General features: G+C 44.9%; 1 protein-coding gene across 1 annotated transcript; it reads left to right on the top strand.

Moving 5' to 3' along the window:
• The first annotated feature begins 31255 nt into the window (after positions 1-31255).
• On the top strand, positions 31256-69978 carry PHGDH (phosphoglycerate dehydrogenase). The gene is made up of 12 exons (XM_003409622.4): positions 31256-31501; positions 44377-44528; positions 46356-46421; positions 50397-50451; positions 50551-50649; positions 58335-58467; positions 58938-59086; positions 60877-61029; positions 65275-65407; positions 66628-66758; positions 68367-68604; positions 69658-69978. Exons 1-12 carry the CDS (start codon positions 31364-31366, stop codon positions 69810-69812), a joined length of 1602 nt encoding a protein of 533 aa, XP_003409670.1. The 5' UTR covers positions 31256-31363; the 3' UTR covers positions 69813-69978.
• The last annotated feature ends 1599 nt before the right edge of the window (positions 69979-71577 follow it).

Below are 71577 nucleotides of genomic sequence, written 5' to 3'. Positions count from 1 at the left end.
TAGCGACTGCATGTGGCAGAGTGGAACTATCCCATGAGACTTTCTAGGCTGTAGTCTTTATGGAAGCAGATAGCCAGGTCTTTCCCCCAAATGTCTGTTGGGTGAGTTTTCAAACCGACAACCTTTAGGTTAGCAGCCGAGCACTTAATCATTGTATTACCCAAAGCAGGTCCTGCTCATTGTGGCTTCTCGTCCATAAAGGTACCGAGGTGAGGAGGGAAGAATATTGCGAGTGAATTCTAGTCAATAAAAACACACTGAGGTGAGGAGGGAGGAAGAGCATTCATTGCAAGAGTGCAGGCAAGAAGCAAGGAGGCATATACCTCAAATCAAGCTCCCCAAACAAAGGGAGGCAGAACCTTTTATACCGTCTCTCACGAGGAAGTACATACACACGTTATGGACTACATAGGTTATCACCGCACGCAGGCGCAGTAAGACAAATTGCATCTCATTCTTTGGCATGTAGGCTAGTAAACTGGGTTTGACTGGCTTGAGCCACACTTAGCCCTTTGAGGACAATGGACAGGAGGGGGCAGGTTCTGTTGGGTCTGAGCAGCTCCCAATTGAACCACACCCAGTGCTATCACTTAAGGCTTTGTTTGATAATGGCTAAGCAGCTCCTGGCTGTGTTGGCTATCACTTGAGCAACTAGGGCTCCTACAGAGTCACACAGAGAAGTGATTTATCAAAGATCATATAGCCACTATGTAGCCAAACTGAGTGTCTATTAAGTTATGGTTCTAACTAAACATAGTCTCAAGTTACTGGGGCAACTTCTGATTACTACAGCGCCAATGTGTACTACTCTATCTGGCTATTAAATTTCCTTAGAATTTCTGCCTTCTGGGGAATACAGAAACAAACTGCTCTTCTGATTAAATTTTATGTTGCCTAGTGACTTGTTTTGTAGATACTTGGAGGAAATTGCTACTGAAAATATAATCATGTGTTTGAGTCTAGAATCAACCAATTAGCTTGTCTGCCTGTACCCCACCCCCTCACTTTAACAGCCTGAGCTCCATGTCAGCCTCTAAATTAAAAACCTTTCCATGACATAAAGGCTTTTCCATGACTACTTTTGCAACCTAATCTCTTTTCTTCCCCAAAAAGACTCCTCTGCTACAGGAGAGCCAGACTACCCTACCTGCACTCCAGTCAATACATAGTGTTCCTTTGATGCCTGTGGAACTCAGGTCTGAAAAGGCTCACCCTTCTTCACTGCCTATCCAATCATATCCCTTTTTAAAGACTCAGCCCATGCATTTCCTGAAACCTTCTGGGAATGCTAGCCCCCAGTGATCTAGCTATCCTCTAAGCTAACCACTGAATATATGGTCCATCCCACTAACTTGGTGCTTAATAACACTGATAACAACAACACAGTGTTTTATTACAGTTTTTGTATCTTCAACATTTATCACAGCTCTAGCAAAGCCTTCAGTAAATGCTTTTTGAAAGAATAGGGGTAATGCCGTTTTTTGTTTGTTTTTTTAATCTTCTAATGCCAGCCTGGAGCCCTGGTGGTGCAGTGGTTAAGTGTACGGCTGCTAAACAAAAGGTCAGCAGTTCGAATCCACCAGCTACTCCTTGAAAACCCTATGGGGCAGTACTACTCTGTCACATTGGGTTGTTATGAGTCGAAAATCAAATTTGAGGGCACCTAACAACAAGAGGGCCGGACTCAGCTTGAACTCTTAATGAAAACTGTTTTAAGGCTGGCACAGAACCTCAGCCCTGTGTCTGTAGTGCCTAATGAATGAAGAGGCATTGCTCTTGATTTAAAAGTGGGCCCGTGTTATCAGAAATGTAATTTGCCATTTTGATGGTGTAGTTCCATTCTAAGGTCTCTCCCAGAACTTCCTGTACCCTTCTCTAAATTTAGTCCTTTCTTTTCTGTGTCTGATTCACCAAACAGAATGTAAGCTCCTTTGACCTCCACCAAACAGAGTCCAGCACAACTAGATGGTGCCTGGCTACCACCACTGACTGCTCTGACAGGGAGCACAACAGAGGGTCCCGGACAGAGCCGGAGACAAATGTAGAAAAAAATTCTAACTCACACAAAAAAGCCAGACTTACTGGTCTGACAGAGACTGGAGAAACCCTGAGAATATGGCCCCCTGACCTTTTATAGCTCAGTAATAAAGTCACTCCTGAAGTTCACCCTTCAGCCAATGATTAGACAGGTCTTTAAAACGAACAATAATACACGTAGCTCAACCATGTAGATGAGGCTAAATGGGCACACCAGCCCAGGGGCAAGGACAAGAAGGCACAAGGAGACAGGAAAGCTGGTAGTGTGGAACCCAAGGCCAAGAAGGGGAGAGTATTGACAAGTCGGGAGGCTGGCAACCAATGTCACAAAACAATATGTGTACTAATTCATCAATGAGAAAGTTGTTTGTTCTGTAAACCTCCATGTAAAGTACAATAAAAAAGATTTTAGAAAAGAATGTAATCTCCTTTGGAGGAGAGCATGTTAATACTGTTTGGTTCTCCCGATTGCCAATCTTGCACAGCACTTTTTACTTAGGCATGTAATCAGTGATTGTTAATTAAATGCCATAGTGTTATGCACACCTGCATTCTGAGTGGGTAAAGATTCACCTTGGCATCAGAAGACTTGCACTTGTAAAAACTAGAGCAGAATTAAATGAAACAGAGAACAGAAAAACAATTAAAGAGTTAAGACCAAAAGCTGGTGCTTTGAAAAGATCAACAAAATCTATAAACCACTGGCCAAACTGACAAAAGAAAAACAGGAGAGGAAGCAAATAACCTGAGTAAGAAATGAGATGGGCCATATCACAACAGACCCAACTGAAATTAAAAGAATCATAATAGAATACTACGAAAATTTGTGCTCTAATAAATTTGAAAACCTAGAGGAAATGGACAAATTTCTAGAAACACACTACGTACCTAAACTAACACAAACAGAGATAGAACAATTAAATAAGCCTATAATGAAAGAAGAGATTGAAAAGATAATTTAAAAACTCCAAACCAAAAAAAAAAGCCCTGGCCCTGACAGCTTCACTGGAGAATTCTATCAAACTTTCAGAGAAGAGTTAATACCACTACTACTAAAAGTATTTCAGAGCATAGAAAAGGATGGAATACTCCCAAACTAATTCTATGAAGCCAGCATAAACCTGATACCAAAACCAGGTAAAAACTCCTCAAAAAAAGAAAATTACAGGCCAATATCAACTTATCCTTCATGAACTTAGACGCAAAAGTCCTCATCAAAATTCTAGCCAATAGAATGCAACAACATATCAAAAAAATAATTCACCATGACCAAGTGAGATTCCTACAAGGTATGCAGGGATAGCTCAACATTAGAAAAGCAATCAGTGTAATCCATCACATGAAATAAAACAAAAGTCAAGAACCACATGATCTTATCAATTGATGCAGAAAAGGCAATTGACAAAGCCCAAAACCCATTCATGATTAAAAAAAAAAAAAAAAAACTCTGAACAAAATAAGAATAGAAGGGAAATTCCTCAACATAATAAAGGGTATTTATACAAAGCCAACAGCCAGCATCATCCTAAATGGAGAGAGCCCGAAACCATTCCCCTTGAGAACAGGGAACCAGACAAGGATGCCCCTTATCACCACTCTTATTCAACATTGTGCTGGAGTTCCTAGCCAGAGTAATTAGGCTAGAAAAAGAAATAAAGGGCATCCAAATTGGTAAGGAAGAAGTAAAAGTATCTCTATTTGCAGATATTCACTAATTAGATAGTAGACGAGAATTATTTTAGGTGAAGGGAAGGGCGACACAAAAGACAGGTGAAATCAGCACAACTGGATTAAACCAAAAGCTGAAAAGTTTCCTGAATACAACCAAACACTTCGAGGGACAGGGTAGCAGGGGAGGGGGTCTAGGGACTATGGTTTCTGGGGACATTTGGTCAACTGGCATAACAAAGTGTATTAAGAAAACGTTCTATGTTCCACTTTGGTGAGTGGCATCTGGGGTCTTAAAAGCCAGAGAGCAGCCATCTAAGATGCATCAATTGGTCTCAACCTACCTGGAGCAAAGGAAAATAAAGGACACCAAAGGTACAAGGAAAATATGAGCCCAAGAGACAGAAAGAACCACATAAGCCAGAGACGCCATCAGCCTGAGACAAGAAGAACTAGATGGTGCCAGGTACCACCAATGACTCCCCTGACAGGGAACGCAACAGAGAAACCCTGATGGAGCAGGAGAAGAGTGGGATGCAGACCTCAAATTCTAGTAATAAGACCAGACTTAATAGTCTGACTGAGATTGGAGGGACCCCAGAGGTTACGGCCCCCAGACTCTCTGTTAGCCCAAAACTAAAACCATTTCCGAAGCCAACTCTTCAGCTGAAGATTAGACTGGACTATAAGACATAAAATGATCCTGATGAGGAGTGTGCTTCTTAGCTCAAGCAGACACATGAGACTACGTGGGCAGCTCCTGTCTGAAGGTGAGATGAGAAGGTAGAGGGGGATAGGAATTGGTTGAATGGACACAGGACATACGGGGTGAAGAGAAGGAATGTGCTGTCACATTGTAGGGAGAGCAACTAGGGTCACATAACAATGTGTGTATAAGTTTTTGTATGAGAAACTGACTTGAATAGTAAACTTTCACTTAAAGCACAAAAAAAAAAAAAAAAAAAGACTTACACTCAAGTTCCCGGTGTACCACTTTGAACAAGTTAGGCAGCATTTTTGTATTTACCCATGTAATTATCATTTCCATGTAAATCAATTATCACATCTTTGTGTAGATCCCAATATCCAGGTGGTATCATTTTTTTTCTGCATGAAGGACTTCCTTACACATTTCTTGTAGTGAAAGTCTGCTGGTAATGAATGCTTTCAGCTTTTATATGTCTGAAAAAAATCATCTTCAGTTTTAGATGTTTTTGCTGGTTACAGAATTCTAGGTTGAAAGATTTTTTTTCCTTTTTTTCAGTGCTTTAAAGACATTGTTCCACTCACTTCTGGCTTGCATACTGTCATGAATTGCATTATGTCCCCCCAAAAATGTGTGTATCAATTTGGCTGGGCCATGATTCCCAGTATTGTGTGGTTGTCCTCCATTTTGTGCTTGTAATTTTATGTTAAAGAGGATTGTGGTGAGATTATAACACCTTTACTAAGGTCACGTCCTTGATTCAATGTAAAGGGAGTTTCTCTGGGGTGTGGTCTGCACCACTTTTTATCTTACAAGAGATAAAAGGAAAGGGAAGCAAGCAGAGAGAGGAAGACCTCATACCACCAAGAAAGCAGTGCCAGGAGCATACCTCGTCCTTTGGACCCAGGGTCCCTGCACAGAGAAGCTCCTAGTCCAGAGGGAAAATTGATGAGAAGGCCGACAGAGAGAGAGAAGCCTTCCCCTGGAGCTGATGCCCTGAATTTGGACTTTTAGCCTACTTTATTGTGAGAAAATAAACTTCTCTTTGTTAAAGTCATCCACTTGTGGTATTTTCTATTATAGCAGCACTAGATAACTAAGACATATACACATCATTGTTATCTTTGCTCCTCTGTATGTAACGTGTCCTTTTTTCTTCTGTTACTGGCTACTTTTAAGATGTTCTCTGAATCGCTGTTTTTAGCAACTTAATGTGTCAGTGTAGTTTTCTTAATGAATCTAGTGCTTTGGGTTCATTGGGCTTCCTGGATCTGTTGGTTTATAATTTTCATCAAACTTGGGAAACTTTTTGGCATTGTTGCTTGAAAATTTTTATTTTCTCTCTTCTTGCCTCCTCCCCCACTCCTTTCAAAGACTACAATTACATGTATATTAGGCCACATGGAGTTTTTCAATAGCTCATTGATGTTCATTTTTTTCCCCAGTATTTTTTCTGTGTTTCATTTTGGAAACTTTATATTGCCACGTCTTCAAGTTCACCAATCTTTTATTTTGAAACATCTAATCTGTTATTGGAAACCCTTGTGGCGTAGTGGTTAAGTGCTACAGCTGCTAACCAAAGGGTCGGCAGTTCGAATCCACCAGGCGCTCCTTGGAAACTCTATGGGGCAGTTCTACTCTGTCCTGTAGGGTCGCTATGAGTCGGAATCGACTCAATGGCACTGGGTTTTTAATCTGTTATTAACCCTATCCAGTAACTTTTTATCTCAGACATTACAGTTTTCATTTTTGAAAGTTTGATTTTTTTTCCCTTAATTTTCCATATTTGTACTTACCATGTCAATCTTTCCTCTAGTCTTTTGCACATATGTGATGCAGTTGTAATAATTATTTTAATGTCCTTGCCTCTTAATTCTATGATGTCAAGTTCTGGGTTGGTTTTCATTGATTGATTTTTCTTCTTATTATGGGTCATATTTTCCTGCGTCTTTGGTAATTTTTTATTAAATGATATACATTATGAATTTTATCTTCTGCATACTGGCTATTATTGTATACCTATAAATATTCTCAAGTTATTCTGGGACAGTGGTTAAGTTAATTGGAAACTGTTTGATTCTTTCCAGTGTTTCTTTTAAGATTTGTTAGGCAGAACCAAAGCAGTGTTTAGTGTAGAACTGATTTTTCCCCACTTCTGAAGCAAGACTCAGTGTCCCATGAATTATTAGAGTTTCCAGTCTGGCTAGTGGGAATAGTTCCTATACCTGGCCCTGCGCAAGTTCTAGAGATCGTTTCCTCTAATTCTTTGTTATTTCCATGACATCAGTTAGTTTTCTTACATCCATACAATGGGCAGTACCCAAAAAACCCAGTGCCGTTGACTCAGCTGAAAACCCAAAGGGGCCTGTCATGGATTGAGTTATGTCCCAAGCTCCTCTACCGGGGGAAGACTGAGGACAAGGACCTTCCTCCAGAGCCGACAGAGAGAGAAAGCCTTTCCCTGGAGCCGACAACCTGAATTTGGACTTGTAACCTACTAGACTGTGAGAAAATAAACTTCTGTGTGTTGAAGCCATTCATTTGTGGTATTTCTGTTACAGCAGCACTAGATAACTAAGACAGGACACAATAGAGAAGAATTAACCCAGACTAGAATAAATTAATCAAGGAATTATTCCAGATTGCCCTAAAATGCAAGGTTAAATGTTTCTATCAGAAGTCAAAGAAGTGGACCTCTAGTCCAGATAGAAAAGGATTGTGATGGTTAAGATTGTGTGTCAAATTGACTGGGCCATGATTCCCAGTGTTTTGTCAGTTGTATAATATGATCGCTTCCCTGTTGAAATTTGATACGTGATCATTCCCATGATGGAATCTGCTGAGTGGTACCAGCAGGGGTGGGGCCTGTGGTGGCTCACTGCCCTCTCAGCCTTCATCTCTCTATCTTCTGCCACCTACTTCCTTCCTGCTCACCTTGCAAAGGTTGTTGGCTTGTTCTGGATCCAGCAGCTGTCTCTTGTCTGATCTCTGGTTCTGTCCATCTTGGGATTTGCCAATCTTCACAGCCTGCGAGCAAGAGTCCTGCTTCCTGACCTGCCTATCTTGGGTTTACCAGCCCCTGCAGCTACATGACTCAGGAGAAACCTTGCAGTCTTGCCTGCTGACCTTGGGGATTCCTCAACCGTCACAACCTGTGAGCAGGATCCCTGCGCTCCAATCTGCTCATCTTGGATTCACCAGTTTCAGTGGCTCCATGAATTGGGAAATGACTCTATCTTGATCCAAGGACTTGGGACGTTCCAACCCCTACAATCGCATGAACTGTTTCCTTGATATAAATTTCTCTCTATATTTTTATATGCATTACTGGTTTTGCTTCTCTAGATAATCCAGCCTAAGGCAAGGTTATTGCCTCTTTGATGATGTAAAGGCTTGGAGACATAGCAACCCTGGCCTTAAACTGTAAGAAGGTAACCTAAGAAGATAGAAGATTAATTCCAAGGTCAGGATTAGGAATAGTGAGGTTGTTTTTTGGAAGGACAATGAAACTAGAAGATTCTGGGGAAAAAAAATGATTGATGCTTGCAGTATAATCAATGCAAACTGAATAAATGGAGACTTTGAATTTGTAACTCATCTCATCCATTTTTATTTGTATTCTGAAATTCTGTCTGCAATGAACACAGAATGGATTCTTGGGCTCAGTATATTTTGAGGGAGACTGAACTTGAAGCCCAGGTTTTCAGTGGAAAATGCTGAAGTTTTAGACGAAAGTGCCTGTCCTCCACAGGTCTTTCTGATTCATTTTGGGGAAAGACAAGAGATGAAATTGGAAGAAATGTTCTGTTGGGTGTCAATCTAGAGATGCACATTTTTGTCTTGAATTCCACATCGTACGATCATGGCAGTCATTAAAGGAGTGACAGTACAGGAGTCCTCCCCAACTCACTCCTGCCACAGACCCTAGAAGCATTGATGGATCAAACTGCACTGCTTCTATGTATTGATCACAGTGGTTGAATCTATAAAATGTGTGACAGAGAACTGTACCTCAAACCACAGAGGATGCCTTTATTTAGATGTAACTTACGTGCTTTCAGACTTCTCCATTGCAGTCTAACTGGAGTGAACAGTGAAGGTCTGAATTTCTTGGCTCTTGCGCCACTTGCCTACATAGCAGCCTGAGGTTGCCTTCCTTTGGGTACTCTGTTGATGCTTGCTATGATAATACCACAATCCTTGTGTAAAAATGGCATGGTGGTGGCGGTGGCAATGGCAGTGTTTGACCTCCTCTAATTTCACGAGGGGGAATAAGAATCAAGATCAACAGCCCAAAGCCGATTCCTATCAGGCGAAGTTCAGACATGCCTCCTCTCTCTGCCATCTTTACCAGTTCTGACACCAACCAACACTCCTGTGGCACTCTACGTCCCTGCTCAGTTCAATAATTCATTGCAATGGCCACACAGAACACACAGATAATACTCACAGTTATGGGGTTTATTAGGGAAGTAACGCGTTACAATTCAGGTTCAGAACGCTCAGCATATAGTTCTTCCATCAGGACAGCCTCTTAGCTGTGCCCGCAGGCAAGCCTCTCTCTGGCCCCTCAGCCTCTGCCCTGCCCTGGCAAGTGTTACAAAGTTCCTTTAGCTCTGTCGATAAGTGCCCTGAGGCACCCTACTCCTCCAGGAAGCTTCCTGCTCAAAGGGCATCATCTCTATCTCTGTGGGCTGGTAAGCCCACTGTGCCATCTCCTGCCAGTCTCTCTTGCTGCTGTTTCTATACCACTGCTTCTTGCCATCTTAAGTGTTACAGCTCTCTCTCTCTCTGGGTCTTCAGGCTCCAGGAGCTTCTCAGAATAGAGATCCCAAGTCCAAAGGATGCACTTTGCCCTTGGCTCTTCTTCCTTGGTGGTTTTTATGGATTGAATTGTGTCCCCCCAAAATGTGTGTCAACTTGGCTAAGCCATGATTCCCAGTATTGTGTGGTTGTCCACCATTTTGTGATCTGATGTGATTATCTTACTGTTGTAAATCCTAACCTCTATGATGTTAATGAGGCAGGATTAGAGGCAGCCATATTAATGAGGCAGGAGTCAGTCTGTTACTGCAATAAGGTTCTTGCCTCTCACTGGTCAAGAATGAGCAGGTAAGGCATGTAGAGTTTTCCACATGAGCAAAGCTTTATTGAAGAGGCTTGTAAGGGCAGATGAGGAGGGCCTAAGCAATGAATACTCCCATCTCCCAGAACAAAGGACTTGCCTGGGTTTTTAAAAGTTCTTGGACAGGAAAAGATTCATGTTTATTTTTAGGCACAGGTGGGGATATGTTAACTACGGTGCGTGTGCAGCAGCTTTCTAAGATGGTTCATGTCCCAGAGACCTCTGGGATTCATAGCTGGACTTATTATGGGGTGTCATGCCTGCGCAGTCTCTCGTTCCCCAATTTTGATTCCCGGCTGCTACTGCTGCCCCTCATTGCCCATGGTGTAAGGTCACAGAGCAGTCACAGGTGGATATTCTGCACATGTCCCTGGGGCTGGTTTTATCCAGCTGCTTCTGTAAGACAACTTTAAAGAAGTTTGGGGCTATTTTCTGATACCCTGCCCCATTGTTCTGGGGAATGGCTTTGTTTCTGCCCTCTGGCTTATTTCCTGTACTTTGTTTGCAGATTTGGGGGGCCCTCTGTTCTCTGTCTTAAATCTACAGGATTATTCTGTATCTTGAGTCAATCTCTTTTGAGATATAAAGACAGAGGGACCTCATGCCACTGTCATGGATTGACTATGTCCACCAAAAAATGTGTGTATTAACTTGGTTAGGCCATGATTCCCAGTATTCTGTGGTGGTCCTCCATTTTGTGATAGTAATTTTATGTTGAGAGGATTAGGGTGGGATTGTAACACTACCCTTACTCAGGTCACCTCCCTGATCCAAAGTAAAGGGAGTTTCCCTGGGGTGTGGCCTGCACCACCCTTTATCTCTTAAGAGATAAAAGGAAAGGGAAGCACACAGAGAGTTGGGGACCTCATACAACCAAGAAAGCAGCACCAGAAGCAGAGTGTGTCCTTTGGACACGGGGTCCCTGTGCCTCAGAAGCTCCTGAGGACAAGAACTCTCCTCTAGGGTCGACAGAGAGAGAAAGCCTTCCTCTGGAGCTGACGCCCTGAATTTGGACTTATAACCTACTAGACTGTGAGAGAATAAATTTCTCTTTGTTAAGCCATCCCCTTGTGGTATTTCTGTTATGGCAGCAGTAGATGACTAGGGCAGCCACCAAGAAAGAAGCGCCGGGAGCAGCGTGCATCTTTTGGACCCAGGGTCCCTGCACTGAGAAGCTTCTGGAGCAGGGGAAGATTGAGGACAAAGACCTTCCCCAGAGCTGATAGAGAGAAAAAGCCTTTCACTGAAGCTTTGAACTTCTAGACTTCCAAATTCAAGAGAATAAATTTCTCCTTGTTAAAGCCATCCACTTGTGGTACTTATGTTATAACAGCACTAGATAACTATGACAGTGGTGGTGAGATCATCCTTCTGCTCTGCAATTGGCTCTCTTTTAAGTTCAACAGATGGCAAAACCGACGAATCCTGTTGGTGGGCCACAATTATCTTATTTGCACAGTCCCACCAAATCACTTGGGTGGAACTTACAAGACCATGGTGAGAAAGGCCACACAAAAGTGATCCTTCATGCTGCATACTGCCGATGGTGCTGCCACTGGTCCTGGAGGTACATTACAATGTTTTTGCATGTCTTGCTCTCTGGACTCTGGCCACACTGGCCTTCTTTTAGTTCCATGAGCATGACATTCTCTGCTTTCAACTCCTGCAAAGGGTCTGCACACGCGCTGTTGCCTCTGTCTGAAATATTTGCTTCCCTTTTCACTCTGTCCCTCTCCTCCTGAAAGTTTCAAAAGGCCTAGTTAACTCCTACTCTTTCTTCAGATGTCAGCTGTAGCTTCATTTCCTCCAAGAAACCTTCCTTCCCCTCTCTTTACCTCTATCCAAGTCTTGATTAGGTTCTTTTGTTAAAGACTCTCAAAAACCAATTCTATATGACACTTAACCTAGGTTATAATTATACCTTCATTTGTGTGATTATTTGATTAATATTTGTCACCTCCACTAGATGTAAACTCCTTGAGAGCAAGGACCCCAGCACCTGTCTGGCATATTGTGTTACTAAACAATAAAGTGATTGTGGAAAGAATAAATGAGGAGTGGGGACAGTGCACCCCTTTCCCTCTCTACCCTCTGCCACCTGAGAGCACTACAGCAGCATTCCCCTGTGTCTCAGGGACAACTTCCTTTAAATAGCTCTTTCAGATTTTGCCTATGGTGCCATGTTCCAATAGGTCAAAGTCCAGTGCTTTGAACTGGTGGGGGAAAGGCACCATATTGTCCTTCCTTTTCTGCCTCTGTCATCTCCTGCCTCAGGTAGGCTTCCAAAAAGCCAGTTTCCATTGAGTTGACCTTGACTCATGACAACCCCATGTGTGTCAGAGTAGAACTATGCTCCATAGGGTTTTCAATTGCTGAGTTTTCAGAAGTAGATCACCATGGCTTTTTTCCAAGGCACCTCTGGGTGGACTCAACCTCTAACCTTCCAGTTAGCACCTGAGCACAGTAACCATTTGTACCACCCAGGAACATCCAGGCATCATTAATCAACATCTATTCTTGGAAATAGATGCTTGGAGAGTAGGCCGGGGAGAGGATGGTAAGGGAGTCCTCTGAACCCACACATCCAGTCTCACCTCAGGCTTAGCGGGAACTATCGAGGATTTAAAATAAAGAAGAAAAGTAAATTTCCTGGTTAATTAGAAGCAACGGCCCATTAATATTCCTCTACCCATTCAAAAAGAACAAGGGGAAACTGCTTGGTTTAAAGTCAGGAAAGGTGTGTGTCAGTGTTGTATCCTTTCACCATACTTATTGAATCTGTATGCTGAGCAAATAATCCGAGAAGCTTGGTTATATGAAGAATAACAGAGCATCACAACTGGAGGAAGACTCATTTACAACCTGCACTAGGTGGATGACACAACTTTGCTTGCTGAAAGTGAAGAGGACTTGAAACACTTACTGATGAAAATCAAAGACTACAGCCTTCAGTATGAATTGCACCTCAGCATAAAGGAAACAGAAATCCTCACAACTGGACCAATAGACAACATCATGATAAATGGAGAAGTTGTCAAGGATTTCGTTTTACTTGGATCCACAATCGACATCCATGGAAGCAGCAGTCAAGAAATTGAATGACGTATTGCATTGGGCAAATCTGCTGCAAAAGACCTCTTTAAAGTGTTAAAAAGCGACAATGTCACTTTGAGAACTAAGGTGCACCTGACTCAAGCCATAGTAGTTTCAATTGCCTCATATGCATGTGAAAGCTGGACAAGGAATAAGGAAGATCTTAAAAAAAAAAAATTTTTTTTTTTTTTTAAGAAGAATTGATGCCTTTGAATTATGGTGTTGGCAAAGAATACTGAATATACTGTGGGCTACCAGAAGAACAAACAAATCTGTCTTGGAAGAAGTACAGCCAGAATGCTCCTTAAAAGGGAGAGTGGCGAGACTTTGTCTCACGTACTTAACACGTTATCAGGAGAGACCAGTCCTTGGAGAAGGACATCATTCATGCTTAATGAAGAAGAGGGTCAGCAAAAAAGAGGAAGACCTTTTACAAGATGGATGGATGCAGTGGTTGCAGCAGTGGGCTCAAACATAGCAACGACTGTGAGGAATGCACACGACCAGGTAGTTTCCTGCTATTGTACACAGCGTCCCTATGAGTTGGAGCCAACTCAACAGCACCTAAAAACAACAACCCTCTCTATCTTCTAAAAGTGATTTTTGTTTCGCTGCCATTTAATCTCTGTCTCGGATGGAGTTTTGTTGTTTTCATTTTGCCTGATTTCTAAGTATATTAGTTTCCTATTGTGGCTGTGGAGACCTGGTGGCACAGTGGTTAAGAGCTCGCCTACTAACTAAATGGTCTGCGGTTTGAACCCACTAGTTGCTCCTTGGAAACCTTATGGAGCAGTCCCGCTCTGTCCTATAGGGTCGCTATGAGTTAAAATCGACTGAACGGCAATTTTTTTTTTTTTTTAATTACTGCTGTAACAAATTATTACACACCTGGTGGCTTCAAACAACACAAACTTATTCTCTTACAGATCTGGAGGCAGAGCCTGAAATCAGTCTCCCTGGGCTAAAATCAAGGTGTCAGCAGGGCTGTGTTTCTTCTTGAGGTTCTAGTGGAGAATCCGTTTCCTTGCCTTTTCCAGTTTCTAGCATATCGCTCCAATTTTTTCCTTGCCTTTTCCAGTTTCTAGCATATCGCTCCAATTTTTGCCTGTTATCACAAAATCTTTTCTCTGACTCTGATTCTTCCTGTGTCCCTTTTATAAAGATTCTGTAATTACATCAGGCTTACCCAGATAATCTCCCATCTCAAGAGCCTTCATTCATTCACATCTGCAAAGTCCCTTTTGCCATACAAGGTTACATTCTCAGTTTTCAAATATTTGCATGTGGACCTCAGTGGAGAGTATTTTTCAGCAGACTCAGAAACCCTGGTGGCGTAGTGGTTAAGTGCTATGGCTGCTAACAAAAGGGTTGGCAGTTTGAATCTGCCAGGCGCTCCTCGGAAACTCTATGGGGCAGTTCTACTCTGTCCTCTAGGGTCGCTATGAGCCGGAATGGACTCGATAGCACCGGGTTTGATTTTTTTTGGTTTGGTTTATAGGCGTAGTGATTAAGAGCTGTGGCTGTTAACCAAACGGTCAACAGTTGGAACCCACCAGGCGCTCCTTGGAAACTCTATGGGTCAGCTCTACTCTGTCTTATAGGGTCGCTGTGAGTCGGAATCTACTCAACGGCAACGGTTTTTTTTTTTTTCTAGATACTAAGACTCACATGTTTCAGCAAATACCAATGTCTTAGACAACTTCCTAGACAACACAGAATCCCTGGTATCAATAGTTAAAATATTTCATGCCTTTTGTGTTGTTTCTAATATTGAGTATAATATTGTAGAGCTTGAAGAACCTGCCTTAGTTTGCTAGTTCTGCTGTAACAGAAATACCACAAGTTGGTGGCTTTAAAGAACAGAAATTTACTTTCTCCCAGTTCTGGAGGCTAGAAGTCCCAGTCAGGGTCTTGGCCCTGTCAATTCCTTCCTTGTTGACAGCCCTGGATGTTCCTTGGTTTCTTGGCTATTCTCACATGACATCTGTCTTCCCCTGTGTGTGTGTGTGTGTGTCTAATCTGCTCTTTTTTTTTTTTAACTGAGAAATGACTAGGTTTAGGACATACCCTACCCTGGTATGGTCTCATTAACATAACAAAGGAAACCCTATTCCCAAACAGGATTACATTCACAGATATAGGGGTTAAGAGTTCAACACATATTTTGGAAGGACACAATTCAATTCATAACAGGACCTTCGATTTAATTCCGCAAGGTTTAAATACAGCACAATTAGAAGTTTAACTAGAGATTTAAAGAAGTGCTGTAATCCCAACTTTGCCACTTACTGCTGTGCAATTTTTGGTAAGTCATTTTACTTCTCTAAATTATAACCCACTGCCGTCCTGGCGATTCTGAATCATAATGACCCTGTAGGACAGACAGGAACTGCCTCACGGGGTTTCCAAGGCTGGAATCTTTTAATTTATTTATTGTGCTTTAAGTGAAAGTTTACAATTCAAGTCAGTTTCTCGTACAAAAACTTATACGCATTGTTATGTGACCCTAATCGTTCTCCCTGTAATGTGACAGCACACTCCTCCTCTCCACCCTGTGTTTCTTGTGCCCATTCAGCCAGCTCCTGTCCTTTTCTGCCTTCTCATGTCACCTCTGGACAGGAGCTGCCCACTTACTCTCATGTATCTACTTGAGCTAAGAAGCACACTCCTCATCAGTATCTTTTTATGTCTTACAGTCCAGTTTAATCTTTGTCTGAAGAGTTGGCTTCGGGAATGGTTTAGTTTTGGGCTAACAAGAGAGTTTGCGGGCATGTCTTCTGGGATCCCTCCAGTCTTAGTCAGAGCATTAAGTCTGGTCTTTTTACTAGAATTTGAGTTCTGCACCCCACTTTTCTCCTGCTCCATCACAGATTCTCTGTTGTGTTCCCTGTCAGGGCAGTCATTGATGGTAGCCGGGAGCCATCTAGTTCTTCTGGTCTCAGGCTGATGGAGTCTATGGTTTATGTGGTCCTTTCTGTCTCTTGGGCTCATATTTTCCTTGTATATTTGGTATTCTTCATTCTCTTTTGCTCCAGGTGGGTTGAGACCAATTGATGCATCTTAGATGGCTGCTTGCTAGCTTTTAAGACTCCAGATTCCACTCATGAAAGCAGGATGCAGAACATTTGCTTAATAAATTTTGTTATGCCAATTGACCTAGGTGTCACCTGAAACCATGGATGCCAGAACTCCCCTCCTCCCTCCCCCCACCCCCCCCACCCCACCCCCCAGCTATTTTGGCCTTCTAAGTGTTCAATTGTATTCAGGAAACTTCTTAGCTTTTGGTTTAGTCCATTTGTGCTGGCTTCCACTGTATTGTGTGTTGTCCTTCCCTTCACCTAAAATAATTCTTATCTACTGTTTAGTTAGTGAATACCCCTCTCCCCACCCTCGTAACCACCAAAGAATGTTTTCTTCTGTGTTTAAACCTTTTCTTGAGTTCTTATAATAATGACCTCATACAATATTTGTCCTTTTGCGACTAATTTCACTCAGCATAATGCCTTCCGGCTTCATCCATGTTATAAGATGTTTCATGGATTCATCATTGTTCTTTATTGTTGTGTAGTATTCCATTGTGTGAATATACCATGATTTGTTTATCTGTTGGTGGACACCTAGGTTGTTTCCATCTTTTTGCTATCGTGAACAGTACTGCAATGAACATGGGAGTACATGTATCTATTCGTGTGAGGGCTTTTATTTCTCTAGGATATATTCCAGGGAGTGGGATTGCTGGGCCATATGGTACTTCTATTTCTGGCTTTTTAAGGAAGCGCCAAATCGATTTCCAAAGTGGTGGTACCATTTTACATTCCCACCAGCAGTGTGTAAGTGTTCTAGTCTCTCTACAACCTATCCAACATTTATTATTTTGTATTTTTTGGATTAATGCTGGCCTTGTTGGGGTGAATTGATATCTCATGGTAGTTCTGATTTGCATTTCTCTGATGGCTAACGATCCGGAGCATTTCCTCATGTATCTGTTAGCCACCTGAATGACACCTTTGGTGAAGTGCCTGTTCATATCCTTTGCCCATTTTTTAATTGGGTTATTTGTCTTTTTGTTGTTAAGTTTTTGCAGTGTCACTTAGATTTTAGAGATCAGATGCTGATCAGGAATGTCATAGGTAAAAACTTTTTTTCCCAGTCTGTAGGTAATCTTTTTACTCTTTTGGTGAAGTCTTTGGATGAGCATAGGTGTTTCATTTTTAGAAGCTCCCAATTACCTAGTTTCTCTTCTGGTGTTTGTGCATTGTTAGTAATGTTTTTATACTGTTTATGCCGTGTATTAGGGCTCCTAGCATTGTCCCTATTTTTTTCTTCCATGATCTTTATTGTTTCAGATTTTATATTTAGGTCTTTGATCCATTTTGAGTTGTTTTTTGTGCATGGTGTGAGGTATGGGTCTTGTTCAGTTTTTTTTTTGCAGATGGATATCCAGTTATGCTAGCACAATTTGTTAAAGAGACTGTCTTTTCCCCAATTAGTGGACTCTGGGACTTTGTCAAGTATTAGCTGCTCATAGGGGATGAATTTACGTCTGGATTCTCAATTCTGTTCCATTGGTCTATGTATCTGTTGTTGTACCAGTACCAGGCTGTTTTGACTACTGTGGCTGTATAATAAATAGTTTTCTAAAAACTATTGTTTTAGGCCTTGCACTTTGTTCTTCTTCAGTGATGCTTGTCTTATCCGGGGCTTCTTCCCTTTCCATATGAAGCTGGTGATTTGTTTCTCCATCTCGTTAAAAAATGCAAGGCTGTAAATCTTTACAGAAGGTGACTGCCATATTTTTCTCCTGTGGAATGGCTGGTGGGTTTGAACTGCTGACTTTTCAGTTAGCAGCTGAGTGCTTTAATGACTGCATCACCAGGGCTTCCCTGAGCTGTCAAGTTGGGGTAAATACGACACGGTAACTTAGATTTATCATCTGTAAAATGAGAATACTAGTGGTACCTACCCCACATGAGTGTCGTATTTACTAGTCATACTTACCTAGAACTTTAAAATGCTTAATAAATATTTATATTATTATTATGACTCTTTTGCATTTTGTTACCATGCCTAATGTATGTAAAATGCAGGTTACTAACCAGAAGCTCATGGGATCCTTGGAGGTGTATGAATAGTCTTTGGGAGGTTCATGAATCTCCAAAACAAATGTAAAATTTGGAAGGGGAGGAGGTCTGTAGCTTCCATCAGATTCTTATAATAGAGTTCGGTAAACTAAAAAGTTTTCTAGTCACTGTAGTTGAAGGTAAGCAGAGCGAAGCTTGAGATATCAGAGGGAAGTTCTCTGATTACTAGACTTTGAAGAGTCCATCTATTGATGAGGGAAACCCTGGTGGCGTAGTGGTTAAGTGCTATGACTGCTAACCAAAGGGTCAGCAGTTCGAATCCACCAGGTGTTCCTTGGAAACTCTATGGGGCAGTTCTACTCTGTCCGGTAGGGTTGCTATAAGTTGGAATTGACTCGACGGTAATGGTTTTGGTTTTGGTTTCTATTGATCACAGCCTCAGAGACTGCCACTAGCCTAACTCATAACAGGCTGGTGTACAAAACAGAATGCCAAAGTGTCCACTGATAGGGGGATTTGCTGGTCTGGTGACTGCAATACCAGCACCGTTTACTCCCTGCCTCTTGATGGGGGTCCCTGAGCAGCATTCACCCTGTCTACAGGGAGCCCTTAAAAACAGCCTTTCAGCTTCTGCCTGTTTCTCCTTTTGCCACAGAATTTAAAAATTATGAGATCTAATGGGAAGCAGATCCACCCAGAAGCCCCTTACTGGCATCAACCGGTTACTGTCAAGTTGATTTGGACTCCTGGAAACTCCATGCTCGTCAGAGTAGAGCTGTACTCCGTAGGGTTTTCAATCGCTGATTTTTCAGAAGTAGATCACCAGGTCTTTCTTCTGCAGTGTCTCTGGGTGGGCTCGAACCTCCAACCTTTTGGTTAGCAGCCAAATAGGTTAACCTTTTATACCAACAAAAGATTCCACTGATACAAGTTATCTAGAAAAATAAAATACTTTCTCAGAAAAAAAAAAAAAAGCAAAGGGAGCTGCATAATCGGACAGGATATTTTCATACAGGCTATGATAAAATCTAACTAATTCTCTCTTTCCCACATCAAACTACACCCTGCAAATGACCATAGTATTGTCTGTCTCTGTCTCTGTCTCTCTTTTGGATAATGTTGAGTAAAATTCAAAAACCATGTTGGCTCATCTTTTTGAACAGGCAGCCTAGCCCTTTGTATTAATATATCTGCAGAAATATTATTGTATAATTTATTATCACGGTTTTCTTTCACCTTCAAGTGTATTTTGATCAAATAGTATTCTTCTTCCTTTAATTTGATCTAGTGGTTTCCCAAACTACTTTTTCTGGCATTTACCTTCTCTCAGGATGGGTTACTTTCTCAGGCAATTAACCTCATCCATTGTTCATTGATTCTTATTAGTATCACTGTCAGAGAATTGCTTTTTTGATTTCTGGGTGTAACCTCACTGAGTCTCTTCATGTGCCAGATAGGGAAACTAGGTCCTGTTAATCATTTTCATGATATTCATTGCTGTCACCTTCATAATGATGGCAAAAACAACTCGGTAAAAGAAACTTCTTTTGTGTGCTGATATAGAGGAATCTTTCAAAAACAAGTCAGAACATGAAAGGGACTGGACACTGGGTAGGAGAGAGATGCTGATGAAGAGTGAGCTAATTATATCAGGTGGACACTTGAGACTGTGTTGGCATCTCCTGTCTGGAGGGGGGATGGGAGGATAGAGAGAGTTGGAAGCGGGTAAAATTGTCATGAAAGGAGAGACTGGAAAGGCTGACTCATTAGGGGGAGAGCAAGTGGGAGTAAGGAGTAAGATGTATATAAACTTATATGTGACAGACTGACTTGATTTGTAAACGTTCACTTGAAGCTCAATAAAAGTTAATAAAAAAAAAAAAAACAAGTCAGAGAAGGCTATTCCCCTCCGTATAACTAATTCATTTATTTCCCATTCCGCTTGGAATAAAAGTCTAAACTCCTTATTTTGGTGGAGTGGCCAACTGTTGGTGTTGCCAGCCTATTGCTCGTTCACCTTGTTTTGGTTCAACACACTGAATTTTCCTTTGGGGACTCACTTTTTTCAAATCCTCAGTCTATACTTCAGATGAAACTAATCTTTTCCTCAGATCTGAAGCAGATGCTTTACTCAGAATTCACCAATCAGCATATCCATTTCCCTGTCTCTGTTACTGGCTTAGGGATAGACACGTGACCCAAGTTGGTCCAATAAAGATTGGGCCTGGAATTTTTGTAGCAATTATTGGAAAACTAGTGTAATCTTCAAGGACTGTTTAACAGGCAGAATATATGCTGGATGTTATATTTTTCACTAACTTGTGACATTTCTACTATATCTTGCCTTTCTGGAAATGAAGTAAACCTAGAGGAAAATAGAGGCAAGACACAGACACAGATTGCCAATAGCATTATTTGAGCACCTGGTTCCACAAATAATTGATCTTTTTGGACACCCAAACTAATAGATTCATCCCTGCCCATCCCCCCACCTTTATTGTAGTGAAAATATACACTCTACAACATTTGCCAATGCAACTTCCACAGTTACAATTCAATGACATTGACTACAATTTTTAGGTTGTGCCACCATTATAGCTATCCATTTCCAAAATATTCTACCACCGTTAACACAGACTCAATATCCTCAAACAAAAACTTACCCTTTCCCTCTACCTCCCACCCCTGGTAGCCATTAATAATCTTTGCCTTTTATGTATTTGTTTATTTCATGTAAGTGAGATTGTACAGTATTTTTCCTTCGGGGACTGACTTATTTGCTTAACATAATGTTCTCAAGGTTCATCCACGTTGTGGCATGCATCAGAACTTTGTTTCTCTTTATGGCTGCATAATATTCCATTGTATGTATATACCACATTTAATTTATCCATTCCTCTGTTGATGGATATTTAGGTTGTTTCCACCTTTAGGTTATTGTGAAAAGTACTGCAATGAACATTGGTGTACAGGTTTCAATTTGTAATCCTCACTTCACTTCTTCTGGGTATATATTTTAGGATTAGGGTTACTGGGTCATCTGGTAGTTTTATGTTCAACTTTTTGAGGAACCGCCAATCAGTTTTCCATGGTGGCTGCACCATTTACATTCTCAGCAACGATGGATGAAGGTTTCAGTTTCTCTGTAACTTCAACAACACATGTTTTTGTTTGTTTGTTTTATCATTGCAGCTCCCTAAATTTCCATAAAGATTATGGACAAGAAAACCTTATGGGGGCAGTTTTACTCTGTGCACATGGGGTGGCTATGAGTCCAAATCAACTGGGCTGCACATAACAACAGAGTACCTATCAGCATGAATTAGCAACACTCATTCAATCAAGATAATCCAGTTTAGCACTTGGTGCCCAAAACAAAAGGAAAATAGTATGTAATTAACTAATCAAATCAAAGGGCAAGATATTCACTCATCTAAGCTTTAAAAAAGCAGGATGCTCACATCAATAGAGCAGAGGAAAAGAACATGATCATCTCTATGATGCAGGAAAAGCATTTGACAAAATCTAACACCTTTTCTTGATGAAAACCCTCAAGAAGATTGGGATAGAAGGGAAATGCCTCAATATGATTCCGGGCATATAGGAAAAGTCAACAGCCAACATTATACCTAATGAAGAAAGACTGAGAGCTTTCCCCTTGAAATTGGGAACAAGACAAGGGTACCCACTCACACCACCTTTATTCAATATTGTATTAGAAGTCCTACCCAGAATGATAAGACAAGAAAAGAAACAAAAGATATCCAGACCGGAAAAGAAGAAGTAAAATTATCTCTATTCATGGATGACATGTTCCTCTATACAGAAAATCCCAAGAGTCCAGAAGAAAACTCCTAGAACTAATAGAGAAATTTAGCAAAGTTCCAGGGTACAAGATCAACAAACAGAAATCAGTTGGGTTTCTATATACCAGCAATGAGAAATCTGAAAGGGAAATTAGGGTAACGATTCAATTTACAATAGCATCTAAGAGAATAAACCACCTAGGAATAAATCTAACCAGGGATGTGAAAGACTTATACAATGAAAATTATAAAACACAGCTGAAGGAGATTAAAGAAGACTTACATAAATGGAAAGATGTTCCACGTTCATGGATTGGAAGACTTAAGATTGTTAAGGTGTGAATACTACCAAAAACGATCTATGGATTCAATGCAATTCGGATCAAAATTCCAACAGCTTTTTTATAGAAATGAAAACACCAATCCTCAACTTTATATGAAATGGCAAGATGCCCAAATAGTTAAAGCAATGTAGAAAGAGAAGAACAAAGTAGGAGGGCACAAACTAGCTGATTTTAAAACATATGTACAGCTACAGTAATCAAAACAGGCTAGTATTGGTATAATGATAGACACATAGACCAATGGAATAGAATTGAGAGTCTAGAAATAAACCCAAACCTCTATGGTCAACCACTTTTTGACAAAGATGCTAAATCCAACTGAAGGGGAAAGAAGAGCCTTTTCAATAAATGGTGTTGAGAAAATAGGATTTCCACATGCAGAAAAATGAAACAGGATCCATGCCTCACACCATATGCAAAAATAAGTTCAAAATGGATTAAGGGCTTAAATGTGCAAACTAAAACCATAAAATTCTTAGAAGGAAATCCAGGGGCAAAGCTGTTGGGCTTAGCTTTTAATAATGGATTATCTAATGTAATAACAAAAGCACAAACAGCAAAATGAAAAGGAGATAAACGGGACTTCATAAAAATTTACAACTCTTGCTCATCAAAAGACTTTACCAAAAAAAGTGAAAAGATAAGCTACCAATTGGGAAAATATCTTTGGAAACCATATATTCAATAAGAATCTAATAATCAAAATATATATAAAAATTTGATAATTTAACATAAAAAAGACAAATAACCCAATCATAAAATGGGCAAAGGACTTGAATAGACATTTCACCAAAGAAGACATTCGAACAGCTACCATACACATGAAAAGATGCTGAATATCATTAGTCATGAGAGAGATACAAACGAAAACCACAATGAGATACCATTTCACTCCCCCTTAAAAAAAAAAAAACCCTGTTGCTGTCAAGTTAATCCCAACTCATAGCGACATAGGAGTACTATGAGACAGAGTAGACCTGTCCTCTAGAGTTTCCAAGGAGTGGCTGGTGGATTTGAACTACCGATCTTTTAATTAGCAGGCGAGTTCTTAACCACTATGCCACCAGGGCTTCTCACTCCCCTTAGGATGGCTAAGATAAAAAAAAAAAAACTAACAAATGTTGGTGGGGATATGGGGAAGATGGAACACTTATTCATTGCTGGTGCAAATGCAAAATGGTACAGCCGTTGTGGAAATCTGCAGTGGTTCCTCAAAAAACTAAAAACTGAACTACCATATGATCCAGCACTTGAAAGAAGAGACTCAAACAGAGACTTGTACATCAGTGTTCATTGCAGCACTATTCACAATAGTCAAAATGTGGAAACAACCTGAATGTCCATCAATGGAAGAATGGATAAACAAAATGTGTACAAACATAAAATGGAATACTACTCAGCCAGGTGTAGAAATGAAGTTTTTTTTTTTTTAATTTTTATTGTGCTTTAAGTAAAAATTTATAAATCAAGTCAGTCTCTCATGCAAACATTTATATACACATTGCTGTACACTTGTAGTTGCGCTCCCCCTAATGAGACAGCACACTCCTCTCACCCTGTATTTCCATGTCCATTCAGCCTGCTTCTGTTTCCCTCTGCCTTCTCATCTCTCCTCCAAACAGGAACTGCCCACATAGTCTCAAGTGTCTACGTGATCCAAGAAGCGCAATCCTCACTAGTATCATTTTCTATCTTGTAGTCCAGCCCAATTCCTGTCTGAAGAGTTGGCTTTGGGAATGGTTCTTGTCTTGGGCTAAGACAAGGTCTGGGTACCGTGACCTCCAGGGTCCTTCTAGTCTCAGTCAGACCATCAAGTCTGGTCTTTTTACTAGCATTTGAGGTCTGCATCCCACTGCTCTCCTGCTCCTTCAGGGATTCTCTGTTGTGTTCCCTGTCAGGGCAGTCATCAGTTGTAGCTGGGCACCATCTAGTTCTTCTGGTCTTAGGCTGATGCAGTCTCTGATTTATGTGGCCCTTTCTGTCTCTTGGGCTCATAATTACCCTGTGTCTTTGGTGTTCTTCATTCTTCTTTGCTTCAGATGGGTTGAGACCAATTGATGCATCTTAGATGGTGGGTTGCTAGTTTTTAAGATCCCAGACGCCACTCTCCAAAGGCAGATGCAGAAGGTTTTCTTAACAGTTTTTATTATGCCATGTGTTGTAAATCCTAACCTCTATGATGTTAATGAGGCAGAATTAGAGGTAGTTATAATGTTAATGAGGATTAGGATTGTATCTTGAGTCAATCTCTTTTGAGATATAAAAGAGAGAATCAAGCAGAGAGGAGAGGGCCCTTACACTACCAAAAAAGAAGCGCTGGGAGTGGAGCTCATCCTTTGGACTGAGGATCCCTGTGCTGAGAAGCCCCTAGACCAGGGGAAGATTGATGACAAGGACCTTCCTTCAAACCCAAGAGAGAGAAAGCCTTCCCCAGGGGTTGGAGACCTGAATTCGGATTTCCAGCTGTGGCTCTAATACTCCACAACATGTTTTCTCCATTTCAAAATTGGCAATTGAGAGCTTGACATAACTAATGCGATGATGAACCTGTAAGTTTTTTCTGCCTACCTTCTCCTTTCCACATACTTTTGTTAATGACTTTGTTTTGTTCTGTCCAGCCACCTGGCCACCTGTGACTTAGATGAAGATTAGAGCCCCCACATGAAGATTAGAGCCCAGATGTCTAGCATGTTTATCTTTAGCCTGATAAGGAGATGTTCGGCATGTATCTCTTTAGCCTGATAGTTGCTTGTAATTATCTTGTAATGGATAACTCATCCCACCGTGACATCTGTGGGTTAGGTGCCAAAAAGACACTTCTAACCCTTGCAACAGCGATATATAAGCTCTAATGTAAAATTGCCTTTTAGGACTCCATAAAGACAGCCTGTGTTGCTGTTGGGCTCTCTGTTGGTGTCACCTCCTAAATGAACTTTCTGTCTCTTTCTGACTTGGAGTACATTTCATTGGTTCGACTGCTCCAGGGCACAGACCCTAATCGGGCAACATAGCCTCCTAATTTTTGAGAGAATAAACTTCTGTTTGTTTAAGCCATCCACTTGTGGTATTTCTGTTATAGCAGCGCTAGATAACTAAGACAGAATTTGGTGCCAGGAGAGTGGGGTGCTGCTCTAATAAACCCATTTTTGTCGAGTTGATTCCGGGTCATAGCGACCCTATAGGACAGAGAAGAACTGCCTGATAGAGTTTCCAAGGAGCGCCTGATGGATTCGAACTGCCAACCTCTTGGTTTGCAGCCATAGCACTTAACCACTACGCCACCAGAGTTTCCAGAGAGGAGCCCTGGTGGTGCAGTGGTTAAGAGCTGGGCTGCAACCCCAAACATCAGCAGTTTGAATCCATCAGCTGCTCCTCGGAAACGCTATGGGGTAGTTCTACTCTGTCCTATAGGATCGCTATGAGTCGAAATTGACTCCCTGGCAATGAGCTGCTCTAATAGATACCTAAAATTTTGAAGTGGATTTGAAACTGTGAATGGGTAGAGGCTAGCAGAGTTTTAAAGTGCCTAATAGTAGTGGTTAAGTACTACAGCTGCTAACCAAAAAGTCGGCAGTTTGAATCCACCAGGCGCGCCTTGGAAACTCTATAGGGCAGTTCTATTCTGTCCTATAGGTTCACTATGAGTCAGAATCCACTTGACAGCAGTGGGTTTGGTTTTTGGGGTTAATAGTAAAAGCCTATATTGCCTTAAAAAAATAAAAAAGTGGGTGCTCTGTGTTTGAGAACTCTAATTGACCCATTGATCGGATTTTTCTTTGGACGGTAATTTGAGAAGTTGGAATTCCAATCCAGATGTGCCTGTTTTGAGAATGACAATTTATCACCTGCCTCTTAAAATACCTGCTTTATTATTGTATAACGGGAGTTTGGAAATCATAGCTGGGCTCCAAGTAGAAAACGGGGTTCCTACTTCTCTCCCCCCTACTCGTTAACCTTACCCTCACAGCTCTGACAAACAGCTAGATAACTGTAGCCCTGCACCCTCATGTGCCGTCGGGGTACGGCCTGCGTTCGTGGGTTTACCACACAAGGAAGCAGGAGTGCGCACATCGTTTGCTGGCTTCAGACTCCAGATGAGAGACAGCCAAGAACAGGCAGGGCTGGTCATGCACAAGGACCTTTTTCCCAGACTTACTAAGCCGGTGTCTCTCTTCCCAAGGCGTTGGGGGTGGGCCTGAAGTCCGGGGCAGAACTATTTTTCCTAATATTTCCAAGGAAGCAAAAAAGGGCAAAAGCTCCTGTTTTATGGATAGAGGCAGTAACACAGGAGAAGGAGAAAAACTCCCCTGCTCCTATCATCAGTTATAAAAGAAAAATCTTCATCTTACAATTAGAAGTTGGAGACTGTGGGGAGGTTGGGGGTGGCGAGGGTTATTATCTACGTTTGCAATATTGAGGGGGCCAGCCCCCAACACCTGAACTACTAATCCAAAGGACTACTAACCCACACAGAGGCATCTTGGAAGAAACTCCTGGTGATCTGCTTCCTAAAGGTCACAGTCTTGAAAACCCTGTGGAGTGTAATTCAACTCCATGGCAACAGTTTTTTGTTTTTTTCCATTAGCTCAGCCAGTAAATTTAATCCTGTCACTTCTTTAAAAATAGCTTAACATCTCTGTACTGCCTGTAGAGTAAAGTTTAGGCTCCTTTGCAGGGCAAGGCCCTTCAAGAGCAGTCCCTGGCCCTTGGCAGTCTCATCTCCTGAGCTCCTCCTGCTATCCGTCACAGTTGGTGGAGAAATCATCCCACTGGGCCTTTGTAGGAAACCCTGGTGGCGTAATGGTTAAGAACTGTGGGTGCTAACCAAAAAAGTCCTCAGTTCAAATCTACCAGGCGCTTCTCGGAAACCATGTAGAGCAGTTCTACTCTGTCCTATAGGGTCACTATGAATCAGAATCGACTGGATGGCAACCAGTTTGGCTTTCTTCTTGAGGGCAGGTTAAGTCTTACTTATTTTTGTATCCTTGGGGCCTTGCTGAGTGACTGCTTTCAATTAATGTCAAAGGGTCAGCACAAAGGCAACTTTGCTAGTAAGCTTTCCTGGTGTCCCAGGCCGTGCTAGGTGGTTCTCCTCCTTGCTCTCAATGCCCTCTAGCACATTCTTACGATATACTTTAACTGTTGGGTTTCTTTCTAAGGAAAGAGGCTTTGTCTTATGTATCACCTTATCCCTAATGTCAAGCCACAGTGCCTAGCTTATAGTAGGTGTTCAGTAACTTAATTTTGTAATGAAACCTCTTGAGACTCTATAATGTGGAAAGCATTGTGCTAGGCACTATTAAAAAAAAAAAAAAAAAACCACTGCCATCAAGTCCAACTTTTAGGTTAGCAGCAGATTGCAAACCACTTGTGTCACCCAGGGACCATAGGTTCCATTTGGGGGATATAAAAGCAAGACATGTCTGGGGTCCTGACCTCTTGTGAACAGAGGCTGTAGAAAATTCCAAAGCAAACAAGATATGGCATAGGCTGGACATGAAGAAACCAGTATCTCAACCTCTGGCTAAATTTTAAACGATAAGCAACCAGATTTCCCTTTACACTTCCTCTTAGGGTTGTTTTTCAGGCAAACCAGCTAGAACCAGAATCCCTCACAGGTGCAGAAACGATTTGGTTGCCTGCTGCATATCCCCATCCCTTAATGAGCCCTGCCTAGGAACCAAGAGAGTCAGGGAACTAAAAACACCGGACACGTGTCACCAGACAGTAGCTGGACCTAATTCAGAATCAAGAAGCCCGACACTTGCTTCCATGCTAAGTCTCAGCCCAGCCCTTTTTGAAAAATATGCATGCTATTTCCCAGAAGTTTAATGAATATGTATACTTTCCTTTTTACTGGATAGTATAAAACTTCTCCCAGCCCTTTGTTCCGGGAGACAGTGCTTTCTTTGAGAGTGATCTCCCTGTCTCTTGTTTGCTGCGAATATTAAACTATGCCTGCTTTAAATCCACTCGACAGTTAAAAGAAAAGGACTGTTAGTTATTCTCAATTAGAGTACAAGCTGCGGTCCCACAGTGTTCGGTAACAAACGCATGTCTCTGATCTTAACAAAATGAGAGTAGGTGGGACAAGGTATGCAATGTTCACATGCATATTATACAAAGCACTGTGAGATAACTTGAGGACAATCAATGCTGTTGGAGTTTAAAGAAGAAGGGAACGCTTCTGGGTTTCTTATGGTAGAAGTTATTACACACTGTCCTTTCCACCTGGAAATTATTTGACTCTTTTTTTATTTTATTTTTTATTGTGCTTTAGATGAAGGCTTACAGGGCAAGTTAGTTTCTCTTTAGACAATTAATACAAATATTGTTTTGTGACATTGGTTGCTAGCCCTACCATGTGTCAACACTCTCCCCTTCTTAAATTTAGGTTCCCCTTTATCAGCTTTCCTGTCCCCTCCTACCTTCTCATCCTTGCCCCCAAGTTGGTGTGCCTATTTTGTCTCATTTTTTTAATGGGCCTGTCTAATCTTTGGCTGAAGGGTGAGCCTCAGGAGTGACTTCATTGCTAAGTTAAAAGGGTGTCTGGGGACCATACTCTAGGGGTTTCTCCAGCCTCAGTCAGGCCAGTAAGTCTGGTCTTTTTTTGTGAGTTAGAATTTTGTTCTACATTTATCTCCAGCTCTGTTTGGAACTCTCTATTGTGAGCCCTGTCAGAGAAGTCAGTGGTGGTAGCTGGGCAACCATCCAGTTGTGCAGGACTCACTCTGGTGGAGGCCATGGTACTTGTAGTCCATTAGCCCTTTGAACAAATCTTTCCTTCGTGTCTTTGGTTTTCTTCATTCTTTCTTGCTTCAAATGGGGCAGGACCAGTGGAATATCTTAGATGGCTACTACAAGCTTTTAAGACCCCAGATGATACTCACCAAAGTAGGATGTAGAACAGTTTCTTTATAAACTATGTTATGCCAATTGAGCTAGATGTCCCCCTAGACAATTATTTGATTCTTGTTTGTTAATATTTACCTAATACATTTAGAAGTGTCTTTCAATGTGTGAATTGGATCATTTTGAAAGCATGTGGGTCATAAATAATAAAACAATACACGTAGTGATTAGGCATGGAAGGGCCTCTGGGCTCATTTCAGACAGTGTCCATGTAGTTTGACTTGGTATAAATGGGTGGGATTACACAGCAAGGTTTGGATTCTACACTGAGTGGAAGCAGGGGCAATCCTGTGAAGGGCTAAAGAAAAGTAGTATAAAAAAATGGGTGCTTGCTAAGTCTTCTCCATTAGTCTCTTGGGATACATCTACTGTCTGCCCCAGCAACTCCATGACTGTTGGGCACCTCTTGAGAGAAAGAGATATGTAACACACATGAATGCTGGAATGTGCAGACAATAATTCACCCCAACAGATAAACAGGATAGAAAAATTATCTTCTTTCCCATTGAGAGATTTGGTCTAAAATCTGATTAGGAAGCTATGGTGCCTAGGAATAATCAGTCCAAAAATTTTCATAACTTTGTAAGATTGTTACTGTTTAGGTCTATAGGAAAAGGAGGTAGCATTTGAATTTTGTGAATGGCACGGGACAAAGGTACACAATTGTTAAACGGGATTGGATATGTCTATAAAGCTCAATTCTAAGCTGACAATGAGCAGCCCTTATTCTGCTTCAGAGCCTTTCTCTCTCCCTTTTTCTTTTTTTTAGTTGCCTTGGAGTTGATTTGGACTCATGGTGACTCCATGTGTGTCAGAGTAGAACTGGGCTTCATAGGGTTTTCAGTAGCTTATTTTCCAGAAGTAGATTGATCGGTAGGCCTATCTTCCAAGGCATTTCTGGTTGGACTGGAAGCTCCAACCTTTTGGTTAGCAGTCTAGCTTGCTAACTGTTTGCACCACCCAGGGACTCTGCTTCAGATCCTAGATGACCTGAAGTAATCCAAAGCAGAATTTTCCAATCCGTAAAATGGGGTGTGGAAGAGCACATTGTTGTGAGATTTAAATACAAAGAATTTAACAGCTGGCAAGTGCCTGCTTGTTCAATACATAAATTAGGCCAAGCTGACATCCAATTTTCATTTTCTTTTTTTTATAATTAGAGAAGAGGAAAAAGAGGAGAATACAGAAATTAAATTAAAAAATCCTGGGCACTGGAAATGCCCCAGCTCTTAGCTTTCTAAAACTCATTGTATTATCCTTTTGGAAGCAATTGCTTGCTGCTTTGTGGCATCTCAGAAATAGCTTTGAATTGCTTTTAACTATTTAAGTTAAGCTATGTGTTTTTTTTTTTTTTTTTTTTTATGTGTTGGAAGCCCTGGTGGCATAGTGGTTAAGAGCTATGGCTGCTAACCAAAAGATTGGTAGTTCAAATCCACCAGGCACTCCTTGGAAACTCTAAGGGGGAGTTCTACTCTGTCCTATGGGGTCACTATGAGTCAGAATCCACTGGACGGCAGTGTGTTTGGTTTTGGGTTTTGTATCTATGTGTTTGGAAACGCTGGTGGTGTAGTGGTTAATTGCTAAGGCTGCTAACCAAAAGGTCGGCAGTTCAAATCTGCCAGGCGCTCCTTGGAAACTCTATGGGGCAGTTCTACTCTGTCCTTTAGGATCACTGTGAGTCAGAATGGACCGGACGGCAACCAGTTTGGTTTGGTTTTTTGGTCCGTGTGTTTGGTACATTCCGATGTTAGGCCAAGGAGCCCTGGTGGTACGTTGGTTAAGCATTCGGCTACTAACCCAAAGATTGGCGGTTGAACCCACCAGCAGCTCTGAGGGAGAAAGATGTGACAGTCTGCTTCGGTACAGATAAAACCAAAACCAAACCAAAGCCATTGCCGTCGACTCGATTCCGACTCACAGCGACCCTATAGGCCGGAGAAAAACTGCCCTTCAGGGTTTCCAAGGTCGGTAAAGATAAAGGCCCTGGAAACCCTAAGGGGTTTTTCTCTGTCCTACAGATAGGGTCACTATGAGTAGGAATCGATTGACAGAACAGGTTTGGTTTCGCGTTTTTTGGGTTTTAGGCCAGGAAGGGAAAGGGGCTGTCTCTGCAGCATCTAGCAAAGTGCCTACACATAATTGTGTTCAATAAACGCTTTTTAAACGCTTTTTCAGGAATTAATGAATGAATCCTTTAGGAAGGGAAAAGTAAAGATGATGCCTATTTTTCTCAAGGTCAGAACGTGTACTTCTTTCTTTGTTGCAGATACGAATCAGCTAATCAGCGTAAATAGTGCTTTTATATGCACACCAGGTGTAGGGAAGGGCTTCGGCTGAGACTGGGAAATTGATTCATCTCCGGAGAATAATAAAGTGGGCGGTGAGCTGTAAGGCTCGAGCCACGAGAAGGCGGAGTCACCCAGCGTTTGAGCTTTTCTATCCAATCGAAAGGAGCAGGAGGAGGAGGTAAAGAGCGAGCTGAAACCCAAGAATCTTGCCCAGTTACACGAGCTCTCCAGAGCCGGCGGCAGCTTCTCAACCTTGGTTCGTCTGTCGGGGGAGCGCAGCGGATTACGAGGCCGACTCCAGCAATGGCCTTTGCAAACCTACGGAAAGTACTCATTAGTGATAGCCTGGACCCTTGCTGCCGGAAGATACTGCAAGATGGAGGGCTGCAGGTGGTGGAGAAGCAAAACCTGAGCAAAGAGGAGCTGATAGCCGAGCTGCAGGTAATGGGAGGGGGAAAAGGCGCGGGCTCCGGGCATCCCCTGCCGACACTGGTGGACGTGCCGGGGCCAGCACTCCCTCTTTCTCCCGGTATTGGTCAGTCCCCGGGCCTCCAGAAATTGGGGGCTTCGGAGGACGAGAAGAGAAAGGGAGGAACAAACAGCGGCGGGCCGCAGAATGCTAACTTTTTGTTCAGTTTGGCACAACGTGTTTCACGTTGGCTTGCCTCCCCCGGGCTACTGGCGGGATGCCAGCGTGGCTCTCCAGCACCTTCGCGCGCGGTGGCCGCGGCAGCCGGGCGCTGCCTCTCCCCCCGTGCGGCGGGGGCACCGGGGAAGGGACGCCAAAGTGGCTCCCTCCGGGGAGGCCTGGGACCGGTGACCCTTCCCAGATCAAGTCCTGGCCCGCTTGGCGGTGTCCAGCCCTCCGGGGGATGGGGGTGGGTGCTGGCGGAGTCCCAGCGTGTCTCGTGGCTGCTCAGGAAGCTGCTGGAGAAGGCGGCCCTGCTGGAGCAGCAAACGCGTTGCCCGCGTTTCGTCTGATGCAAGACTCTTGCGAGGTTTCACCTCCCCCTCCGCCTCCAGCGAGCGCTGCGAGGGAAGGGGGGCGGGCAGGTGGCGTGGCCAGATCCCCTCGCTGCCCATGCGGTCACCACCCATGCAGGGCCGCCAGCCGCCGGCATCCAGGAGCAGCCTCCTACCTGGGCCAAGCCAGAGGGCCTCAGCATTGATCTGGACTGACTGGGCTTTACTAGAATCCTATCAATCTCAAACGCCCGCAGAAAGTTCTCTCAGTAAATCTTTTTCAGTAACTTATCTCCTTTTGTTGTGATACGTAATAAGGATAATCTTATCCACCTTGCTTGAATAGGCCCTGCGAAGTTTGGTGGTTTTATCCAAAATGAGGTTTATTTTGTGAATCTTGCCCTCTAGTTCCTGCACTCCCCCCCCCCGCATCCCATCTCCGATTCTCCCCTCGCCTTGCAGTGCCTCCTTCTACCAGCCGCCAGGGAATATCCACCCTGGTGGCGCAGTGATTAAAGAGTTCAGCAGCTAACCAAAAGGTCAGCAGTTGGAATCCACCAGCCGCTCCGTGGAAACCATATGGGACACTTCTACTCTGTCCTATAGGGTCTCTATGATTTGTAATCGACTCCACAGCAACAGGTTTTAGTCAACCAAAAAACAAAAAAAAAGGGTTGCTTGGAGTAGATTCCAACTTGTGGCGTTGGTCACCCCCTTTATGTGGGCCTCTTACCCCACAGAGGCAGCTGCTGATGTTTTTTTTATAGCTTTGCCACAACCACATGGCCTTCAAAACTGCCTGTGCTCTCCTGTCTGCTCTTGTGTCTGCTGCTGTTTCTCCAAGAAACCCCTGTCTCCACCTACAGTGGCGCTGTATCCAGTTTTCCAGCCTGTGTCCTGTACTCAGACGTTTCTGACTGGACTCACCCTTCAAGAAGCTTGTAGCCTAGTTGGGCAGCATGCCTAACTCACATGAGACAATGGAATGACCAGATGACACAGTACCAAAGTGCTAAATTAGGCCTTCAGCGGCCTTCCCTCTGCCTGCTGGAAGTGTAGAGAAAAGGGGGTGTCATCTGGTGCTGGCCTGGTGGGCAACGGTTTCAGGACCTGATCCTGGAAGTGCTGGTAGGATTGGATGTATGCAAGGCTCTTGACACCTCTCACCTCCCTTCTCGAATAAATGATATCAACGGCCTTGGCTCTGAGAAATGACCAGAAAGGCTTTACTGTGGCCTGCAGGCCAGCTTCTGACCCTCACTGAGGGCAGCAGGTTCGGAAGAGTGACTGTGAGTAGGGGCTTTGCAGCTTTCTAAATGGAAATTTGAAATCTTAGGCCCTGGAGGAGGGGACTGGGGAGAGGGAGGGAGGGAGTGAGGGCAGAATTCAGCCAGAATAGGTCCCTCACCTGTTTGGAAGTTTTCCATGGAGTGGATGCTGGGAGTTTGGAGCTGAAACTTGGACTCTTTAAAATCATTGAAAACTCCAGGCAGAAGAGGGCAGTTTATTGGCTACCATGCCTACTGGACATTGGTGGGCTGTTTGGCCCCGCCTTTTATCTTTGTAAAACATTAGGTTCGGCGTGCCAGTTAATCTTTAGCAGCCCACCAAAGGGTTCTTCTCACTTTCGCATTATGCCTTGGTATCCTGCATAGTGCCTCATGCCCTCCCTCCCCACATTAAAGTTGTTTATAATACTGAGGAAGCTTTCGGCGTCATTGCTAGAACTAGGCCTGGCTTGAGGCCTCAGTAGTTCTCACACATTTGTATTCTGAGCAGGCAGAGTTTACTCTCTCTCTCTTCATACTCAGAAAGTACAATCATTCCCCCTGAATCATGCTTTTCCAACTTAAAGCATTTCACAGTTCGTTAGTGGGTAATGGAATGGTTTAATGAGTCAGAATCGACTCAACGGCAGTGGGTGGTGGTGGAGGTGGTAACTAGCATTTATAAAAAACAAAATAGTTAATATCCAAGAGCAATACAGATAGTAAGGCAAAGTATTGTATGTGTGGTTGAGTGGTGTGTGTGTGGTTAGTGAGTATGTATCACAGCTTAAAATGGGTTTCTTACTGTGAGTCTCAGTCTAAAAGTTTAAAAAATGATTAAAACATCATTTTGGAACTCAAAAAGCTCTTAGGCTGTGTACTTTATCAGCAGGTGGCACATCATAAGTATACCTAATATGTGGAAAAAACAGATTGACAGGTTTAATAATCTTACTATTTATCAGCGGCTTTTAAACTTTGACCATGACCCACAATAAGAAATTCATTTTATATCATAATTACAGTACACACATACATGTGTATACACAAGCGTATATTTACATGTATACACACATTAATGTTTCATGAAATACTTAATCTACATGTGATGCATTCTGATATATTCTTCTGTTTTATTAAATAGCATTGCTGGTCAGGATTCACTAAATTAAATAGTGGTAATGCATTTAACTTATTGACGTACATTTATATCTTTATCTCAGAATTTTAAGAAAGATAAAGAAGGGAATGTATTTCCATGCAAGAGTCCATCTTTTGAAAGGCTGTTTTTATTTTACTTATTTTATTGTGCTTTAGGTGAAAGTTTACAACTCAAGTTAGTTTCTCATACAAAAATTTATATACATACTGTCATGTGACCCTAGTTGCAATCCCTGTAATGTGACAGCACACCCCTTTCCATCCTGGATTTCCTGTGTCCATTCACCCAGTTCATATCCCTTTCTGCTTTCTCATCCTGCCTCAGGACAGGAGCTGCCCATTTAGTCTCGTGTATCTACCTGAACTAAGAAACCCACTCTTCACAAGTATTATTGTATGTTTTATAGTCCAGTCTAATCTTCGTCTGAAGAGTTGCCTTTGGGAATGGTTTTAATTCTGGGTTAACAGAGAGTCTGGGACCATGTCTTCTGGGGAACCTCTAGTCTCAGTCAAACCATTAAGTCTGGTCTTTTTATGTGAAATTGAGTTCTGCACCCCACTTTTCTCCTGCTCCATCAGGGACTCTCAGTTGTGTTCCCGGTCAGGGCAGTCATTGGTGGTAGTGGGGCACCATCTAGTTCTTTCAGTCTCAGGCTGATGGAGTCTCTGGTTTATGTGGCCCTTTTGTCTCTTTTTTTTTTTTTTTTTGATCTCTTGGGCTAATATTTTCCTTGTACCTTTGGTCTTCATTCTCCTTAGCTGCAGGTGGGTTGGGACAAATTGACGCATCTTAGATGGCTGCTCACAAGCTTTTAAGACCCCAGACGCCACTCACCAAATTGGGGTGTAGAACATTTTCTTTCTTAATAAACTTTGTTATGCCAGCTGACCTAGATGTCCCCAGGAACCCTGGTCCCCAGACCACTGCCTTTGCTACTGTGTGCCTCGAAGTGTTTGGTTTTGTTCAAGAGACTTTTTAGCTTTTGATTTAGTCCAGTTGTGCTGACTTCCCCTGTATTGTGTTGTCCTACCCTTCACCTAAGATAATTCTTGTCTGTTCCTTTTTATCTAGTTAGTGATTTCCCCTCTCCCTCCCTGCCCACCCTCATAACCCTCAAAGAATGTTTTCTTTTGCGTTTAAACCTTTTCTTGAGTTCTTATAATAGTGGTCTCAAACAATATTTGTCCTTTTGCAGCTGACTAATTTCACTCAGCATAATGCCTTCCAGATTCATCTATGTTGTAAGGTGTTTCACAGATTCATCATTGTTCTTCATTGTTGTGTAGTAGTCCATCATGTGAATATAGGCACCTAGGTTGTTCCCATCTTTTTGCTATTGTGAACAGCGCTGCAATGAACATGAGTGTGAATATATTTATTCATGTGAGGGCTGTAATTTCTCTAAGATATATTCCGAGGAGTAGGATTGCTGGATCGTATGGTAGTTCTATTTCTAGCTTTTTAAGGAAGCGCCAAATCGATTTCCAAAGTGGTTGTACCATATTACATTCCCACCAGCAGTGTATAAGTGTTCCAGTCTCTCCACAGCCTCTCCAACATTTATTGTTTTGTGTTTTTTGGATTAACTCTAGCCTTGTTGGGGTGAGATGGTATCTCATTGTAGTTTTGATTTGCATTTCTCTAATGGCTAATGATCTGAAAGGCTCTTTTTAAATAGCATTGTTACACTAGAATTTAGTTTCCAAATATTAACCACCCAGTTAATCAGGATCACATATGTTGTGCGAAACAGGGCATAGCTACCTTCTCCTTGAGTTCCCCTATAATTTAAGCTTGTGGCGCAAGCAGTGTTAGAACTGCCACGAGGCCAATCCTATCCTCCTTGGGAAAGAAAGCATGTGTGAGCTTGAGGAACATGAGTGGATTTCTATTGCTGAGTTAGCATAGTTTGTCAGAACTGCTGTAAGTCAAGCAGAACAGTGGCCTGCTGTTTCCCAGCTCTGGGGCAGCTGAGTGGGAGGGGGTCCAGGGAGGACACAAAGTATAGGGAGCTCCTGTTCAGCTGCTGGGCTAAGACACAAACCAACATGCAGGGAACAGTAAGCAGCAGAGTATTCTTGCTGAGGGAGTGCCCAGGAGGTGGGGAGGATCTTGGAATGCTAGAGAAGAAAGTTGTTAGTTGCCATCAAAGTGGCTCTGATTCATGGCGACCCCATGCACGACAGAATGAAATGTTCCTGGTTTTGCACAATTTTCATGATCACTGGTATTTTGGAGTCCATTGTTTCAGCCACTGTGTATTTTGAGTGACTTCCAACCTAGGGGGCTAATGGGCCAACACCATATCAGACAATACTCTGCTGTGATTGAAAGGGTTTCGTTGGCTGATTTTTAGAAGTGGATCTTCAGGCCTTTCTTCACAGTCTGTCTTAGTCTGGAAGCTCCACTGAAACCTGCCCACCAAGAGTGACCCTACTGGTATTTGAAATACTGGTGGGGTAGCTTCCAGCATTGCAGGAACACAACATGGAAGCCTCCATAGTGTAACCAGCTGACAGATGGTTATAATCACAGTAAACTTCAGGGAGGATGTGAGCATTTGAAAAGGGTGGTCATTTGCATAAATAGAGGACTCGGGAAGGCAGATAGAGCAAAGTCATGGAGGATTGAGTTACGTGTGGCCTTTGGAGGGGACAGCGCCTGAGAGTGCAGGGGGTTTGAGGGATCAGTGGGAGATGGTACACAGCCTCTCTCAATAAATACGTGTTGACTGAATGAACGGAGGTGGGGGTAGTTGAGATTATTCCAGTTCTAGTTCTAGTTGTGGGACCAGGGACTAGTGAGTGGGTGTCTCCCAAGGCAGATTCCGTGCTTGAGACAGGCAAGTTTTAAATGGGCAGCTTCTCTGCTCTGATTGGAGACTTTTCAGACTTCCAGGTTTCAAAGAAGGCTGGTTGGAGGGGCACCACCCTTGAGGGAAAAGTATATAGTGACTACAGGGTAAACAAGGAGCCCTGGTGGTGCAGTGGTTAAGTGCTTGGCTGCTACTGAAAGATTGGTGGTTTAGACCAACCAGCTTCTCTGCAGGAGAAAGATGTGGCAGTCTGCGCCCTAAAGACTACAGCCTTGGAAACCATATGGGACTGTTGTACTCTGTCCTACAGGGTTGTAATGAGTTGGAATGGACTTGTTCGGACTAAATGAGTTTACCCTGTCCAAACCAAAACCAGTAACGGGTTCCGTACTGATTTTGGTTTGGACAGGGTAAACCTCTGTGATGGAGATCCTTCTATAGATGAGAGACTCTGCTCTGTGCTTTTTTTAAAAAGTGTTTCTGTGCTTGATCTCAAGTGCTGCAAGAATGAGGTGAGATTCTGGAGGCCTGCAGTCTTCTCCTGTGGGAATGATTGGGAAGGTTGAGGATCCAGAGCTGCCCTGGGCCTGAGGAGCTGGATCACGGTGATGAGATATATCTATGGTCCACATCTTCTTGTCAGTTGAGTTTTGACCCTTAGTCCTATGCTGACCGCTTCAAGGGAGGTTGTATTTCCTCAGCATGTTACCAATTACCTAAAGTGTCATTGCTGGTTGTGAAGGAATGTATGTTAAAATGTACTTACGTGCTGCCAAATTGTCCTCCAAAAAGATGATGCAATTTGTATTCCTTTTTTCCCTGCACTCTCGCTCACACTGAAATATTATCATTTTTTTAGCCAATATGATGTCTGAAAACATTTTCTTGATAGCTAGTGTTTAGGAGTCTTTTCTGTAAATTACTGGTCACCTTGTAGTTTTTCTGCCCATTGCCTGTTTCTATAAGGAGCCATGATGGTGGAGTTGTTAAGTTCTTGGCTGAAAACTGAAAGGTTGGCTGTTCCACTAGCCACTCCGAAGGAGAAAGATGGTGGCAGTCTGCTTCTGTAAAGGTTACCTACCCATTGCTGTCGAGTCAATTCCAACTCATAGCGACCCTACAGGACAGAGTAGAACTGCCCCATAGAGTTTCTAAGGAGTGACTGGTAGATTTGAACAGCCGACCTTTTGCTTAGCAGCCTGAACTCTTAACCACTGCACCGCCAAGGCTCCTTGAAAATTCTGTGGGGAAGTTCTGTTCTGTCCGGTAGGGTCGCTATAAGCTGGAATCAACTTGACAGCAATAGGTTTGGTTATTTTTACTATATTTTTATTGTGTTCTTTATCATTTTAGGAAATTGATTTGTAGGAAGCCTTGATAAACATATTTTGGATATGAATCTTTTTTTTTTGTTGTATATGTTGCAAGGATTTGTCTCTTCATATCAAACCTGTCGCTTGCCCTTTAACTTTGTTTATGGACCATTTTACCACACAGGAATTTAAATTTTGAATGTAACCAAATTTGTTATTATTTCCTATTATGGTTTCTGGGATTTGTGGCCTGCCTATGAAAGGCTTCCTTGCTTCAGGATCATAAAAATATCCCCCTACATTTTCTTCTAATATATGTGTGTTTTAAAATCTTGAATCCACCTGTTTTTTTTTTTTTTTAATCTGAAGTGAAATAGGGATCTAGATTTTTTTTTCCTAAATTTTCCTAAAGCCATTTATTGTGTAGTTTTTCCTTTCCCCATCAATTCAAGTTCTTTCTGCCTTTATTGTTATCATTTCCTAATTCCCACATATATGTGGGTCTGTTTGTCTAGTGCCTGTTTGGTTCTGTTATGGGTTCAATTGTATTCCCCCCACCCCCACCCCCAAAAAATATGTGTTAGACCGAAGGTAGCAAAGCACAAATAGGGGAAAGATAGATGGCGTGTGGAGATTACCAAGGAACCGAGGTTACAGAAGCTGAGACAAGTATTTTTCCCCAGAGCCGACAGAGAGCCTTCTCCTAGAGCTGGTGCCCTGAATTTGGAGAATTGTGAGAAAAATAAATTTCTGTCCCTTAAAGTCAGCCCCTTGGAGTATTTATCTTAGAGGAGCACTCAGAAACTAAGACAGGTTCTACTGATTAATTTGTCAATTTCTGAACATGCTTCCCCTGACTCCCTCCCAACTTGCTCTTCCTTTTCAAAAAATTCTAGAAAATTCGTGAGCACTCTCACCTCGATAAGGTAAAGGATTTCTGGTGGTGAAGTTTCAGGCATGTCCTGTGACATGCTTTATTTGGGGAAGGAGGTTGGGGTGGGTGTAGAATGGGGAGGGTAGATTTCTGTGGGCCTTTCGATTTACTGAATTCCTTCATTCAAGGGAGTGTTCTACTGAGTATCAGCTATGTGCTAGCCTACACTTCAGAGGCAACTTGCTTTTTTAGTTACAGAGGCATTTGTACAGGCTGGGCAGGGAGGAGCAGGGTATCAGAAGACCCGGGGCCCTTTGGAGATCCTGGATTCCCTCTTAGAGAAGCAAACATAATGTCTGGTAGCGTTTCTCTTGATTCGGGTGTCTTTAAAAGCTGTTCTTAGGAGGTAGTTAAGATTCTGGAGCTAAACAGATTTGGGCTCTGCTGTAGGGAAAAAACATCACAAAGTTTAGTAAAGCAAAAAGAAAGTTTTATTTGGCATCTATTCAAAAAGGCAAAGGTGAGAAGTGGATGAGCATGCTACAAGAGCTGTGTCTGTCCGAGTCCAGGGAAATACAGAATAGGCAAGAATGGGAAAACGGACAAGCATGCTGCCACAGCCATGTCTGCCCAAGTCAAGAACGTTACAGAGTCATCAGTATATATTAACGTTACAGATGTACAAAACCATTGAGAGCTTTACCTTTTCATAAATTGGCTAGAAAGTGTGATCCTGCATTTTGAATGGTCTTTTTTAGCACTTATTGGTATAGGTTTTAGTAATGACCGTCAAGAGGGCCCTTATTGGTCCAATGAATTTTCGATTCCCTAAATGCTAATAGAAAAGAATTAGAGTGGAAAGTCTTTTGTGTTCTGTTTGATTGGCTTATGTGAAAGGTTGTCTAAAAGATGTTTTCCAAGATTGTCCTAGCTATTGTCTATATACCTCAGTGCCCAGTTGATATATCCTTGTGAGCCTTGTGAGTCCAGCCCCATCTGGGTCACATTCTCAAGGACAGGGAATAAGGACTCCAATATTATTTCTTAGATCAGTTCAAATCCAGCTTCTGCCACATCCTAGCTATATGATATTAAATAGTTACCAAAATTCTCTTCAGGCCAGGTTCCATTTCAATAACATGGAGGCAGTTATACCTGTCTCTTAGGATTATTGTGAAGCACAGTGCCTAACACAAAATAATTGGAGCCCTCTAAGGTTTCTGTATATACCCGACTACGGCCTTGGCTCAGGCCCCATCATTATGATATCTTGGTGGGCCTTCCAGCTTTTCTTTAGTTATAGATTCAGAGTTTGCCAAATGGCAATAGCTTCCTAGTTCTTGGGCTGGTTTTCAATCTTTAAGAGTGACCGTGGACAAGTTACGACTCGAAACCTCCTTTTTTTTCATCTGGAAAGTGGGGACAATTATATCCCTTCTCCTTGGGTTGTGGGGAGGATAATGTAAAGCACCTGGTGTAATGCCTGGCATCTACTAAGTGTGCAGTGAACTGTTAATGTGCACGCTCGGCGAGATTGTTACTATGGAGAAACAGGAAAGGATACAGAGAGAAGAAATGTTTTAATGTACAACCCTTGCCTTTAAAAAATAAAAACAAAACCTGTTGCCATGGAGTGGATTCTGACTACGGTGACCCTATAGGACAGAGGAGAACTGCCCTATAGGGAGTCCAAGGAGTAGCTGATGGATTCAAACTGCCGACCTTTTAGTCTGGGGCTGCCAGCAAAGGTTTTGTGGAAGTTTACCCTGCCTTGAAAATTAATAGAACACGACCAGGCAGGAGGGATTCTTTTCTTTGGAGCCAGTGCAGTGGACTCGAATGTAGGACAGATAGCAGTGTCCACTTGGTGACCAGGCATTGGCTGATATTCTCTGGGTTTGCTGAACAGGGGGAAGTCAGGACGCCCTCCAGATCCCTCCTGGTGTTGGCCTCATGCCTGGGGCTGCAGCCCTGAGTGGTTCCTGTTTGATTTCCACAGCGTCCATGTGGCTTGTACACACCTAGAACTGTCACTATGAGCTCCTTGAGAGCTGGGGCTGTGCCTTATTCATCTTGTGTTGACAGGGCCTAGCATAATGCCATACACATACATACAAGACACCCTATTTAAAAAAAAAAAAAAAACAGCTGTCATTGAGTCAACTCCAACTCCTGGTGCCTCTCTGTGTATTAGTAGAACTGTGTTCCAGAGCCGAGTTTTCAGAAGTAGGCTGCCAGGCCTTTCTTCCAAGGTGCCTCTGGGTGGGCTGGAACTGCCAACCTTTTGGTTAGCAGCCCAGCTTGTTAACTCTTTGTACCACCCCAGGGACTCCATCCAAAAAATAGAAAAAATAAAAGAGGAGAGGGAGGAACTAGGCAGTCTTATCTTTCTGGTCTTCAGTTTCTCATTTGTAAATTGAGTTGACTAAAAAAAAAACAAAAAACCAAAAACCAAACCCATTGCCCTCAAGTGGATTCTGACTCATAGCGACCCTATAGGACAGAGGAGAACAGGGTTGCCAAGGCTGTAATTTTTACGGAAGCAGATTGATTACATCTTCCTGCCATGGAGTGACTGGTGAGTTTGAACCGCCGGCGTTTTGGTTAGCAGCCGAGTGCCAAGATGCTTGTAAATGCTCCTTTGAATCTCATGTTCAGAACCACAGATGTAAAAGGGCTTGGTGTGCTCCTGAGAGCTGCATCTAGCTCTCTGTGGTTGGGCAGAGACCCCAACCAGTGAGGAGGCATGAAACCTGCTTCTAAACACCTTCAGGGAGATAATTCTGCATCCTCTCTCGAATGCCCACTCCAATGTTTAGAAACCCTTAAGACCTAAATATTTCCTGCTTCAGCATAAGCTTCGTTCCCCTTCTTCCCTCAGTGGGGGCGAATCGCTCTCTACTTTCTCTGGTAGGAAGTGCTCTATATTTGACGCTACCTGTTCAGACTTGCTCCTAGGACCTGTTTGTGGACAATAATGTAGTGTGGGCCCTCAGTCAGGAGCCGGGTTCCCATGGCCTTTTTCTGTTTCCGGAATCTGTACAGTGGGGAGGGAAGAGAGGAGGTTCTTGTGGGGTCCAGCTGAGCTCTCCACTGGGTAAAATGCAGAGACTTACACTGGCTGGTGTCACATCAGAACTGCGAGGGACCCGGAGGCCATCTGTCTGCCCCAACCCTCTTTTGCAGATGGAGACCTGGGGTAGGGAGTGATATGACTTGCCTGCAGTGCACTACTCAGCTTGTCCTTGGCAGACCTAGGACTAGAACCCTGGCCTTGGGATTCCCAGCTCAGTGCTTTTGCATCACCATTAGCTGCTTCTTCACCAACCTGGGGCAGCGGGTTTGGGGTAGAGCACGGACTTGTTCACCTGCCACATACCTTGCTGATTCTCATTTGGTGTTTGGGCAAGGATAACCTTGTTCTGCGGAGATACCAGAAGATTCAATATGAGCCTAAAGAAGACTGTCTTAGGGTATAGCTTGGCCAAGTGAAGTGTCTATGATGGATTTAAAAAGTCTTGTTTTTCACATGTGTGTCTTTGTAGTCTAATATTGCCTGGGTTTCTGAGTAGATACAGTTTAAATGTTCTCTCCCTTCTACCCCTTACTTTGGTCTCCATTTTAGGAAATGTTTTTCTTACCACCATTGTGTTTTTCTTTTATCCATTCAGCCAACCGACTTATTGAGCGCCTTCCATGTGCCAGGCATAGGGGCCATCAAAGAATTAGATCTGCCTCTCCCCTTCAGGAGCTCAGTGTCTAGGGGAGGAAGTGATATTTGTTGAGCAGGACCACATGTCAAGGAGGATACTTTCCTGTCTTGTCTCATTTCCTCCTCATATACTGGAGGGAAAGGCTGAAGCTCAAATTCATAACTAGGCTCATGGCTAGTGAGGGATGGAGCTTGGATTTGAACCCAGGCCCCACTGATGACAAAGCCTTTAAGATATGCATAGAAATAACAATTTGCCTTCCTCTCCTTGAATATATTCAAATTCAGCCAGCATCCAGGAACTCCCACTTTGGGCAAAGCAACATGCAGGAATTATAAGACTTACAGAGATGAATAGGAAATGGTTCCTGACTCCTAGTATGTGCCTGCTGGATGCACTGAGGGTACATCAAGGATGGGCTGTGCTCCAGCTGGTCCTAGGGTGCTCCCCAAGGTGGCAAGTATTGTGGTGCTGTCTAGAGAGAGATGGGCCAGGAGTCCAGAGCCCAAGAGCTGATGCTGCCACGTGTTGAGCATGCCAAGGTAAATCACTTGGTGTCTTAGAGCCCTGGAGTCCCTGGGTAGTGAGAATGGTTTTTGCACTTGGCTGGTAACTGAAAGGTTGAAAGTTGGAGTCCATCCAAAAGTGCATTGGAAGAAAGGCCTGGCGATCTACTTCCAAAAAATCAGCCATTGAAAACGCTGTGGAACCCAGCTCTACTCCGACACATATAGGGTCACCGTGAGTGAGAATCAATTCGACGGCAACTGGTTTTTTTGGTCTTAGAGCTACAGTTTCCTCAACTCTCAATGAAGATGGCATGAGTCCTACTCCACATTTCTCTGTAATTTGTAGTGGAGATATCAAAGAAGTCTGTGACCAGACAGTAATCGCAGACCTTCTGTGGGTCTGGGAATGGATCAAGGTCTCTAAATGGAGCAAAAGATTATACTCGACTACTAACCTAGAAGTTGGTGGTTCAACCTCCCCCCAGCAGCTCCTCGGAAGAAAGGCCTAGCAATCTGCTTCTATTAATATTACAGCCTAGAAGACCCTATGGAGTCACTATGGGTCAGAATTGATTGGATGGCAGTGGGGAACAGGGGGAATGACTTGCTTATTCGGGAGTAAGCGATGATGTGCCTGAAATTTTTGGGGGCGTCCCAGGCCAACTTTCTGAATTCCCAGTGTTTCTCCTCCTGCTCCAGGACTGTGAAGGCCTTATCGTCCGCTCAGCCACTAAGGTGACCGCTGATGTCATCAATGCGGCAGAGAAGCTCCAGGTGGTGGGCAGGGCTGGCACAGGCGTGGACAACGTGGACTTGGAGGCTGCGACGAGGAAGGGTATCCTGGTCATGAAGTAAGTCATGGAGGCTAAGGGGTTGGTGTGGAGACAGACAGAGAGAAAGCCAGGTCAGACTTAGAAGACCTGCTGTGGGACACCCGGTGTCGGCCCCTGAGTCCATACTCGCGACCAACGCTTAGCGCTCAGTGGTGCCCAACTGTTTGAATAGGGGTTCTTTGTGATCTCAAAAGGTTTCACGTACCACCCCGTGTACAGTTTGTACATCTGCAGCCTGGCAGGGGGATCAGAAGTCTGTTAGTAAATTTAGCTGCGTTCCCTGCCCCAGTTCTGTCCCTCCACCTCCTCTTGTTCCGTTTGTGGTCAGGTTTTTATGATCTCCGTTCTTCTCCACCTTGCGTGCACATACAGCCACTGCGGGTACCGTGAATCTACATTCTTTCTCTTCCTCACTCCCCTGTACCTTCTGGAGCCCAGCTGCCACCTGTCTCTTTCTCCACTCGCCGTGCAAGAGGAAAGGGTCCCCTTTAGAGCTATTTTTGCAGAAACCCAGAGGCAAAGGTCTTGTCAGCATGCTAACACTGAGTCCCCCTCATTCTGGCTTCTGTTCTGGTACCTTGATAGTGCGGCAGTGCTTTCTCCGGCCCTCTCCACATGCCCCTATAGGGTAGGGGTTAATAGGCCCGTTACTTGTCTGAGGTAGATAACTGACAGGAGAAATGTTAAATGATAACTCCTTTTTGCCCTGGACACGGCCAGGCCCCAGACCTGGCACCTCTCCACACCTCCCCATACAGCCTGCTGGCTGGGGGAGAACAGGAAGCCAGGTGGTCCAGTGTGAAGACGGACTAAGAATCCTTTAATGTCTTTCACGAGACCTCTTGATTTTTTTCTCCTTGTAACCTTCATTTCCAGAGATGAAAAGACCCAGTAGAGGAAGGAGAGGGGTAAACATATGTGTTAAATTCTTCCAAAAATAAGACTTCGGGAAAAGAAATAGCTTTATGGGCTGCCACCTCTCTTCTTTCTGTAAAATGGGCAGAGTCAGATTGTCCCGAGTGGTGGGGGTGTGAGGAAGCTAGTAAATAACACTTCTCTTAGTTCAGAACTTGATGAGAGAGTAGAGAAGTTAAATAGGTAAAGATCAAAGCAGCAGCTCTGTTACTAATAAAAGGCAGGTTGGGTAACTTGATGTAGGTCAATGGGCCTACCTCTGAATTAAATAGACTTACCCACCCATCAAAAGGAGTCCTGGTGGCACAATGGTTAAGCGCTTGGCTGCTAATAAAAGGTTGGTGGTTTGAAGCCACCCAGTGGCTGCAAGGGAAAAAAACCTGGCTATCTGTTCCCATAAAGATTACAGCCTAGAAAACCTGATGGGGCAGTTCTGTTCTCACATGGGGTCACTACGAGTTGAAATCGACTTGATGGTACCTAACAACAACGACAACCCACCCATCATGGGCACAGGCTCAGTAAGATTGATGGCACAGTGCTGCAAGGAACATGTGCTTTCTCTAGATAGATAGATCCCAAAATGAGAGCCCAGCGACAAGGGCTGAGCCATGCGTGGATCTCCCAAATCTTGTGAGACACTTTTCTGTCTTGGGGAGAAGAAAGTGCATTTGGGTACAGAGAGGCCAGACATGGTTTTCTAATGCCAGCTTCTCCACATGGAAACACAAAGCTGGGGCAAAGAAAGTTTGGGCAGGAGTACATCAGAGAATCCTGTGTGGTGGTGTGGGCTGGGGATTTGTGCTAAGAACTGGTAAGCTCATGGAGTAAGAGGGGGAATATAGCGAGTAATCGAGGATTTCTCTTGGGATAGGAATGGGAGTCCTGGGCCTGGGTGCACTGATGTCTCCTCTTGTCTTTGGTCTTTAGCACCCCCAATGGGAACAGCCTCAGTGCTGCGGAGCTCACTTGTGGGATGATCATGTGCCTGGCCAGGTAAGTTCCTGACTTCTCAGCAAAGCCAGTTTCTTGGAGTGTCTCACGGCTGGCCACGCAAAAGGACCCAGGCTGCTGAGAACCTTTGAGGTTATTAGTCCTTCTCCTGAACAGTCATTACACTGGTTCTCCCAACATATAAAGGTCACTGGCTTCTCAGGTTCCAGTGATTGCAAATGGGGAGAGGAGGAGGAGCTACCGGTCTGCTACTCATTACCCAGGGCCAGGCTCATTCAAAAAATAATTGTGTCAGCTACGTGATCTGAACCCTTCCTGTTTCTCCTTAACTCATCTTCCACTCTCCACACCCATCCTATACACCAGCCACAGCAGTAGGTGTCTGGGCACACCATGCTTTCCCTAGCCTCCAAGCCTTGCAAATACTGTTTCCGCTGCCTGGAGCATCCCTTCCTATCCTCTTTGTCTAGGCAACCTGAGCTCGTTCTTCAGGATGAAGCTTGACTGTTATTTCACTTAGAAAGCTATGTCTCCCACTGATTTTTATGGCCCCCATACCTCTGTCACTGTTCTGACAAATCTGAATGGTAATTCAACGGGACAGAAAACTCCTTGGGATCCCTGTGCCTCCCCTGAGGATTGATAACACAAGGAAACTCAAATGGTCAGGTGTCTTACTGTTCCAGCAGGAGCTCTGGGGTGTGAAGGGCTAACTGAACCTTCAAACAATGTGGGTCTGTTGAATAGAGAGGGCCAGCCTAGGAACCATATGAATTTGGCACATAATGGGCATGTATCTTTTGGTATTGGGTAGTAATTTGGCAAAAAGGATTGTATTGAGAACTACTATTGAACAGGCAGTTAGAGCATTTCTGTGGTCAGTGGAAGGGTAAGGAGCCAGTGAGCAGAGTAGGAAAGTCCCTTCTAAGATCCTTGGATCCTTAAATCAGGGGTATCCAGGCAGCTGGAAATTCTTACTTCTCTAGTCACGTCTGAAACCTCTTGGGACCAAGAAATTTACTATTTCTTCCCCAACTCAAGATCAGTTCTTCCTCCTGCTGAGGAGGGATCTGGGGGAATTAAACTTTGCTCTAACTCTTCTCCAAGATTTCTGCCTGAGGTGTCTGTCAGACTCTGGCTACGTCTGATATTCACCCACCAGCGAAGGAGACCGGAGGTTGGGGAAAGGGAAGAACAGAGAAAACTTACAAAACTCAGCCTAGAGGGGGACTTTGAACTGGTCTTTTGGAGTATGCCTGGAACATCGGGGCTGGGTGTACCTCCCTCCAGAGAAGTGTAGAGACCTAGTGTCATGGTTTCATTTGAGTTATTCAGTGATTTTTAAATTTTATTTATTTATTTATTTTTCTGAGTTTAGGGGACAGATGCCGGTGCAGCTTTCTAGCTAATTAATTCCCTTACTTTATTCTGGAAGTGGACGGAAAGGTTTGGGAGCCAGGAATTATTTTCCTCCTATTCCCAGACCAGCTTTATTTAAAGAAATGAGCTAAGTGGTGTAGTTTAAAAAAGCTTCCCAGACCCATCCACCCATCCATGACTCTACTCAGCAAAGATGTATTAAAACTTAAGACGTAAGCACCCTATTAAGAAGGAATTATCAGTCTCTCATAACTTACTTATGTGTTAGTTTAATCAGATCACTTTCCTAGCTGGAAACAGTAGGAGGAAATGGATGCTTTAGACTCTGAAGTTTAGAGCAATTTGGGTAGTGTGGGTGGAGAGCAGGTCAGAATGGGCCTCACAGTGGGGAACTTTGAACAGAGAGCTTGAGTTTCTGGAGTACTAAGATTCCAGGAGGCCTGAGGAAACAATGACACATAAAGAAAGGAAAAGCTGAGGCTGCTTATGTACAATCAAACCCCTCATGGGATTTGGTTCCTTGGTTTGGAGGCTTAGGGTCATGGTTTCATGGGACATCCCAGTTAATTGGCCTAATAAATATTTAGTGCTTCTGTTCTACCTCCTAGTTCATTGCGTAGTGCCTGGGGTCTTAAAAACTTGCAAGCAGCCATCCAAAGCATGACAATTGGTCTCTGTAGGTAGTCCCTGAGTTATGATGGGGTTCCATTCTGACATAAGTTAGTTTTCACTGTTATTGCCTTTTCTTATCAGTATCTCTATAAATCACAATATTGAACATCTTTGAGTGAATATCTGAGAATGATAACATCAGCAAATTATGCACTGCAACATTGTGGTACATATTACTAACGATAAGATGTATAAAAAAGGTCATAAGCATGATTCGTCATAACTTGAATATGTTGAATATGTGGAAAGTAGAGAGCTACCTGTATTTGCCTGGAGCAAAAGGGGAAGGAGAGTCAGGAATAGGAGGAGGAAATGAAATGTGTGAGGCTCATTTCTTCTGTGAACAACTGCTTCTTTTGCCATGAGACCAGAAGAACTGGATGGGGTACCCAGCTACCACTATTGAACATTTTGATCAAAGATTCTATACAGGAATCTTATGAAAAAGGGGGAAAATGCAGAACAGAATTTCAAATTCTCATGGACTCCAGACTAACTGGAGCCATGGAACCTGAATGAACCTCTGAAACTATCGTTCTGAGGTAATCTTTAAACCGACTACACGTAATATTAATAAAAATCCATTTTATGTAACAAAAAATTACCAACACTCAATGATTCAGCATGCATTCTATTATTGAAAAAACATTACATCACCAAAAAATTACAAACAAAATATTTCACGAGTGTAAGGGCTAAACCAAAACTATCCCTTGAAGTCTTCTTAAAACTGAACAATAGTTTAGCTTAACTAACTGGAAGTGTCTGCCTTAAGCATTATGCTCTTTCAGGAACTAAGCATATGTTGGAATCAAGGACCCCTGGTGGCACAGTGATAAAGACCAAACTGACAACTGGAAAGAGTAGGTAGGAAACTTGGGGTCAGTGAGTTTATGTTAATGGAGGAAAATAATTTGAAAAAGAAGGGTGAGAATGGTTGCACAACTTGAAAAAAGTAATCAATGCCACTGAACTGTGCATGCAGAAATTGCTAAATTGGTATATTCCAAGATATTGTTTTGTGAAAATATAGGAAATGTCTTAGAATATCTATTTTTATACATACACACACACCCTACTCTGAATTTGTTGGCCAGCAAGAAAGCCTGCATTTAAATACTTAGGAGCCTAGATGTGGGTGGATATTTACTCTTTACTCTCCTCTCTTCCTTTGCCTTCAGAGAAGCCTCCATGGTGACCCATGTCCCACATGACATATCTTACCCTTTGACCTCTGACTTTGCCCTGATTGCCACTTCCTTTGTTCCCTCCCGAAAACATGTGTGAAGACGACGACCTTCATGTTAACCCATAGTAGGAGACAGACTATGAAGTGTGTGTGTTTGTGGTAGGGGGGCAGAAGGAGGGTGTGGATGTTAGACACGATGGGACAAGCAGTCAGTGCAAAATAGAACCTTCTGGACCCTGTGCTTGTCCTCCCTAAATTAGTCTGGGAGTCTTAGGATTTAATAAACTTTAAAGGAAGAATAACTAGTCAGGTGCCTTGTACAGTAGAAGATTAATAAGATGACCTGGATGAGATAGGAAGATGAAAAGAATTCCTTACATTTCTGGAGCACTTGATGTCATCAGAGTCCCGTAATACCCCATTCAGTTATCCCTACAAACCCTGAAAGACTGGCTACTGCTTAGAGGGGCAAACTTAACCAGAGTCACCCTTATTGTTATTTCAGTGACTGAGCTGGAAGCAGGACCTCCTCCCAGACTCCTTGCTGGAGACAGAAATCTCAGGGCTCCTAAGTCAGGTCCCGCCCAAAGGTTTCCCTCCTGCACTCCCTTTACCCCCTTTGGTGTTTCCAAACCTGTGCCCCCAGATCCAGGTTAAGCTAGGTGCCCCAGGGGTTAGGTGTCAGACAATAGGGGTGCAACCTGATGTTCTTCCTCCTTCCAGGGCTTCGTGGAGGGTCTTGGAAGGGCCCCCTGAACCTGTGTCTTTTTTTGCAGGCAGATTCCCCAGGCAACAGCTTCAATGAAGAACGGCAAGTGGGACCGGAAGAAGGTGAGCAGCTGGGCTTGCTTCACCCCACAAGGGCCTGCTGCCCAGGTTCACTTTTGGCTCTGACTTGGGCTTCTTTGCTTTTTACCTGTTTGATTGCAGTTCATGGGGACTGAGCTGAATGGAAAGACCCTGGGAATTCTTGGCCTGGGCAGAATCGGAAGAGAGGTAGCCACGCGGATGCAATCCTTTGGAATGAAGGTAAGGGGAGGCCGGGCCCCTTTGACTTCGGGGTGGTCTGGCTTGGGAGAAGCTAAAGGCTTTATCTGAGGAAGGGCTGCAACCTTCCTTCAAAGCCCCTGACCAAATAAAGCTAGGGAGGGAGGAAACACACATACCTATGTGCCTATAGAGACTTGAATATTGTGGGTGTGTGTTGTTAAGATAAATGTATGTCTTGGAGTAAATAAATTTACTTTATCTTTAAAACTACTGCATGATATCCTACTGTATGGATAAATTGCTTTTTATGTGGCTATTCCTTCAATGATGAAAGTTTAGATTTTTTTTTTTATATATAATTTATTTTATTTTTGTTGTTTTTTGAGAATATACGCAACAGAACATACACCAATTCAACAATATCTACATGTACAATACATGACATTGATTACATTCTTCAAGTTGTGTGACCATTCTCACCCTCTTTTTCTGAGTTGTTCCTTCACCATCAACATACATTCACTGCCCCCTAAGGTTCCTATCTAATCTTTTGAGTTGTTATTGTCAGTTTGATCCCATATAGATAATTCTTAAAAGAACACAATACTCAAGGCAGACATTGTTTACTAACTAAGCTAAACTATTGTTAGGTTTAAAGAAAGAAGACTCCAAGGGATATTTTTTTGTTTAAGGTTTAAAGATTATCTTAGGGCAATCATTTCAGAGATTCATCCAGCCTCAATGGCTCCAGAAGGTCTGAATTCTTTGAGAATTTGGAATTCGGTTTCACATTTTCCCTTTTTTGATCAGGGTCCTTCTATAGAATCTTTGATCAAAACCTTCAGTAAAGGTAGCTGGACACCATCCAGTTCTTCTGGTCTCACGGCAAAGGAGGCAGTTGTCCATGGAGGCAATTAGCTACACATTGCATATCCACCTCTTATTCCTGAATCTTTTTTATTTCTCAGTTGCTACAGGCGTGTTAAGATTGTTGTATGCATGGACTTTAGCAAGACATTGGTGAGGTTTATCATGATACCCTTGGGGTTGGGATGGAGACTCTGAACTTGGTGCTAGAACAGTTAAGGAGGTTAGTCACTGGTGGAAGGACAGTTCTGCCTCAGCCTGGAGGGGAGATTGCTCAGGATGGTGTAGGGCTCTGTCTTGCCCACCATTCTCATCAACAGCTGAGATGATGTGTCATTCGTAGGTGACAGGAAGTGGGGAGTGGTAGCTGTTACAGATTGAATCATATCCCCCCAAAATATGTGTTGTAAATCCTAACATCCGTGCCTGTGGTTATAATCCCAATTTGGAATGGGTTGTCTGTGTTATGTCAATGAGGCAGGATTAGTGTAGGGTGTATTTTGAGTCAATCTCTTGAGATATAAAAGGGATGAAACAAGCAAGTGACCAAGAGATGCCAAGCCACATGAAGACTGCCCAGGAGTAGAAGCTCAAAGAGATAAGGACCTTCCTCCAGAGCCAGGAGAGAGAAAGGTTTCCTTTAGAGCCGGCACCCTGAATTTGGACTTCTAGTCTCCTAAAATGGGAAAATAAATTTTTGTTTGTTAAAACCACCCACTTGTGGTATTTCTGGTATAGCAGCACTAGATAACTAAGACAGTAGCTAATACCTAAGAATATAGAATCAGGTCCTGAAAGACAGGAAATACATTTCAGCACACTACATGTGGATTCCCACCCCTCTCTCCCACCACCACCCCCTCCAAAAAAACCAAAATAAGTACTGAATGTAGAGATGCTTCTAAAAACTTTTCGGGGGAGAGGGGCCTTAGTTGACAAAGTATAGTGATTTCAGTGGTGTGGCTCATGAAGACTTTTGGCAGCATTAAAAGAAGTATGCTTTCCAGAGCGAAGGAGGTGGCATACCTCATGCTCTGTAATCGTCAGACCTTTGGGGAGTATTGTGAGCCTTCAAGGGCCCATGCTCTGTGAATCTGTGGAAGCATTGGAGACAGAGGAGATGCAAGGGGGCTCATGTCTGTGCTTCCTAAGGGAAGTTTGAAGGTACTGGGCTCACTGGGCCCGATCAAGATTTGGGAGTCTTAGTGGAGGCCTTCAAATAGAGGAAGGGCCATCCTGTTGAAGAGCCATGCAGTCCACTCAGTGTCTGGCTCTCCAGAGAAATAGAGCCAGGATGAGACAGTTATACAGACAGAGCTGTCCCCAGATGGAAAGGGTAGTATCTTAGTTATCTAGTGCTGCTATAACAGAATTACCACAAGTGGATGGCTTTAACGAACAGAAGTTTATTCTCGCACAGTCTAGGAGGCTGGAAGTCCAAATTCAGGGTGCCAGCTCCTGGGAAAGGCTTTCTGTCTCTGTCAGCTCTGGGGGAAGGTCCTTGTCATCAATCTTCCCATGCTCTAGGAGCTTTTCAGCCCAGGGACCCCGGGACCAAAGTACATGCTCCACTCCCAGCGCTTCTTTCTTGGTGGCATGACATCCCTCCTCTCTGTGCAATTTTCTCTTATATCTCAAAAGAGATTGACTCAAGGTATAACCGAATCCTGTAGATTGAGTCCTGCCTCATTAACGTAACTCTTCTAATCCTGCCTCACAGAGGTTAGGATTTACAGCACGTAGGATGATCACATCAGATCACAAAGTGGTGGACAACCATTCAGTGCTGGGAACCATGGCCTAACCAAGTTGACACCAATTTTTGGAGAACACACATAATAGGTGGTATGAGGAGACAGCAAGTTCCCCATCACTACAGATAGATGTGGAAGACTGGATAACCGCATGGCCAGCGTGTGAAGGGGGGATGTGAGCAGTGGCTGAGAGGTTGAAGCAGATGCCCTTTAAAGTTTCAAGCCCTGATGTCTTTGAGAATCTGTCGTCCATGGGCTACCAGCTTCTTTATCTGTGAAATAGTTTTGATAACAGTGAGTTCACTCTGCAGCCATAGGAAATGCTGTGAAATTATTGAAGACTGTGGTTTGTTACAGGAATGTGGGAGAACAACCTAATTAAAGATAGTGGACCGGGGGCAACCTTTTGGGAATCTTACGATTTGAATAAGACTGGGGGGTGGGGGGGGCTTTAGTCTGAGTGGTTCTCGTTGGGCTGGCCCAGGCAGAACTGCCAAGAATGTAAAGATTTTCTTTATCACTCCCTTTCTCTCTCTGGTACCTAGGGTCTGATCTTGTGCCCTGGCCTGTCACCCCAGCTGCTAACTATATTTCAGGTGTTTAACTAATGATTAGTGTCTGACCCTTTTCAGGGTATCGTGTTTTAAGAGCTGACCCCTTCATATCACCGGCTTTGCAGGTAGAGATCCACCTGTGCCCAGATGTGGGGATGGTCATCCTATTTCCCTTTCTTCGTGAATGTGTGATCACTTAGGGAAGGGGAGGGATCCTAGAGGTAGCTCCTAGGGAGCTTAGCCAGGCAGCTTCCCAACACCTCCTGGCTGTATGTGTTGAGGTTGACTGGGATGATAGGCCTGTCCCAGACCACCTTGCTGCCATCCACTCAGCACAGGTACAGGCGGAGACTTGGCATGCTACCTTGGAGGGGTTGCTGGCTTGCATGGCACAGATGTGGGTTTCAGGATCATTCTGGCAGCCTCCAGAGTGGCGGTTTTCTGAGTCACAGAAGTCTTATGTTCTAGAATATTCCTTCTGTTTAAAACTTCTTCTCAACAGTGTTGCCCACTATTAGGTAACAGGTTGTAATTTCATAGATTCAACCCATTCATGCTGGTATGCCCCCCAGAATGTGTTAGTGGGCCAAAGCCAGTAAGGAGCTGAGCATTTTACTTTCTTTGCAATGTTTTCCATGAATGAGCAGACCAGCATCTCATGACAGCTCCTTTGTGGCCAGTGCAGTGATGAGTCAGACTTTAGCCCAGAGAGGTGGACATTGAACCAGAGCCCCCCATTTGCTACCATTTCCTTCAGGTCTAGCTGGTGCTTCCTGAGGTCTGCTGTGTCAGATGCTGTGCCCACAACAACCCTGTGGGTCAATACTGTTATCCCAGTTTTACAGAAAAGGAAACTGAGGCCCAGGAGAGTTATATGACATGCTTAAGATAATATGACTAGGGAATAGTGGAGGCCAGACTCTGGGTCTCCTGGCTTCCAGCCTGGTGGCCTTTACCCAGCACCACTGCCTCTGTCTTCATTAATGCTCTGTATGAGTTAAACAGTCCCTGCGCCATGTTACTGCCCAGTCACTCTAAGGACAAAAGCTCTGAAGGACAGGCAGCTCCTATATTCAGTCTGCTACCTAGAACAGTAATCCTCCAACTCTTTCTAGAGCCTCTGGTTCTGGAAAGGTGCCTTAGGGACAAGTGTGGGAGTGGGGAGAGGGCAAAAGGAGACAGCAAAGCTGGGGTTCTAGTCCTTCGACTCTGCAGCTTAGAATTTAGTTGTTTTTATATTGGGTCTCAGAGTGGTTAGTGCAAAGAGTTAAGCACTCTGCTGCTAACCAAAAGGTTGGAGGTTCAAGTCTACTCAGATGTACCTTGGAAGAAAAACCTGGCAATCTACTTCCAAAAAATCAGCCACCGAAAGCCCTATGGAGCGTAGGTCTACTCTGATAACACATGGAGTCGCTATGAGTCAGAATCTACTCAACAGCAGCTGGTTTTTGTTTTTTATACTGGGTTTCTGTTTAAGATTTCACTGGGGGAAAAAACAAAACAGTTCTATTGCTAAAACCAAAAACATTGGCTATGGGGTGGAAACAGGGCATGACCGTTAGGATTCTCATTGAAGCCCCCTTAAGTTCAAGGCCTTCTTGCTCTCCTCCTTCCACAGCTGAGCCAGCAGGGCCTTGGAGCAGCTCCTGGAGGACCATGGGAGGAGCTGGGGCTTCTCTATTGCACCAGCGTCAGGGCTCAGTCCTGGGGTCGGGATTGGAGGTGGGGGAATCCTTTCAGTTTCTCCCTGAGGCTCCTCTGTAACAATAGTCTTTGGATGGTGTGTATATAGAGGTGCTCCAGCAGCTGCGGATTCAGGTACACCAGGACCCTGGGCAGGCCCATGTGGTCTTCTGGTGTAGAATATTCTCTAGGACATTTCTTTGGTTTGAAACTTTTTCTCAAAAGTGTTGCCAAATAACAGGTGTGGTTTTGCAGACTCAATCCACTTATGCTGGCATGCCCCCCAGAATGCATCAACAGACCCAAGCCGGTCCCCCCAGTCCCTAGCCAAGTTCAGCTCCTCTCTGCTCTGGCTCTCTCAGGGGCACAGTGAGAACAAGAGTGTTCTCTGCCAAATTCTTTCCCTATAGCTGTCTGTAGATAAATGAGATACCTTCTCTCTGTGAAGGAAAGGAGTTGAGTCAGTACTTGTTGACCACTGAGGAAGATGCTTGTCTTCTGCTCTACTCATTCTTTTCCCTTGAGACAGAGGCACCTGCTGGCCAGGGCATGGTGCCAGGCTTACAGTGCAGACTCTTCCTCCTGCCAGGCCCAGGCTGTTTCTTGGCTTCCAAGAGCGGAGCAGGCCAGAGAGTTCTGTGAACTCGCTCAGCCAGGCTTGGCTTTGTAATCCTTGTTGGTGTCCTCTTCCTCTCACCACTTCATGTGAAAAAAAAAATCCATCTGGATTAGAGATGAATGGGCCCATTGTCTAGCCATTCTCGGAGCTACCAGACAAAGGAGATTTGTAACAACAAGGGCCCAGATGCTATCTGCTCCCCTGGACGTTCCATTCTTCCTATAAAAAGGGAGTACGGTTATTTAAGGGTCGAGGACTCAGGCCCAGAGGGAGCACTGACTTTGCCGTGATGCTGTTGACAGTGACTAAGCCAGGATTGAAATCCAGGCCTCGTGGGTCACAGCTGACAACCTTGGGTCTTGGAGGCCTGCCTGGCTCAGTCTGCTGTCCTGTCTTCTTGAGGACATTGATGCCTTCGAAATTCCTAAGATTTTTAAGTCTCTTCTCCCCTGGCCCCTTTGGTGTTGCTGACATAGACTGAACTCACAGAACACTGAGAAGCCTCTCTGGGGCTGACTAGGCAGAAAGTGGGTAGGTTTTCGTTGTTGCCAGGAGTCAAACCCTTTGTACCTAGCTGTACTCTGCCCTACTGCCTGTGCCGCCTCCATAACCTTCTAGGCATTGCCCTTGCCGAGAGAGATACGTGGCTGGTGTCCAAGACAGTCTGATGCAGGATGGGAGAGGCTTTCAGCTCACTCCACGCTGCTTTCTCATGGGGGGCTGTGGGCCCATATTCACCTCTGGGACAGTGCTGCCAGCCATTATGCCATCACTCCTCAGGTGACAGCAGGTCCCCAGGTAGACCTGCTCTTCCCACCCTCGCCCCATGCCCTCTCATCTGTGGCCTAGGGTTCCAGCCACTTTTTAGAGTGTAGACACTTACAGTGCAGGCTCTGGAGTCAGGACATCTGGTTTGTATCCCAGCCCTGCCATTCACTAGCTTTGTGACCTTGGAGAGATCATTTAACTTCTCTGTGACTCAGTTTCCTCACCTGTAAAATGGGGAAAAAAAAGTGCCTCACCCATTAACCCATTAAAGTGCAGTGGTTAAGAGACTGGCTGTAGTTTCAATGCGCCAACTGCTTCCTGAAAACCTTATGGGGGTCAGTTCCACTCTGCCCTGTAGGGTTGTTGGGAGTCAGAATCAACTTGATGACACTGGGTTAACCCATAAAGAATGAGTTTATGTCAAATCACTGACTCAGAGCAAATGCCATTTGAATGTTTGCTGTTATTAGCTATGATTTCACATCCTTTCCTCCTTTTTCAGAGCTTTTCTTCCCCAACTTTCCCTTTTCCTGTCACTAATAACTGATGTCCTTTGGCCAGTTCCATGGCGCTGATGTAATTTGCTCCCCTGGAGTTTTTCTGCCTGCCCCCATCTTCTAGGAGCTGATCTTTTTTCCTTCTTGGCAGCCTCAGGGAGGCCCCTCTGCTTTGGAGACCCCCTTCCTCCCTGGCTAGCCTAGACCGGGGGTCTTCCTGGGTCCTTCTCCACCCCTGCTGCCTTCACGTGCCACTTTCCTCCTCTCAATGCTGCCCTTGTTCCCCACCCCAATCAAATCTGCCTCGTTGAAAGGATCTGCCAATAGTCACTTGTACCTCTGTGTGATCTTAGTCATGAGCTGGGCCTTCCAAGACCAGAAGCGTTGTAAGCCTTATTAAAAGAAATTTCAAGACAGGGCATGTCAGTCTTAGTATATTGCCCCCACACCCAATGACAGGTCTTGGTCTCATTCCTAGCCCTGCTCTGCCACCACCAATACCCCCCTCCCTGATGCTTTCCTCGATGTTTAAACAGTCTGCTTCCTAAACCTATGGGCCATACAGTCATAGCCACCTCCTCTCCTCCCTTTTCTGGCTGACCATGACCATGGCCTGGCTCCCCATAGGACCATCCTCCCTCACATAGGGTGCCCCACTCTCCACATTCTACCTTGTCCAACCACACATGTGTTTCTCAGGCATCTGTTTGTGGTTAAGAGCATGGGCCCTGGAGGTGGACAACCGTCCTTTTGAATTCTGGCTCCATCACCTCCTCATTGTGTAAACCCTGCTTTCCTTATCCCTAAAGTGGAGATAAGAATACTACCAACCTCACTGGGTTGTCCTGGGAATTAAACTGGTGTTTGCAAAAGGCTTAGCGTAGTGCTTGGTATATGGTAAGTGTTCAATAGATGGTAACCATCAGGAATAATAACAACAATAATAATAATTGTTATTATTATATCTCTTGCTTCTGACCAGACGATAGGGTATGACCCCATCATTTCTCCAGAGGTCTCTTCCACCTTTGGAGTTCAGCAGCTGCCCCTGGAGGAGATCTGGCCTCTCTGTGATTTCATCACGGTGCACACACCGCTCCTGCCCTCCACGACAGGTATGCATGTTCCTACCTTGTGGGTCGGCCACAGAAGCCACACACCAGGTAAAGGTGGGCCGTCAGTAGGTACAGGTGACCAGCTGTGCGGAGGACCACTCAGGTCTTCTGGAGCGAGGCGATGCTCTGTTAGATGGCCCATGTCAGAGAGGAATTGGTGAGCTGGCTGGAAATGCATGGGGTGTCTGGGTGAGTTTGGCACAATCTGTGCCTCCAGTGATCCCCATGAGTACTTCTGGGGCTCTGCAGGGCTTTCTGATTGCAGGACCCATTCAAAGCAGTAATATCTCAGGAACTTCTGGGATGTTTCCAAATCAACCTTTTGGCTTGGAGTCTGGCCCAAATCCAGAACAGCGACTCCTGTCCCAGAACATCTGAGAAGGGAGAAGCGAGACAAAGAGGGACGGAAGGGCTGAGAACGGGGAATCCCAGGTGCCACCCCAGCAGGGAAACTCTGCCCTTTTTTCCAGGGTTGCTAAATGACAGCACCTTTGCCCAGTGCAAGAAAGGGGTGCGTGTGGTGAACTGTGCTCGGGGCGGAATTGTGGACGAAGGCGCCCTGCTCCGGGCCCTGCAATCTGGTCAGTGTGCTGGAGCCGCGCTGGACGTGTTTACTGAGGTAAGTGCCTGGTCGCCAGTGGCAGTGGAGGAGGGAGAGATGGGAAGCAGAGAGGCCTCATGGCAGGGAAGGCCAGCATGCTACTAGAGAGCCTTGGCTTACTGTTTCTAGTGTCCATGGTAAATAGAGGAAATTGTGTTGCAAGAAAACTTCCGTGATCTGAGGTGCCTTTGCAAAGCTTGGTGTGGGGACAGCCATGTTGACTCCTGCAAAATGTAAGTTTTAAATAGGACCTAATCTCTGGTCTTAGACTCCCCAGACTGCTGCCATTTTAATAACTTTAGGGGAAGACAGGAACTGCAAATCAGTTCTGAAGAGTTACTGGTCTGTTGCTGCGTGAGGCCAAGGATTTGGGGCAGGGAGTGGGGTTTAATGTACTGATATAGGTCTCTGAAGTGCAATCCCACTGCCAAGGAGACTTTCTACCCAAGGTCCCAATGGCTTTCCCTTACCCTTTTCTGCCCTGGGCGGGAAGGAAGCCTGAGGCTAATGGTTACAAGTGTTCCCTCAGTGCCCAGAGTGAGCTGCTCTCCTAGGTCCCCCTGTGGGAGTAGAGGCTGCACATCCACTCACCCACTCCCCTACCTTATCCTCACACCTGGTAGAACAGGGACAAGTGCATTTCCACTTTTTTCCTCAAACATTTTGCCCCAAGTGTCAGAGCTTCCCTTCTCTCCGAGGACACCGGAGAAAAAAACATGGATTCTGGAGCAGGCAGTCAGGGGTTTGCTCGTTCCAGTGCCTATTAGCTGTGTGGTCTGAGCCCCTGTAGTGCATTTTGCTCAACTAGACTATAAGCTCCTTGAAGTCAGGGGCATACCTTGCCCATCTCTGTGTTACCATCCTTCCTAACACTGTACCTTTCCCCAAAACTTGCCGTCTTGGGCATCCTCGTAGTACCTACTATTGTGTAGCCTGGACAGAGTGCTGGGAAGGGGGCCCGGAAGAGAAGAGGCCCAAGCAGCATTCCCAAGGGCAATACATTCTGCTCAGTATGCAGGAGGGTTGGAGGGGACTCTGGAAGGTGAGGCACAGGTACCTCAGGTGGCGGCCTGACCTAGTGAGGTGCAGATACCTGTGTTGAGTGCCTGTGAAGAGCGTGACACTGTGCTAAGAACTTAACCCGTGAGGCGCAGTGGCAGTAAACGCTGCAAGAATGCAGAGGGGGTGAGTTTCAGGGGGAAAACCCACAACAATAATAGCTACCACTGGTTGAGAACCTCTGTTACAGGTGCATAAAACCAGCCGCTGTTGAGTCCACTCCGACTCCTGGCGACCCCATGTATGTCAGAGTAGAACTGTGCTCCATAGGGTCTTCATTAGCTGATTTTTAACAAAATAGATGGCCAGGCCTTTCTTCCCAGCTAGCTCTGGGTAGACTCAAACCTCCAAATGTTCCATTGGCAGCCAAGTGCATTCATCATTTGTACCACCCAGGGACTCCAAGGGTGCATAATCCGCGCAATAATGTTATGAAGTAGATAGCATTAACCTCATTTTATAGGAAGGGAAACTGAGGCTCTAAGAGACTAAGATTTGCCCAAAGGCACATAGATAGTAAATGGTGGAGCTGAGGTTTGGCTCTGGTTCGCAGCTTTTGTTGTCTACACTCTGTTGTGGTGTAGAACATTCATGAGGAATCCAGTTGTTGAGACAAGCGACCACCTTGACGGAAGTAGAAGGCAGCACCACTCCCACCTTCCTTCTTGCCAGCTTCCCTAAGTCCTGGGCTACCTGAGTAGAGGTGGTCCATGTATGACAGCCAACCAAGAGGGTATCTTCCTGGACAGGAGCCACCACGAGACCGAGCCTTGGTGGACCACGAGAATGTCATCAGCTGCCCCCACCTTGGTGCCAGCACCATCGAAGCCCAGAGCCGCTGCGGGGAGGAAATTGCTGTCCAGTTCGTGGACATGGTGAAGGGGAAATCTCTTGCAGGGGTTGTGAGTATCACCCTATGGGGCTGGGGGCTCAGAGGTGAGAGAGGAGGGTAAGGAAGGTGTCTTTTTGGGAACGGTGCCTGCGTGGGTGAGCAGTGGTGTGGTGAACTGATTCAGCCCTGGGAGCTGAAGATAAGGGAACCCACCTGAATCAGCTCTGTTGGGGCAGGGGTGGGCAGGAGCAGCCCTAACCCCAGCCTTGCTATCTGAGGCCTGGCAGCAGGAGCTGCCAGCTTAGCCCTGCTGTACTGCAGCCTTGCTGCAGAGACTGTGGCTCTTCCCGAGCCCAGCCTCTAGAGAAAGACTTCTTTGTTCTCCACAAGCCTTGGGAACGAAGCAGCATTGCTAGGGTGATTGCTGGTGGACGCAGCGGGTGGGGGTGGATTGGGGGTGGCCTGTGTGGAACGCCCCTTCGCAGTGCTCTCGCCTTGCAAGCTTCTCAGAGCCCTTTTTTCTTCATGTCCATCTTAGAACCCTGGTGAAGGTTCTCCCTGCCCCCCAGTGTGAACCTTCTATACCAGCTGACCCCCTTGTTTTCCCAGACCAGAGCATAATCTCCCCACTTCTTTTGTTTAATTGTGGTAAGAATGTATATAACACAGCATTTGCCAGTCCAACCGTTTTTACTTGTATAAATCAGTGACATCATACGTTAATCACGTGTAAATATCACTAGTATCTTCCATCCCGACTGACAGATACTCAACGCTTCCTAAACAATGACTGCCCTTTTCTTCTCTCCCCTGCCTCTGGTAACCACTAACGAGCTCTGGTCTCTATACATGTGCCTGTTGTAGAGGTTTCATGTAAGTAGGAATATCCTCACTTCTTGACTTTGTTCATGTTGGGCCCTTCCTGGCATGCCCTCTTTTTCCTCCAGCCTGACTTCTATTTCGACTCCTATCTCATTCATTCATTCTTCAAATATTTCTTAAGCTCCAAAACCAAACCCGTTGCCACTGAGTCGATTTCAAGTCATAGCGACCTTATAGGACAGAGTAGAACTGCACTGTAGGGTTTCTAAGGAGCGGCTGGTGGATTCAAACTGCGGACCTTTTGATTAGCAGCCAAGCTCTTAACCACTGTGCCACCAGAGCTCCGTCTTAAGCTCCAGGGGGTGCCATATACTCTGTCTAGTTTTGTGGGGACACAGACGAATACGGCATGGCCTTGGTTTTTTGGGCTCACCACTCCCTTCACTGAGACTTATTTTTCATTTCTAGTTCCACCTCAGTCCTTTTGGCAATTAATCATATTGCCAAGGTTCCAGGAGTTTATATTTTTCTCGCTTCCTAAATTCTAAGTTCTCTGAGGAAAAAAACACGGCTCAAGCTTCCCTGCAGCTCGTGTGGCACCTTTGCGCTTGGCCCAGAGCATTCGATCAATAAGTCAATGGGATTGGGATGAGGCAGCTCCTGACCTTCTGGGCTGACCCTCGGCACAGGGATGTTAGCTGGTTTTGGAGAGAACTGTGGCAGTAGAAACACAAGGTATTTGTTCAGCCCTCCCACGCTTGGTTTGGCAGCCCACCCAGGCTACCCTGTCCTCTACAACCTGAGAAAGTAAGGGGACCAGCCTCTGCCCTGCCTCCCCATTCAGTCTGCTCAAAGTCAGGAGGACTCCCCAGGGCCAGCCATTGCAGGTACAAGGGGAGGGTCTGGAAAGCTTGGTGGCCACAGGAATGGAGTCAGCAAAGACACGTCGACTCTTGATCTGTCCGTGTTGGCAGGCCTCGTTCCTCTCTGTAGTGTGTCCGTTGGCTCCTTATGAGAGACTTACTCCTCCAACATCTTATACATCTGCTTATGAGCAGGTTCTGAACAGGTCTGAGCAGGTTCCTCCCAGGTGACACAGGTTGAGACCCAAGCTGATGCTTGGCCTGTGACAATTGCCAGTCAGTCTTGGCTTGGCTTTACCCACACAGCCCTTTCACAAAGCAGATCATTGCCCTCAAGGTTGCTGCCCTTACTAAGTTATTCATGTTGTTATTAGGTAGGGTGGCATTCCAGGGCTTTTCCTGAAGGGGGCTCCTTAACACAAATTCCATCAAATGGAACTATAGCATTTTCCCATCTTACTTAGGAGGTAAAATATCTTGGTCAACTTAGTCAATCTTTGGCAAGTTAAAAAAAAAACAAAAACAATTTTTTTTTATTATTGTAAAAATATTAATCTTAGGCAATTTTAAGTTTCCACCCCAAAGCAGCTGGCAGTCTTAGAGTAGGAGGTATTTGGGAAAATACATTTTTATCACATAGAAAGTATCTTTTTTCCTAAATTCTTTACTGTGTCTTCTCCAGTTCAATTCTGCTCAAACCTTAGACACAGATTAACATTAGGGTCAGGTGGGTGTCCAAAGGCTTTCTGGAGCCCCTCAGCTTATCTTCTAGAGAAGACTGAGAACCTCCTTTTATTCACCAGATATATGGTCAACAGGTCCTCTGGGTTGGGCTCCTCAGCCCGGACAGGGAGAAATGAGGGTCGTACCTGCCTTTGGGGCGGTGTAACTCAGCACTTTTACTCTGCCTGCTGCAAGCTTACAGCCCAGCCCAGTCGGTTGGCCTCTAGCTCTTCTCTCACCAGCTGATCTTCTCTTGTTCCACTTCCTCGCTTGCTGCTCTTCCTTCCTGTATCCCCTTGGAGAGGATAAATACAAGCCCTAAAGTAGGAAGCCCTCACCCAGGCTGCCTCCCACACAGAAGGGAGATCATTTCCAACAGATTCTTTTTTTTTTTTTAATTCTCTGCCAATTCTCTCTTTATGAAAAAAAGAAAGAGGCATTCATATTTTCTTTTCTCTACATCTTGTAGCTGTTTGTTTGATTTGCATAAAAAAATTCTGACTAGATCCCTCTTAGGTGTTTCTCTTTATAAGTTGCCTCAATAAAAGTGGCCAATATGTAACTCAGAACCAGAGTGTTTTGAACCACAAAATGGCACAGAAATTTTGTCCCAGGAATAAACTGGCCTTGTCGTCAAGCCCCTGTTGAAAATCCAGCCAGCCAGACACTAGACTAAAAACTTGAGGAAGATGCGCTGCTTCTGTCCCCCTTGACCTCCCAGCATGCCTTGTGGTGGATAGCATATGGGTCAGTGTGTGAAGCACAGGGTCATCAAAAGTATATAAAACCGCTTTATAAATTGTGATGTTCGATCATAGTGTTTAGTGACAGTATAAACATTCGCTTTTTTTTTTTTTTATCAATAGAGAAATTTAAGATAAAAGCAAATTAGGAATGCCATCCCACAGAGACCTACCACCATATATACAAGTAGTCTGTGCACCCTGTCTTAGTCATCTAGGGCTGCTATAACAGAAATACCACAAGTGGGGGGCTTTAACAAACAAATTTATTTTCTCACAGTTTAGAAGGCTCTAGGGAAAGGCTTTGTCTCTTGGCTCTGGGAGAAGGTCTTTGTCTCTTTTCAGTTTCTTTTTCTTCGTTCCTTGGAGATCTCATATAGGGGGCATCTATCTTCCCCCATCAGTGCTTGCTTGCTTGGTTGCTTGCTCAGTCACCTCTTATATCTCAAAAGAGGTTGACTCAAAACACACCATACACTCATAACTGTTAATAACTGTCTCATTAACATAACAAAGACAACCCATTCTCAAATGAGATTATAACCACAGGTATACAAAACCCAAACCCATCATTGAGTCGATTCCAACTCATAGTGACCCTGTAAAGCCAAACTTAAACCCATTGCCATCAAGTCAGTTCCAATTCATAGTGACCCTATAGGACAGAGTAGAACTGTCCCATAGGGTTTCCAAGGAGCAGCTAATGGATTTGAACTGTTGACCTGATTGATTAGCTCTTAACCACTGTGCCACCAGGGCCAGAATTTACAGCACACATTTTGGGGGGACACAGTTCAATCCATAAGAGCCCCCAAACATTTTATGTAGATTCACCTTCTTATTGTGCTGTTCAGATGCTTCCCCAGCATAGTGGGGCAGGGCTGACAGTTGAATGTAGGGAGAATTGACTCCTCATTCCCCGGCAATTTTGAGTGATCTCAGCGCTTTTGTCCATTCCTGCCTCCACAGTTCTCATTTGTAGGACTAGTCATTGCCTTCTTGTAGGTGGCTGATGGGCATTTGTCACGCACCAGGCACCCAAAGCAAAGGTGGGCCTTTGCCATCTGCTCTCCATGTGGGGCTGAGTCTCAACAACAAGACCTTGACTTGGCTGAGTTGAGCAGGCGTGCCCTGCCCTCAGCCCTGATCCCATTTTCTCTGCAGGTAAATGCCCAGGCCCTTACCAGTGCCTTCTCTCTACACACCAAGCCATGGATTGGTCTGGCAGAAGCTCTGGGGACACTGATGCGAGCCTGGGCCGGGTCCCCCAAAGGGACCATCCAGGTGGTGACACAGGGTGAGCCCAGATATTGCTGACTGCACGGGATGAGCTGGGGATGCTGTAGAGGGAGGGAGACAGGGGCATGGACTGGGTGTGTCTACTGCAAGCCACAGAGCTGGCGACAGACCTGGAGGTGACTTGGACCCTGGTCTTGTGATTCCACAACCTACGCTCCCAATATGGCTCACTTACTACTGAGAGTGGAGGGTGGTGGGGAAATACAAAAAGTCACTGGGAAAATAGATTGAATTTTTACAAATCATGTTTATGCAGTATTTGTAAGATGTTCATTGTTTGGGTCTAAGAGCTATCTCACAAGAGGTAGACTTGTAGGGAAGAGGCAGTAGGATCCAGGGGAGGGAGGCCTACTTTAAGCAACAGGATGTTAAATTCTGGTTTGATTCTGCTGCCCACCTGCTGGGTGACTTTGATTTCTTCTTGGGCAGAGTGAGAGAGTATGGATGTACCAGATGACCCCATGGGGACATTGTGTGCTCTGTAACATACTGAGGTGGGCCCTCGGGCCGGCCAGCGGACCTCAGGGTTGTTTGCCCAGCCGTGGTATGTGAATGAGAACAGTGCCCTTTGTCTGCCCCTCAGGGCCACTAAGCAGGCTCTGGACGCCTTTGTAGGGATCCAGCACTGTGCAAAGGTGGTTGAAAGGCCAGGGAGGGATCAGTTCCCTTATCATTCCAGAGGCTTGTCCTTCTCCTGTGACTGCTGGACATCTCTACGCCTTGGGAAGAGTGGGGATGGGGCGCTAGTCCCTGAAGCATTGACAATACCAGGGGATCCCCACTGGCCTGTGTGCCTAGGCCCAGGGGAAACAAGGCCTTGGTGGGACCTGGGTGGCAGGGGTCTGGGCGTCCAAGGTGAGACGTTGCTTCACTTGCTTCTTTTTGTTTCCATTTCCTGAGGCCTGCAAGGGTCCGAGTGCCAGGTCCGGGTGCCCTCAAGAATGACAGGCAGGCTGATATGGCGGAGTCAAAGGGGGGTGGATGCAGTGGAAGGTGGGCTGAATTTTGGAGGGCAGCTTCTCAGGGCTGATTTAGAGCATGCTGGCTTTCCTGGCTTGGATCCGGATTGTACCCCCCGACTCCGGCTGGCTCTGAGCCTTTGGGAGGAAGAGAATCGCAACTGCCCTGAGCAGTGAGCGTGGAGTGCCAGTGGCCTCCTGCCCGATCCTGTGTTTCTCAATAAATGGTGACCTTTTGATAGCTTCTCTTGGTCCCCAGGAACATCCTTGAAGAATGCGGGGAACTGCTTAAGCCCTGCAGTCATCGTGGGCCTCCTGAAGGAAGCTTCCAACCAGGTGGATGTGAACTTGGTGAACGCCAAACTGCTGGTGAAAGAGGCTGGGCTCAACGTACGTCCCCCACCCCCACCCTGTCCTTCGCCATTCCCTCTGGCACTGCTTTCTCCTTCATTTTCAGAGCGCTCTTTCAGAGCACTGTTATAGCCCTACTCGTTGAGTACAAGCCCTGGGTCTCTGTGAGAGGAAGCTCTGAAATCTTCACCTGCCAAATGAAGATACTGTCTACCTCTGAGTGTCTCTGTAAAGATTAAGCGAAACAATACATGTGAGAGTGCTTTTGTGAACTCCACTGCTCTGTGAAAAGGAGGCAATGGTAGTACCCCCATCTCTGGGTTACCGAGTGCTGCCATCATGAAAACATACTGCAAGTGGGTGGCTTTAAAGAATGGAAATTTATTTCTCACAGCTCAGGAGGCTAGAAGTCCAAAATCAAGGCATGGCTTTAGGGGGAGGGACTTCCTCGTCCATTTTGTTTTCTAGTAGCTGTTAGCAATCCCTGGAGTTCCTGGGCTTGTGGGTATACGTGGCATGTGTGTCTGTCTTCATAGGACATCTTCCCCCTGTGTGTGTCTCTGAGTCTATTCTGCTCTTTTTATAACTCAGAAATGGTTAGATTTAGGACCCACACTGGTATGACCTCACTAACCTAATAAAAGAAAAGTCCCTACTATTTCTAAACAGTCATATTTACAGGTACAGGGGTTAGGATTTCAATGCACAGTTTTGAGGGACACAGTTCAGCCCATAACACCCCATTTCACAGATTAGGAGAATGACAACCAGGCTGAGTATCCGGGCTGAATCCGACATGGTAGAGGCTTGGAGATGGCCCAGCGCCCCCTGTCTCTGGCTCTCCTTCCAGTGTTCTTTTTTCTGCAGCACCCTGCTTCTTGATTGGCTTGCAAGCCCCAGAAGCAAGCACCACGCCCCATGCACACTCTCCTGCCCCTCACTCCTTCCTGTTGGCCTCTTCACCTTTGGTCCCTTTTTCGGATCAAAGTTTGTGTTTCTCAGCTAGCGGGAGCTGGCAGAGCGAGATTAAACCAGTTGCCCTCAAGTCAATTCTGACCTGTGTGTCAGAGGAGAACAGAGCTCCAGAGGGTTTTTAGTGGCTGGTTTTTCAGAAATAGGTCACCAGGCCTTTTTCTACTGAGGTGTCTCTGAGTGGACTCCAACCTCCAACCTTTTGGTTAACAGCTAAGAACATTAACCGTCTGCACTGCCCAGGGACCCCACAGAGTTGCTTCCCCACCCGCTTCCTTCCTCCCCGCACTACTGTCTCCCAACCAGGCCACTGATTCTGTGCAGGAGGCAGTAAGTCACAGCAGGAGGCGCCAGACCCAGTCAGCCTGTGGCGGCCTGCTAACCCAGCAGCCGAGTCCTTACTGCCCTGCCTCCCTCTCTCACTGTCTCCAGTTGCTGTCCCTCCAAGCCTGTACCTGTACCTGTGAGATCTCTTTGTCTTTCCTCCAGGAAGCCATTGGCCATCCCAGGAAACTAATGCACAGGGCACTAGGCATATCCCATTGCTGTCTTCCCCCGGCCCTTGAACTGCTGAGCATATTGGCTCAGCCCTGTCAGTGGGCTACTGAGCCCAGGGAGAGGTGAGCATGATGCAGCCCAGAGGAATAACTGAGCCTCCTTGCTTTCTCTCCACAGATTACCACCTCCCACAGCCTTGCTATGCCAGGGGAGCAGAGCTTCGGGGAATGCCTCCTGACCGTGACCCTGGCAGGTACCCCCTACCAAGCTGTGGGCTCAGTGCAGGGCACCACGCCTGTGCTGCAGGCACTCAACGGCGCTGTCTTCAGGCCGGAAGTGCCTCTCTGCAGGGGCCTTCCCCTGCTCATGGTCCGTGCTCAGCCCTCCAACCTTGCCATGCTGCCTATCATGATTGGTGAGAAGGGACCTGTGGGGACAGTCAGCACCCTTCGGGCAGGGGTGGGGGTTTCTGCCGTGGGAATGGGCCCCACAGATCTTCTGCCTCCTCTCTATGCCTCAGAACACCTCTATCTGCATCACACTCTGGGTCTGTCATACCCATTTCCAGAACATTCAGGGGGTGGGTACTGAATTCAGAGAAGTGTTTTACGTAAGGTTGCAGAACTGTATGTTAGGGCTGAGACCAGAATCCGTGCTCACCATGCTAAGCTCAGTTTCAACGTGCCTGTGGCGAGGTCTCCCTGGAGCTCAGAGCCCTGACCACAGGCTCTTCCCCTACCCGCAGTCCTTGTTGTCCAGCCTGACTGAAGCAGAGCCTGTGGGGTATCTCTTCCAGCAGTCATGGGCATCGGGGACCTGCCCCCATGCTGAGCATTGCTCCCCTGGGGCCTGGGCTGCTGGGTGCACGTCCAGGTTTGACAGAGGGTGTGTCTCAGACCTCTAGGAACTTCTTTTCACCATCCCTTCCAGACACCGAGAGGAACTTTCCTCTGCTTTTTCCCTCCCTTGCTGTTGACCGGGATAAAATCGGCCATCAGCAAGTCAAAAGACAGCTACAGCTCTTTGTATCTGGATTTCTTTTCTCTGTCTTGCCTGATAGCCAGGATGTTCCCAGTCTCTGGAATGGCGAGGGAAGATGGCCAGATGCTCCCATTTCTTCCATCTATGATGTTTTTGATTCTGTGACCCTCATCCCCCCACTGCAGCTTTGATCATGTTGTTAGTTGCAGTTGAGTCGATCCCAACTCGTAGCGACCCCATGTGTGCAGAGTAGAACTGCTTCATAGGGTTTTCAAGGCTGTGACCTTTCAGAAGCAGATCTTTTGAGGTGCCTCTGGGTGGGTGTGAACCTCCAACCTTTCAGCTAGTGGTCAAGCACTTGACTGTTAGCACCACGCAGGGACTCCAGCTTTGATTATTGAAGCCCAAAACTTCTTATTCTATCCCCAACCCCTTGCTCCCCCTTTCCCCACGCCCTGTGCCAACTGGAATTTCTTCTGCTCCACAGGCCTTCTGGCAGAGGCGGGCGTGCAGCTGCTGTCCTACCAGACCTCAGTGCTGTCGGATGGGGAGACCTGGCATGTCATGGGCATCTCTTCCCTGCTGCCCAGCCTGGAGGCGTGGAAGCAGCACGTGACCCAGGCCTTCCAGTTCCACTTCTAACCTTCGAGCTCATTGGTCCCAGCCTCTGTTGCTTTTCTGGAGAAACCTACTCACTGTGAACAACAGGAAGAGGAGATACACATTCCCCAGGCTTACCATGGTCCACTGCAAATCGTCGGACCCGTGTAGTGCAGCAGTAACTGTCTAATAAAGACCTGACCCCAAACTCAATGTCTTTGTCTTGCCATTACCCTGAGTAGCCATCAGAGGGCAGCCATGGGGCTTGGTTTTGGTTGCAGGCACATGCGGAGTGTGGCGGATTTGGGTGGATAAATTGCATGCCTGGGATGGTACTCTGAAGATGATCCTTCTGCTGTCTGTCCTTCAAGATTATTCAGAGGCATTTTTATAGGAACAAAGCTGAAGATATTTCAGGTCGCTATGACATCTTCCATCTGAAAGCATATCGTGTGCCATCAAGTCGATTTCAACTTACAGCAACCCCCTGGGACAGAGCAGAACTGCCTCTGTAGGGTTTTCTAGGCTGTAATCTTCACTGGATCAGGTTACCAGGTCTTTCTTCTGTAGAGTCACTGAGTGGGTTGGAACCGCCAACCTTTTGGTTAGCAGCTTCATTACATACATGCATATTAATAATTCAACAAACATGGGTGGCATGATGTGCCAGTCACTGGGCTGGGTGCACAAGAGGATGAGTAAAGCCCAGAGCCCACTCCCATAGGAGTCTCTCTGGTGGGAGGGTCAGAGGCACGCACACAGAGATCACTGGGTGCAGTGTGAGAAGTGCTATAACAGGTGTGTACGGAATCCTGTGGGACCCAGAGGAGGAATTCATTTGAGCTGAGGAAGTTGGTTTCTCAGAAGGAGATGGTTTGGAAGGATTTCATCAGGGGCAGAAAGTGTGTAAGGGCATAAAAAAAAATGAGCATATTTGGCAGGTTCTTCCCTGCCCTAGGTGTGACTGCAGAGGAGCTCTCCTAACTGCTCCCACTGGCCTCCCAGCTCCAGTGCACGGAAGCCCAGGCTGGGGGTGCAGAGTCCCCTCACAGGTCCTGACTGACTGGAGAGTAGGCTGAGGCAGTGTAGAGGTCTTCAGAGCAAAACAGTGCCACATTTGCATTGAATCTTCACTTCAGCTAAAAGTTCTGTTGTAGGTCAAGTGCTGATGTGAGTAATCGGCGTAAGAAAAGTCCAAGAGCCCCTTAGGTCTGGTGCTGCCTGAGCACTTGGGAGAGCCTTTTAACTGTGACAGGAAGGGAGTCTGAAAGTCTCCCCTGAAAACCCCAGATCTCAATCTCTCTTCCTTCCGCTCTCTTTTCCTCTTTCTCTCCCCCCCACCCCTTCTCTCATTTTGCTTATGATGACTGAACTAGCTTGACACATTTAATGGACCCCTGTGGGGCCCTGGTGGTGCAGGGTTGTTACGAGTTGGAATTGGCTGGACAGCAATGGTTTTTTTGTTTTTGGGGGTGCAACGGTTAAGTGCACCATTACTAACTGAAAATTTAGTGGTTTGAATCCATCCAGAGATGCCACGAAAGAAAGACTTCACAATCTACTTCCGAAAGATCAGCCGTTGAAAACTGTGGAGCACAGTTCTACTCTGACACACATGGGATTGCAGTGACTTCATGGCAACTGGTTCGTTGTTCTTTTCCAAGCCACTGATTTAACCTTGCTGTCGTGTGCTGTCGAGTCCATTTTGACTCCTAGTGACCCTATATGATAGAGCAGAACTGCCCCATAGGGGTTTTTGGGCTGTAATCTTTATGGGAGGAGGTTATCAGGTCTTTCTCCCATGAGG

Source organism: Loxodonta africana, chromosome 3 (genome assembly GCF_030014295.1).
Source record: "Loxodonta africana isolate mLoxAfr1 chromosome 3, mLoxAfr1.hap2, whole genome shotgun sequence".
Taxonomy (NCBI): Eukaryota; Metazoa; Chordata; class Mammalia; order Proboscidea; family Elephantidae; genus Loxodonta; species Loxodonta africana.
Note: the sequence above shows the minus strand (reverse complement) of the source record. Positions and strands in the feature narration are given on the sequence as shown.

What these genes read in the sequence shown, in the direction of transcription:
- PHGDH (XM_003409622.4), top strand. Translation starts at nt 31,364, where the DNA reads ATGGCCTTTGCAAACCTACGGAAAGTACTCATTAGTGATAGCCTGGAC. An exon ending in GCAAGTGGGACCGGAAGAAG is followed by an intron (nt 50,452 to 50,550) that starts GTGAGCAGCTGG and finishes GTTTGATTGCAG; the next exon opens with TTCATGGGGACTGAGCTGAA. An exon ending in TGAAAGAGGCTGGGCTCAAC is followed by an intron (nt 66,759 to 68,366) that starts GTACGTCCCCCA and finishes TTCTCTCCACAG; the next exon opens with ATTACCACCTCCCACAGCCT.